Raw genomic sequence first — 72,089 nt, 5'->3', positions numbered from 1 at the left:
CAAGAAGTGGAAGAACCAAGAAAAGATCACCCAGATAAGGTTAACAAACCAAATCTACTTACTAAAGTGGGAGATCCAGGTGAATTTATCATTTCTTGTTTACTTAATGATGGTGCTATGTATAATGGACTCACAGATTTAGGAGCAAGTGCAAATGTTATGCCTCTTTCCTTACACAAAAGATTAGGTGTGGGTAAATTAAGACCAACCAAAATAGGTGTTCAATTATTTGACCAAACCATTAAACATCCGGTTGGAATAGCAAACAATTTACTTGTTAAAGTAGGAAGTTTGACCTTTATTGCAAACTTCATAGTTATTAATATGGAGGAAGACCTTGATATTCCTCTAATGTTAGGTCGCCCATTTTTAGCAACCACCAAAGCATTCATTGATATAAGAAAAGGTAGAATGACACTTAGGGATGGTAACAAATCAGTCACCTTTGTGAACCGAAAGTTTAGATTTTCACCAACCAAAACTGTTGAACTAATAAAAATGCCTAAGTGTGGGGAAGATAAAGAAACACCTAATGATGAACTGATAACAAAGAACCCCGTTGTTGATACAAAATTAGATGAACCCGTTTTTAACAGTTCAACGAAGAAACTGTATAAACGGATTCAAGATGCTAGAAATAAGGGGAACTTTAAGTTATGTGACCGATTAGTATCCAATTTGTTGCCTAAAGAAAAAGTGATGTTAGTAGAATTTGTGAATGTTACAGAGGAAATCAGCAAATGGCTTAAAGCAAAAGTCAGTGATATGCAAGTTGTTGATTGTCCAATTGAAATCAATGAAGTCAATCACAATTTCGATACCACAGCTAACTAAGTGTGGGGAGAGTCAAGTCTTTTTAAGGATAATATGAATTTCTGTTAGAGTTAGATGTTCTGTTTTTGTGTAGTTCTCGAGAATGGAATCCGAATGGTCTTTCCCTAGCAGACCCTAAAGAACTAGTCTTCTCCCCCCATTCTGAATTTTTATTTTTTTTAGGTTTTACGAGATGAAGAATTCCTGTGAACTAAACCATGGTCTAATGCTACACGCTTTGATCACTAAACGTAATAATGACACACTCCCGAGTGATCTGGTATCAGTAATAAGAGCCAAATTGGACGGAGTAAGAAAAGAACTCAGAAACGATCATAATAAGTTACATTTTGGTAAAGGAAAATCAAAATCCGCAGCGAAAAGAAGAGCACGACACCTTGAAAGATGTCACAAATGCGGAAAATGGTCACATAAGGGAAATGTTCGAACAATCAGACACATTCTAATACCGAGTTCGTTACTTTATGCAGAGAAGGACCGTACATATGTTTAGAAGAAAATTTATTGAAAATTCGTGGATACGCTTACGTAGCTATGGAAAACCAATTCGTACGACTCTATTATGAGTCGGCTAAAGCGGGTCACTGAGAATTCCATCTAGCAGGTAACTATGTACAGTTTTTATTTTTATTTTTACTGCTTTTAACCTTTTGATAATAAATGCTGAATCGTTCGCTATAAAGTATTAAATTGCTATTCAATAAAATTAGGTGTTAAAATCGAAATTATTGATATCATACAAAAATTTATTACATCACTGCGAAATTTACCGTTTATTCATAAGGTATAAATATCTTTAATCAATCAATCCAAAATATTTCAAAAATTCGTCAAGAGTAAAACTAGGTAATATAGCCGAAATTACTTTACCCAAAAGAGGGGCGTATATTTTTGATAATATTTGATTGATTAAAGTGGGATAAAAGACCAAATTTTTTTTTAATTTTATTTTATTTTACCATATTTTTAAAATTAATATTGTAAATTTTTAAAATCAATATATTTAAGTTTGTAAATATTTTAAAAACTAATATTTTTAAAATAAGTTTGTAAAACTAAAATATGAAAATATTAATAATATTAATATGAATTTTCAATTTTATGCATTTTAAATTTAAGTTTGGTGTGAATTTAAAAACAAAATTTACTTTATCTCATTAAGTTAAAAATATGATTTCTAAAATTCGTCGTTAGTTGAAGACTAGGTCGTTGAACCGAAATTGCTTTACCCAAGGGAGGGACGAGAAATTTTATTATCATTATTTTTAATCTTATTGAATTAAAGTATACCAAAAACATAAAAAAAAAACCCCAAAATCTTTGCTTTTAAAACAATCGCTTTAAAATGACAAATTTTAAAATTTTGTCGAGGGACGGACTAGGTAAACGTACTGAAACAACCTTCTCCTAAATAAAAATGAAAACAAAATTTTAAATTACTCAATTATTTATTTTATTAAGTTAAGGTTTTTATAAATAAAAAAATATGTATATATATGTTTGTAGTTTATCTTATGTACAAAACAGGGTAAAACAGCGCACTTTCAAAGACTGACATTAAGTTCATCAAAAGCTACTAATTTTAACAATAAGACGTAAAATATCAAATGTGATATAAAATAGTATGTTTGCAAACTCGGTATTTTTAATCATTTTTCTACACTAATCACCCTCATGAATTTAAATTTTTACTGATTTCTTGCAAATGAGAGCATTGCAAGATCTCAAGTGTGGGGAAGGGTTATAAATTCTCTCGGGTTTACGCTTGGTTTAATTGCCAAATTTTGTGAAAATTTGAAAAATTTTCAACTAAATGAATTCAAAATCATGTTTATATATATTTATGACGATAAAACTAGGTGATACTACCGAAATTATTGTTACCTTGGAAAGGACATAAATTGAGAAACAACCCAAAACGCTTGAATTCATTTAAAATGGAATAGAGGAGAATAAAAAGGCAAAGAAAGAAATAAATAAAAGCTGAGTGTGGGAAGAATTCACCAAGTTCTTTAAAACATATATCACATATCTGTACAAGCTTATTGCAGGTACTTTTGTTTTGGACTAAACTAATCAGTTTTACCCGATTTATTGTAATACTTTTGAAAGAAAGATGGATCTACACGATGAATCAATTCCATCATTATAAGGAAGTAAAGTCTTCTGAAAAAGACACGCGCTTCTTGATTTAGGTCAAGAAGTTGTCTTCCAGACCAGCTGTAGGTTGACGAAAAATCTAGAAAAGTCATCTCTAAAATCAGCAGAAAATCCACGGACCTCAGCATCAAACAAGGTCGCCATGTGGTCAGACTTATCCTAACCATGAGAGGATCTGTCTCATAAAATGGGGAGGGCGCAGTGCAAATTAGCTGATAAGACTAATGAATCAGACCCCCAGTAAGGATAATCTCCTTAAAGATTAAAAATCAGCTTTTAAGCCTGATATTACTCAATCCTTGAGATTGACTTTAAAGATTAAGAATTACAAACTCATGGAATTCGATGATATCTAAACTCGAACTTGAACAAGAAAATATTTTGATCAAATTACAAACCGATTTATTTTCTGAAAACCTATTTTCAATGCGTTCATTACCATTGAACGTAAAATCCTAGAAATTCACCTGGAATTCATTAGGTCACTTGAACCAAATCGGGTGTCAACCGTAAGAACGGTGGTTGCATAGCATGGTCGAAGACAGGACCTTGTGCCAGACCGAAAAACTATAGGGTGATCTTTACTATTACTCCTACAAAGGATAGTAATTGCATCTGACACGATATAGACCATAATCAAAAGCATGTCATTAGACATTGCCTTAACAGTTGCTTGTTCATCGCTTTCCTTTACAACCGGACGGTAGTTTACTGAAAGGTAATATACGGAACAAGTAAACTGGACGTGTAGCTTTCCTAATACAAGGTTAGCAAGTGGGTGACACAAAACCATAAGTTTTGAGCTAAAATTTTCAAATCTAAAACCCACACAACCCACAAAAACATTTTGCAACACCGGTGAAGGGTTATTCCGGAAAACTTATCTAGGGTAAAAACTAGATTGAATTTTCAAAAGATCAAATATTTTTATAAAGATCCAATTTCCTAACGGATCTAAATTTTTATAGTCATGTGAGACTGTAAACCACATCATTACCATCATTGTTCATAACCGTCGTATTGAAATCACCGATGTGCAAAGTGTGAAGAATAAAGAAGTGATTCTAGTAAAGTTATATTCAAGTTCTATATTGCTTGAGGACAAGCAACGCTCAAGTGTGGGAATATTTGATAATGTTAAAAACGAACATATATTTCATAGCATTATCCTTCAAGAAAGACAAGCTTTTAGTTGCAATTGTTCTAATTTCAAGTAATTATCGTTTAAATAATAAAAGGTGAAGGCAAAAGACAGATTCGAGGATTTGAAGACGCAAATGACCAAAAAGCTAAAAAGTACAAAGTACAATTCAAGTGGTTCAATTTATTGATGAGAAACGTCTCAAAATTACAAAAGTACAAGCCGCAAAATGTAAAGTACAAGATATTAAATTATACGAAAAGGCATTCGAAAATCCGGAACCGAGACATGAACCAACTTTCAACGCTCAACGCAACGGAGCTGAAAGTACAAGTCAACTATGCACAAGAATATAATATAATATTTAAATAATTCATAATAAGAATAATAGTAAATAATAAAAAGTTGTTAATTGAGCATAGTTAAGGGGTCATAAGTGAAAATTTTAAATTCATCATTACGAGACTACGGAGTAATGAAAGATACACCTTTTCTATTTTCTAAATCTCTTACTCTCTCAATATATTTATATTAATATTATAATTAATATTAAAGTTTAATAATAATAAAGTTATGTTAGCGAATGTTTTAAGTTTGTAAGTCGAAACTCTGTCCGTGTAACACTACGCTATTAATACTCATTGTAAGTTATGTTTAAATTATTTTTATTAATGTCTTGTAGCTAAGTTATTATTATGCTTATTTAAGCCGAAGTAATCGTGATGTTAGACTAAATTTTAAAGATGGGATAATTGGGTTTTAGACCATAATTGGGGTTTGGACAAAAGATCGACACCTGTGGAAATTAGACTATGAGCTATTAATGGGCTTTATATTAACTAAACGATACCTCGTTAATTTAATATAAAGGTTATGATTTGACGTATCTATATATAACCACATACGCTTAATCGGGTACGATGAGCGGGATATTTATAAGTACGAATTATTGTTCATTTGACCGGACACGGGGATGATTTAATAGTTACTAGACTCATTAAAACAGGGGTGGATTACATTCAAGGGTAATTGGTGTAATTGTTAACAAAGTATTAAAACCTTGGATTACACACAGTCGATAACCTGGTGTATTCATTAAACAAAGTATTAAGACCTTGTTACAGTTCGAATCCCCAATTAGTTGGAATATTTGACTTCGGGTATAAGGATAATTTGACGAAGACCCTCGCACTTTATAATTATGACCGATGGACTATTATGGACAAAACCGTATGGACATATCGAATAATCCAGGACAAAGGACAATTAACCCATAGTAATAAATTAAAATCAACACATCGAACAGCATGATTACGGAAGTTTAAATAAGCATAATTCCTTTATTTTATATCTCATCGTACTTTTATTTACTGTCATTTTATTTATCGCACTTTTAATTTATTGTACTTTTAATTATCGTCATTTACTTTACACTTTAAATTAAGTTATATTTTGCATTAGGTTTTAATTGTGACTTAAGTTTTAAAATCGACAAACCGGTCATTAAACGGTAAAAACCCCCAAAGTTACCTATAATTACTATATATCACTAAATCTAGTTTAACTACTTAATTAACTAATTTGACCTAGTAAGACACCCAATAATAGTGTCCACGGATCGACCTCCCGGACTTTACCTTAGCTATATTATTACACGATAGGTATACTTGTCTTTTGTGTTTTAGTTTAATTTAGGTGATTTCCTGTAGTAAATAAATATAAAACTGATAGCCGTTTCATACACACCCTCTAGAACACATCAATGATAATTTAAAATAATAAAATATAAACTAAACATTGGAATTATTTATGTAAAAAAAGAAAATACAAAATAATATTGTTATAATTTAAAATGAATCTATATATAAATAGATAAGAATTCTATGTAGAATTATAATTAAATGTATATTGTAATAGTGCGTAAATATTCAATTATATATAATATAATTAGTAAACATTACATAAGTAATGAATTATAACATTAGTATATTAAATGTAATTACAAGTTAAAAATATAGTTATTATACTAATAATACTGTGACTACTTTAATTAATAATTAAATCAGTATTATTAACTATTATTAATCTCAATATATAATATATGGATGGGAGATGTGATAAATATAAATTGTTATAATATTATTATTACTAATATTATTATTATTATTATTATTATTATTATTATTATTATTATTATTATTATTATTATTATTATTATTATTATTATTATTATTATTATTATTATTATTATTATTAATGTTATTATCATCATTAATATTAATGTTAATATTAGTAATATTATAATTAATATTATTATTAATAATATTATTATTTAACATCATTATTATCTATATTATTATTATCATATTATTATCCCTATTATTATTATTATTATTATTATTATTAATATCATTATTAACACTATTCTTAATAATTATTATTATCATTTATAGAATTACTATTATTAATATAATTATATGTATTAATTATTAATATAGACTTTATAAAAAATAAAAATAAATAAATAAAAATAAAAAAAAAAATATCAAGATTCAACTTCATGTAATCTAACAGTATGATATTCGTTTACTGTTTCTAATTGCTACTAGTACAAATCAGTTACAGTACACAACAAATTCCGTTTAACTTAACTATCTATTTTTAAACTTTATTCATGATTTTTCCCTGATTATGATATATGACGAATTCAGTTTGCAATACAAACAAAATTTGTTATACATCAATATCTACTTTATTTCCTTCATACTTTTACTTCTGTCATCTTCTTTCTGATTTGCTACATATCAATTCCAAATCACCACTCCAATACAAAATCAGTTGAACGTAGCTATCTGTTAAATATTTTTACTTCTCCTAGTTGGAAATTCTGTCCTTCCTATCTGATTCTTGTTACATGTCGGTATCCTCATCACTACAATACAAACTCGATTGGTTAATGATACAGCATCAAACAATAATGAAAGAAATGAATTCATGTACTAAACTTAGATGACTTGGTATATTTATATACATATATCATTTATAGTTTCGACAACAACACCACTTCGCCACCCTTACAACCACAATTAATTCATCATCATTATCTATCTTTACCTATCTAATTATATATGTATACATATACACTTACATGAGTTGAGTTATATGAAACTTGATCACCACCATAATCGATCACCACTTCACCACCTTATCACCACTACTTTCATTAACCCATGAATCCCCTTCAATCCTTTTATAATATTGAACAACCAAACACCTTAAAATTTCGCTTTCAAATCTGATTATCTTCTATTTCTTTATGCTGTAAACATACCTTAAACTCACCAAGTCAATCACCACCACACGCCACCGTAATTTATTTGCTGTAAGTTTCTTGTACTTTCTTCGTGTTCCTTTCTTCTTGACTAACACCTTTAAACCACCACAATCAAACACCATCGCCATGTTATTTTGTTTTCTTTTCCTTCTTTACCTTCGTGAACCAGGCTCAAAAGGTTGCAATTATTTGCTATTCTGCTGTGTATATACGATCACAATAATTCACTATTGACAACCAGGTGCATTTACAAGTTAAAATTTTGGGCAACTTGTTTATAGAATACTAGCAAATGGCGTTTATTAAATAATCAAGTGGAAACCAATTTCATATTGTGACCAACCAAGTGGGATTACAACACGTTTTCTTTTACATGATGAAAAGAAATGGTGGGACTAAGAGGGAATTGTTGGCCAACAATTCTTTGAGTGATAACCCCATTTGTGCAATATGGGATTTATTAATTCGTCGGGTATTATATTGGTATGATCAACCTCGTTCGAAATTGTTGCAGTTACTGCTACGTGACCCACCCAAAAGATAAAGGTTATCTCCACTAAAGAATAGGAATTAATAAACAATCTATATTTTTTTTTGCTTCATTACTAGCCTCTCACAAAACCACAAGACTCAAAACCAACTACCTCTCCTATAATAACTACTAACGGTCTCACCTATTTTGATTTCTGTTCCAAATCTTCAACTTGTAATTAACCATTGTGTAACCATTTTTCGAATCATTATCACAACCTAACACCACTTGATTCGCCACCCTCACCCCCCTACAAACCCATAAACTACCACCTTACATCATATCTTTTTCTTCTGTTTTCCATTTACGAGAACAAACAGCCAAGTTTTGTTTACATTCCGGTTCATGATTAATAATGGAAATGAAACTATAATAATGATGTATTGGGTATTATAATACATTACTTTATCAACCTAGTAGACAATTAATTGCATGTGAAAGACTAGTTGGCAGACAAAATGGCCATATAAAAAGGAAGTGGGGATATATATATATATGATGAATGGTATAGGTGATCTGTGACGACCAGGGAATTTCCGACCAAATTTAAACTTAATCTTTACATAATTAATGTTCTCTGATATGATAAGCAAAATTTATAATATTGAGTCTAAAAACTTTGGAACTATATTTATACAATCATGTACCCTTTGACTGCGCTCGACGATTCACGAACATTTATGTGTATATAGATATGACATAATCAATGGTAATATATTATATGTAATAATAAATAAAAACTTTAATTGCTATATTAATATTATTATCATTACCCTCATTAATATTATTACTAATATTAATATTAATAATTGTATCATTAATAATATTATATCAGGTATTTAAATACATATGAAATTTGATAAGTATAAGTTGTTATATTATAATTTGTAATATTATCCTATTATTATCAATAACTAAAAAAATTCTTATAACTAATAATATTATTTGTACCATTAATGATATTAATAGTTTTATTATCATTGTTAAAAGCAGTGTTAGATATAGTATCTTTATCAATAGATAATATATAGATATAAAAATTGATATATATAAATTGATATAGTATTATTAAAAATTTGTATTATTGTTATTAATAATATTGTTATTAAACAATTTATAATAATTATCATCATTATCATTGTTAAAAGCAGTGTTAGATATAGTATCTTTATCAATAGATAATATATAGATATAAAAATTGATATATATAAATTGATATTGTTATTGTTAATACTATTATATTTATATTACTATTATTATAATAGTAAGAGTATTATTATTATATTTATTAATATGGTTAATTATAATCTAAAAATATAAATATATAAATATGAAGGATATACAATTATTATATATATATATATATAATATATATATATATATATATATATATATATATATATATATATATATATATATATATATATATATATATATATATATATATATATATATATATATACAGATACTTGAATACTGATAGATACTAATTTTAATCCAATGCATGTGCATATACAAAAATCATTATTTATGTATATACAAATATATAAATGCGAATAAATACATATGTATAAATACAAAATAAGTATTCTGTTTAACATCACCATTAAAACTCATTTCATTATCTGTGATCTTGTTGTGTGTCAATCTTAAATCACAGTGTCAAACAAAAATCGTTGAAAGTCCCAATCTGCTTTTCGTTTTGTTTTCATTTCCTTTAGTCCTTCTTAATCGATTCTCATATCGGACTCCTTGCTAAAAGACACAATCACTTTATGAATTATAGAATCCAATAGATTTTACTTTATCAATTACCAAATCCCAAAAGCCTTTACAGCTATTATCCCCAACGAATTAAACCAAAGAAATGCAGTACAACTCGATCAACTTTGTCTTCTTCAATTACCCTATCACAACCACCACTTAAATTGTTCTCTTCCTTTCTTTCATTGTTTAATCAACCCATCTTTCTATTTGTAGAATACTTGAACTCAACTTTCATCATTATCAAACATTTTCCTTGATCAATCTTCGGTTCACTATATATGAGCACCATTAAACAACATCATCATAACAAACCCAACACCAAACGATGGCTACTGCTGCTAATCACTCCGGTTTTGTTCTATTATGATCACCACATCATCGATAACCATCAGTTGAATCATCATTCCTGTTGCTGCATTCCTGTTCGTAAACCACCACAACATCACTTCTCTCTCTCTCTCTATCTATATCTCTCTTCTCTTCCTGTTTTGGCCACGAACTATCACCACATAAACCACTGCTACTATTGCATCTTGATACTACTTCTGCTATATTCGATCAGCTTACTACTATGCCACTCATTCTTGCTACTGCTATGCCATTTTGCTACTGCAAATCACCACCGAAGCCACCATCACCCACAACCACCATAGTACACCACAACCACAACTTATGTGATTACTTCTTCTATTTCTCTTCTAAACGTGATCAACCAAAAACTATCACCATTTGTGTAATAACTAGCTACTACTGTTTTGTATATTATCACCAACGACCCACTACTACTACGTCTGTTTCATTCCCTCTTTAACCACCCTTCACCACCTCAAGATCAACCCACAATCGATGGGTCACCATGAAACACACAACCGAACACCAACTTCTCTTTTTCTCTCTCACATCCCTTTCTTCCTTCTCTCTCTTCTATTCTGGAGCAAAGAACCACCTTTGAACCACTGTTACAACTGGATAGCTGCTTCCTCTTTCTAATTCTGTCCGAAATCCAATCACCATTACCACCCATCTCGCTAATATGATATGTTTGTGTTCCTGTAAGGAAACTGATAGAAATATTGGTTTTATGATTTGGGTTTCACTTGGGAATTATTGAATTTGCAGCTTGTTTATATAATACTCCAATAATATGTATAATGCATGATAAAAGGGTATACAAGTGGGAGATGATAGGACATAGGCCGACATCTTCATGATTAAAGTAAAGATGGTCAACCTTAATGGGTTGCTAAAGGATGTTTTGATTATTTTATAGGGTAATTATGTTAAGGTAAAATTGAGGAATGGAAGTATTGCTTCGGTTTTGGTACATGGGTGGCGAGTTATAGAAGATAAATGATGATGATTATCATGATTGAGATGATAATGTGTTTGTTGTACCTGTTTCCAGACGACCCCACACCCACAAAACCCATCGAGCAAATTAATTAAAACATGATACTGGATTGAGAATTAGGCTTGTGATTTGGTTGGGCCATTATTTAATACTTGGGCTTATTCTAGTTTTTGTTTCTATTGGGCCACTCCTTGTAGCCCATTGAGCTGTTCCTGTCAAAATGCAGCAACTGATGATGCTGCTCACTTCAATGTGTCTCTAATTCTGTTATGGTATTAAATGGGATAATGAAGATGATAGATGTCGATAATGATATGATGGTGATAAGTGTTATGGAGATGATGAAGATAATGGCACCTGTTCATATGTGATTATGTTATTAGCAACTGTTTTAGAATCGATTCTTTCACCATAGATGTTAGTCGCTACCTTTGGGATTCAAATGAACATATTTCAGGTTCTAATTGAAACAAATTAATTTCTTGATCGACTTGTTTTTGTGTGAGGAAGAAGAACCGAAATACATGGGTTATATAGATTTAATACGCGATATAAAACAGAAAGAAATGAATGGTCCAATGGTTAAGGGTATTAGTGGGTTAGCGAGAGGTCGCGGGTTCGAGCCCGGTCATAGGCATTATTTATGGAACTTTTTCTTGAGGTAGTTTTACTTATTATTATTATTATTATTATTATTATTATTATTATTATTATTATTATTATTATTATTATTATTATTATTATTATTATTATTATTATTATTATTATTATTATTATTATTACTAGTATAAAAGTTATCAATATGATTATTAAGGTTATTAACATCCTTATTACCAATATTATTTTTATCATTATTATTAAAACTACTATTTTTATTAAAATTATTATTTTTATCAAAACTATCATTATTTTTATGATTTTTAGTAATAAAATATAATACTAAAATTTAATATATAATAACATTAATGAGTTACCTTTTAAATTAATATTAATAATATATATTAATTAATTATTTCAAATATTGAAAATGAATATATTATGAATATAACTATATGTATAAATTTTAATCATTTTAAATATATACAAATTAAATACATATAACATATAAACTAAGATATAATATATATAAATTTGTTCAATTACAAATATATGTGTTAATATATAAATAAATGATATAGGTTCGTGAATCCAAGGCCAACCCTATACTTGTTCAATGTCGTCACATGTATTTTTACTAAAAATACAATAGGTGAGTTCATTTGCTCCCTTTTTACTCATTATATTTTGGGATGAGAATACATGCAAATGCTTTATTAACTGTTTTACAATATTTATATGTGTGAGTTCATTTGATTCCCTTTTACTCTTTACATTTTTGGGACTGAGAATACATGCGTTGTTTTTGCAACTGCTTTATTAAATGCTTTTGAAAGATATATTGAATTGTGAATACAATGCTTTTATAAATGTTTGACGACACAAGCAAAACATTCCTCGAATGAATTATTATGCAGACAGAAGTTCTGCGGATTATTATTAAATTATGTGGACATGATAATTGCCACCATTGAATTATGTGGACATGATAATTGCCACCATTGAATTATGTGGACATGATAATTGCCACCATTGAATTATGTGGACATGATAATTTCTACCAATTGATGTGAATGTTATGTATCGAGAGAATGCTTTTTATACACAGGTTATGTGTATTTTATTTTTGTGCACAAGATATGTGTACGGTTACTATGATTTATGAAAGATTCTTTCGTACACGAGAAAGGTGTAATGTATTTAAAAGATATCGCATGTACATTACAGGTGGGTATAGGATTCGGGCCCATTTGTACCATGCAGGATTTAAATCTTGTGGTCTATCAAAATGATGAATTTTATTATTTTATGATAAACTTATGAACTCACCAACCTTTTGGTTGACACTTTAAAGCATGTTTATTCTCAGGTATGAAAGAAATCTTCCGCTGTGCATTTGCTCATATTACATGGAGTCGTTCATGGCATATAGAGGTCAGAACCTCGCAATGGGACCAACTGTTGAAGACTTCATCCAGATGGATTAGGACGGGGCACTACAGGTGGTATCAGAGCGGTGGTCTTAGCGAACCAGGTCTTGCATTAGTGAGTCTAATTGATAGTCATTAGGATGCATTAGTGAGTCTGGACTTCGACCGTGTCTTTATGTCAAAAGTTTTGCTTATCATTTAGTGTCAAAAATAATTTGCTTATCATCCTTAAAGTCTAGACACGTCTTACTGCCTCTATTGCATAGACAGTGTATAGATAATTTCATATCTTAGCGCATCTGTTATTGTTACCTTTGCCTGACAGCTTCCGTAGATTCTTTCGTAACTTATGGGATTTTAGTATTATATATGCATATGTAAATTATGTATAGCAGGGTACTAATCTACATCCTATAATCTATTTTTTTTTTATCAAAAATCCTTCATCTGATCGTACGAGATGAATCCCTCAATCAGCTAGAATTCCTTGGATTCCGACAGCTATTCTGATATGGAGTTTCACCTAAGCTCCAAAAGCAGTGTCACCAGAATAAATCAGCCAATCATCCATCCCCAATTCATCTGATGAGTTCGTAGTCGACTTAATCAATGGAGACGCAAAGAAGGCGATCCTTTTCACCAACCGAATTTACCTCTTGGCGACGAATCTGAAGTACTTATCAGCGAACCAGTCCGAAACACCATTTTCACCCTCATTTCCAGAATATCTCATCACGATTATATTCTATCTAAAATTCTAAACCTTATTCATCCGTTTGTTCCAACTGACAATTATTCCGATATAATAGAAGAAGTCAACGAGCTTCGCACCTGAGTTGTAGCCTTGGAAAATATGGTGCAAAATGTACTAGCTTCAGCAACATCACCGGCACCAACTGTACCATCAATAACAGCACCAGTACCATCAACAATCCATGCCTCAACATTTCATTCTGTACCTCGAGTATAATTATCGTTCTACGAATCGTTCTACATCATTTATCTTCGTTCGACATGGCGATTATGTAATCTCTAATGTTTTAGAGATTATATATTCTTATTTTAACGGTAAATCAAATGAGTTCAATATCATATTGACTCATTAAATTCATGATTACATCTGAAGAAAATATATATGTATATATGTTTTCATAAAGATTGTAATTAAAAATTCTTTTGTACAATCTGTTAATGATGAAAATATTTTAACGGGTAGGTAATACCTGAGGAATATTTAGTTTTCACATTAATAAGTTACACTGTACATTCTTCAAATCTGATTCAATAGTTATTTACTATCCTATTTACAACCATTGATATACGTATCCGTTCATCGCAGAATAACCCTTATCATTCAATTTCATATTTGGATTTTGATTTATCAGAATCCAACAAGTGGCATAATGAAAAAAACATTGGACAAAAATAAAAATATGTTAGAAACAAACAAATTAACTATGAGAAATTTTGTTAAGAATCCACGCTAACAAAATCCTAGCTAACTGTTCCTAGCTAACTGATTACATTTTATTTATCGCAATTTAATTATCGCAATTTTTATTCTCGCAATTTTATTTATCGTCATTTAATTTCTGTTATTTATTTTACGCTCTTTAAATATCGGGACACGTATACAAGGTTTTGACATATCATATCGACGCATCAATATTTATTATTTGGAATCACCATAGACACTCTATATGCAGTAATGATCGAGTTCTCTATACAGGGTTGAGGTTGATTCTACAATAATATATATAGTTTGAGTTGTGATCGAGTCTGAAACATGTACACGGGTCACGATACGTATTAATTAATTCGAATATTATATATTAAACTATATATGAATTATTGGACTGTCAACTTTGGACTATCGACTGTGGACTAAAAACATTGGACGTTTAAAATGAATTTGAAATATTGATTATAACCTATGAAACTAAACAATTCTTCTAGTTTGCCACTTGATTTCATCTTAAACCTCATTTGTATCTTGACGATTACAATCTGCGATTCAAACCTTTCATAATTCTTGAAAACACTTCAATCGATAGGATGAACCAACTGCACTTCATCTACGGAAGAAGAGATTGATGCATTTAGTTATGCATCTGAAAAACTCTCTGAAACTGAGTAAACGTTTAACACGTAGTTGTGCTAATTCTTTAGTGTTATTATTACCCAAAATAACTTGATAATCCCTTTTCAAAGTAGCGAATTTTGTCACAGCTCCAGCAAGACAACTTCGACTTTTCGTTCGAAACAACCTTATTATAACTTTGATATATATGCGTGTTCTTTTATTGTTACCTGAGAACCTTTTATATTCCACCATATAACCATCAGCATTTAATCATTCTAAAAACAAAATTCTCTTGAAACCACCTCGGATTGATAACCGACAATTCAGATATCGTAGCATTAAATGCAGAGGAAACAGAAAAATTGTAGATGGTCTAAACGGCCAAAAGTTTGATGATAAAGAAAGGAGTGTTAGGAACGCTCGATAGAAAATTTGGTACTGAAAAACAGATTGAGCAAACCATAAAGTAGACCAAGGCCAAATTTAAGGATCTTACCATATATTCAAAGAATCCAGAAAATTCTGGATCCGATGAAATCTTTAGAGAATATCTTGCTCTGAAGTCATGATTAAATCTTGCGGAAAATTTTTCTTCATCAATCTTCGGACTTAGAAATTCCAAAATATCATCATAAATATCTTCGATATTTCTGAGGATATTTTCATAAATATTCTTGTCCGAAATTATCTACCTCTTCGTGTTTTCTGTATTCCATTATATTGGAAATTTCTGTAAAATCTAAGTATAAATTATGAATGAATTGTGGAGAAGTGTTGGGAATTGATGCATGGGTTAGTATAATATAATGGCGCCCGGCCAACGTGATTATATTACAGTAAGTCATGCTGAATTTCTATTGGAATGCGATGATTCACAGATCATAACGTCATCAGGTGCCATGTTACATAACTCTTTCATTCTAAATAACCTCTGAACATATCAAGAAAATATATTCTTGATAGTTCTATTCTCAGTGATTCTGGTAATTTGACAAATCAAATCATGCTATTACGTTCTTTCCTGATTAGAACATTATAATCATTCGAAACTCTATATCTATGAATTCTGGACCATTATTCGTTTGACTTGGAGTCGGGAAGAGAAAACAAGAGCATGGAGCTCCGAAAAATAAAGAAAAATATAAAGCCGATCACAAACACAGGAATTACAAACCGTGTACATTAATACAAATAGCAATATAAAGATACAGGAGTATGATAAACAGAATAACCCCAAGGTAATAGTAGAAGTGAATAGATTGCTCCGGCGAGAAATGGAAAAGAAGAATGACAGATGCGATAGTTAGGAAAATATCAAGAATCAGAACTGGATGGAGCATTTCCACAATATTTTGGAAGTAGGAATAGAGGAAGAAAGTATAGGAATGGTGAAAATAATGGAACGGAAAAGTTTAATTTATAATGGAAATATCAGACTGAGTAATCAAGGCAGATCACCGTATTTAAGTATAGAGATCTTAATTTCCTTATTCGCCGAAGAATCAAATCTTTTAGATTTCGAAGATTTTCTTTAAATCCCTTGATTTCCGGAATTTAACCGAGATAACGTCAAAAGTTAAGACGCACCTTAATCTCTATCTTAATCCTTTGTGATAGTTTCATTTGTACTCTTTGAATAACCGAATTATTTTATCTGTATTACCCAACAATGATAAAACTCTATTTAACAACTCATATTCGTCATGAAAACATTTTTATTGTTAACCATGACCGCCTCACTCAAATTTCGGGACGAAATTTCTTTAACGGGTAGGTACTGTGACGACCCGGGAATTTCTGACCAAATTTAAACTTAATCTTTACATAATTAATGTTCTCCGATATGATAAGCAAAGTTTATAATATTGAGTCTAAAAACTTTGGAACTATATTTATACAATCATGTACCCTTTGACTGCGCTCGACGATTCACGAACATTTATGTGTATATGGATATGACATAATCAATGGTAATATATTATATGTAATAATAAATAAAAACTTTAATTGCTATATTAATATTATTATCATTACCCTCATTAATATTATTACTAATATTAATATTAATAATTTTATCATTAATAATATTATATCAGGTATATAAATACATATGAAATTTGATAAGTATAAGTTGTTATACTATAATTTGTAATATTATCCTATTATTATCAATAACTAAAAAAATTCTTATAACTAATAATATTATTTGTACCATTAATGATATTAATAGTTTTATTATCATTGTTAAAAGCATTGTTAGATATAGTATCTTTATCAATAGATAATATATAGATATAAAAATTGATATATATAAATTGATATAGTATTATTAAAAATTTGTATTATTGTTATTAATAATATTGTTGTTATACAATTTATAATAATTATCATCATTATCATTTTCAATAATGTTATTGTTAATACTATTATATTTGTATTACTATTATTATAATAGTAAGAGTATTATTATTATATTTATTAATATGGTTAATTATAATCTAAAAATATAAATATATAAATATGAAGGATATACAATTATTATATATATATATATATATATATATATATATATATATATATATATATATATATATATATACAGATACTTGAATACTGATAGATACTAATTTTAATCCAATGCATATGCATATACAAAAATCGTTATTTATGTATATACAAATATATAAATGCGAATAAATACATATGTATAAATACAAAATAAGTATTCTGTTTAACATCACCATTAAAACTCATTTCATTATCTGTGATCTTGTTGTGTGTCAATCTCAAATCACAGTGTCAAACAAAAATCATTGAAAGTCCCAATCTGCTTTTAGTTTTGTTTTCATTTCCTGTAGTCCTTCTTAATTGATTCTCATATCGGACTCCTTGCTAAAAGACACAATCACTTTCTGTATTATAGAATCCAATAGATTTTACTTTATCAATTACCAAATCCCAAAAGCCTTTACAGCTATTATCCCCAACGAATTAAACCAAAGAAATGCAGTACAGCTCGATCAACTTTGTCTTCTTCAATTACCCTATCACAACCACCACTTAAATTGTTCTCTTCCTTTCTTTCTTTGTTTAATCAACCCATCTTTCTATTTGTAAACTACTTGAACTCAACTTTCATCATTATCAAACATTTTCCTTGATCAATCTTCGGTTCATTATATATGACCACCATTAAACAACATCATCATAACAAACCCAACACCAAACGATGGCTACTGCTGCTAATCACTCCGGTTTCATTCTGTTATGATCACCACATCATCGATAACCATCAGTTGAATCATCGTTCCTGTTGCTGCATTCCTGTTCGTAAACTACCACAACATCACTTCTCTCTCTCTCTCTCTATCTATATCTCTCTTCTCTTCCTGTTTTGGCCACGAACTATCACCACATAAACCACTGCTACTGTTGCATCTTGATACTACTTCTGCTATATTCGATCAGCTTACTACTATGCCATTCATTCTTGCTACTGCTATGCCATTTTGCTACTGCAAATCACCACCGAAGCCACCATCACCCACAACCACCATAGTACACCACAACCACAACTTATGTGATTACTTCTTCTATTTCTCTTCTAAACGTGATCAACCAAAAACTATCACCATTTGTGTAATAACTAGCTACTACTGTTTTGTATATTATCACCAACGACCCACTACTACTACGTCTTTTTCATTACCTCTTTAACCACCCTTCACCACCTTAAGATCAACCCACAATCGATGGGTCACCATGAAACACACAACCGAACACCAACTTCTCTTTTTCTCTCTCACATCCCTTTCTTCCTTCTCTCTCTTCTATTCTGGAGCAAAGAACCACCTTCGAACGACTGTTACAACTGGATACCTGCTTCCTCTTTCTAATTCTATCCGAAATCCAATCACCATTACCACCCATCTCGCTAATATGATATGTTTGTGTTCCTGTAAGGAAACCGATAGAAATATTGGTTTTATGATTTGGGTTTCACTTGGGAATTATTGAATTTGCAGCTTGTTTATATAATACTCCAATAATATGTATAACGCATGATAAAAGGGTATACAAGTGGGAGATGATAGGACATAGGTCGACATCTTCATGATTAAATTAAAGATGGTCGACCTTAATGGGTTGCTAAAGGATGTTTTGATTATTTTATAGGGTAATTATGTTAAGGTAAAATTGAGGAATGGAAGTATTGCTTCGGTTTTGGTACATGGGTGATGAGTTAAAGAAGATAAATGATGATGATTATCATGATTGAGATGATAATGTGTTTGTTGTACCTGTTTCCAGATGACCCCACACCCACAAAACCCATCGAGCAAATTAATTAAAACATGATACTGGATTGAGAATTAGGCTTGTGATTTGGTTGGGCCATTATTTAATACTTGGGATTATTCTAGTTTTTGTTTCTATTGGGTGAAATGTCCCGTTCTTATTGATTAAAAACGTTCCATATTAATTGATTTCGTTGTGAGGTTTTGACCTCTATATGAGACGTTTTTCAAAGACTGCATTCATTTTAAAACAAACCATAACCTTTATTTCATCAATAAAGGTTTAAAAAGCTTTACGTAGATTATCAAATAATGATAATCTAAAATATCCTGTTTACACACGACCATTACATAATGGTTTACAATACAAATATGTTACAACAAAATAAGTTTCTTGAATGCAGTTTTTACACAATATCATACAAGCATGGACTCCAAATCTCGTCCTTATTTAAGTATGCGACAGCGAAAGCTCTTAATAATCACCTGAGAATAAACATGCTTAAAACGTCAACAAAAATGTTGGTGAGTTATAGGTTTAACCTATATATATCAAATCATAATAATAGACCACAAGATTTCATATTTCAATACACATCCCATACATAGAGATAAAAATCATTCATATGGTGAACACCTGGTAACCGACATTAACAAGATGCATATATAAGAATATCCCCATCATTCCCGGACACCCTTCGGATATGATATAAATTTCGAAGTACTAAAGCATCCAGTACTTTGGATGGGGTTTGTTAGGCCCAATAGATCTATCTTTAGGATTTGCGTCAATTAGGGTGTCTGTTCCCTAATTCTTAGATTACCAGACTTAATAAAAAGGGGCATATTCGATTTCGATAATTCAACTATAGAATGTAGTTTCACGTACTTGTATCTATTTTGTAAATCATTTATAAAACCTGCATGTATTCTCATCCCAAAAATATTAGATTTTAAAAGTGGGACTATAACTCACTTTCACAGATTTTTACTTCGTCGGGAAGTAAGACTTGGCCACTGGTTGATTCACGAACCTATAACAATATATACATATATATCAAAGTATGTTCAAAATATATTTACAACACTTTTAATATATTTTGATGTTTTAAGTTTATTAAGTCAGCTGTCCTTGTTAGTAACCTACAACTAGTTGTCCACAGTTAGATGTACAGAAATAAATCGATAAATATTATCTTGAATCAATCCACGACCCAGTGTATACGTATCTCAGTATTGATCACAACTCAAACTATATATATTTTGGAATCAACCTCAACCCTGTATAGCTAACTCCAACATTCACATATAGAGTGTCTATGGTTGTTTCGAAATATATATAGATGTGTCGACATGATAGGTTGAAACATTGTATACGTGTCTATGGTATCTCAAGATTACATAATATTTAATACAAGTTGATTAAGTTATGGTTGGAATAGATTTGTTATCAATTTTCACGTAGCTAAAATGAGAAAAATTATCCAATCTTGTTTTACCCATAACTTCTTCATTTTAAATCCGTTTTGAGTGAATCAAATTGCTATGGTTTCATATTGAACTCTATTTTATGAATCTAAATAGAAAAAGTATTGGTTTATAGTCGGAAAAATAAGTTACAAGTCGTTTTTGTAAAGGTAGTCATTTCAGTCGAAAGAACGACGTCTAGATGACCATTTTAGAAAACATACTTCCACTTTGAGTTTAACCATAATTTTTGGATATAGTTTCATGTTCATAATAAAAATCATTTTCTCAGAATAACAACTTTTAAATCAAAGTTTATCATAGTTTTTAATTAACTAACCCAAAACAGCCCGCGGTGTTACTACGACGGCGTAAATCCGGTTTTACGGTGTTTTTTGTGTTTCCAAGTTTTAAATCATTAAGTTAGCATATCATATAGATATAGAACATGTGTTTAGTTGATTTTAAAAGTCAAGTTAGAAGGATTAACTTTTGTTTGCGAACAAGTTTAGAATTAACTAAACTATGTTCTAGTGATTACAAGTTTAAACCTTCGAATAAGATAGCTTTATATGTATGAATCGAATGATGTTAAGAACATCATTACTACCTTAAGTTCCTTGGATAAACCTAATGGAAAAATGAAAAATGGATCTAGCTTTAACGGATCCTTGGATGGCTCGAAGTTCTTGAAGCAGAATCATGACACGAAAACAAGTTCAAGTAAGATCATCAGTTGAAATAAGATTGTTATAGTTATAGAAATTGAACCAAAGTTTGAATATGATTATTACCTTGTATTAGAATGATAACCTACTATAAGAAACAAAGATTTCTTGAGGTTGGATGATCACCTTACAAGATTGGAAGTGAGCTAGCAAACTTGAAAGTATTCTTGATTTTATGTAACTAGAACTTGTAGAATTTATGAAGAACACTTAGAACTTGAAGATAGAACTTGAGAGAGATCAATTAGATGAAGAAAATTGATGAATGAAAGTGTTTGTAGGTGTTTTTGATCGTTGGTGTATGGATTAGATATAAAGGATATGTAATTTTTGTTTTCATGTAAATAAGTCATGAATAATTACTCATATTTTTGTAATTTTATGAGATATTTCATGCTAGTTGCCAAATGATGGTTCCCACATGTGTTAGGTGACTCACATGGGCTGCTAAGAGCTGATCATTGGAGTGTATATACCAATAGTACATACATCTAAAAGCTGTGTATTGTACGAGTACGAATACGGGTGCATACGAGTAGAATTGTTGATGAAACTGAACGAGGATGTAATTGTAAGCATTTTTGTTAAGTAGAAGTATTTTGATAAGTGTATTGAAGTCTTTCAAAAGTGTATAAATACATATTAAAACACTACATGTATATACATTTTAACTGAGTCGTTAAGTCATCGTTAGTCGTTACATGTAAGTGTTGTTTTGAAACCTTTAGGTTAACGATCTTGTTAAATGTTGTTAACCCAATGTTTATAATATCAAATGAGATTTTAAATTATTGTATTATCATGATATTATCATGTATGAATATCTCTTAATATGATATATATACATTAAATGTCTTTACAATGATAATCGTTACATATATGTCTCATTTAAAAATCATTAAGTTAGTTGTCTTGTTTTTACATATGTAGTTCATTGTTAATATACTTAATGATATGTTTACTTATCATAATATCATGTTAACTATATATATATATCCATATATATGTCATCATATAGTTTTTACAAGTTTTAACGTTCGTGAATCACCGGTCAACTTGGGTGGTCAATTGTCTATATGAAACATATTTCAATTAATCAAGTCTTAACAAGTTTGATTGCTTAGCATGTTGGAAACATTTAATCATGTAAATATCAATCTCAATTAATATATATAAACATGGAAAAGTTCGGGTCACTACAGTTCCTACCCGTTAAATAAATTTCGTCCCGAAATTTTAAGCTGTTGAAGGTGTTGACGAATCTTCTGGAAATAGATGCGGGTATTTCATCTTCATCTGATCTTCATGCTCCCAGGTGAACTCGGGTCCTCTACGAGCATTCCATCTAACCTTAACAATTGGTATCTTGTTTTGCTTAAGTCTTTTAACCTCACGATCCATTATTTCGACGGGTTCTTCGATGAATTGGAGTTTTTCGTTGATTTGGATTTCATCTAACGGAATAGTGAGATCTTCTTTAGTAAAACATTTCTTCAAATTCGAGACGTGGAAAGTGTTATGTACAACCGCGAGTTATTGAGGTAACTCAAGTCGGTAAGCTACTGGTCCGACACGATCAATAATCTTGAATGGTCCAATATACCCTGGATTTAACTTCCCTCGTTTACCAAATTGAACGACACCTTTCCAAGGTGCAACTTTAACCATGACCATCTGTGACGACCCGAAAATTTTCGACAAAATTTAAACTTAACCTTTATATGTTTCCGACACGATAAGCAGAATTTGTAGTGTTGAATCTCAAAAAGTTTGGAACTACATTCATGTAATCAATTATCCTTTGACCGTGTTCGATGATTCACGAACAATTATGTGTATATAGATATGTATATATAATATATATAATATATATAATATTAACTGAAAACATTAACAAAGTATTAGATATATGATACTTTACATGAACATATTTGTTTCGATATATTTATTGACAGAATTAAGAGATAATATCAAATGATTGAATTATCAGATACATTATGATATGATTACGGGCCTATGTTATGAGGTCCACTGTGATTTAAGAAATCTATTCTTTTTGACCACTCATTACTTAACTAGTATGATAAAATAACGATATTTATATTTTATTTTATCAAATATATATAACGATTTAAATTAATATTATATATATTTATAAGCGTATTATACGTACATAGTTTTATACTTTTACTATACTTTAACTTTACATTTACTTTACTTTTACTTTACTTTAACTTTAATAATTCATACTTTAATAATTCACTTTAATAATTCATACTTTAATAATTCATACTTTAATAATTCACTTTAATAATTCACTTTAATAATTCATACTTTAATAATTCACTTTAATAATTCATACTTTAAAAATTCACTTTAATAATTCATACTTTAATAATTCACTTTAATAATTCATACTTTAATAATTCACTTTAATAATTCAAAAATCTATTATAAATAGAATTCAATAGGTTTTATTATTTCATAGAAACTTGAAAATATATTTCTCTAAACTCTCTCAATCGAATTACACATATATATTTTCTTTGTATTATTTTAAGATATTATTAGTATACATAAAATACTACGACGGAGTTATATTCAGACGATTTTAAAATAAGTTTTCAAACGGGATAGAGCTAAGGAAATTATGGGTTATAGCTATGGAGGTTATGGGTATTGATCGAGGGTATTGCTCGTGAGGTCAACCTAACGTTTATCATTTTCGTTTCGTCTACGTACTTTCCTGCAATATTGAATCTCAATATTGATACGTGAGCACTCATAACTTAACTTTTATATTTCAATAGTGTATCCCTGACTAGTGCTCGAGTATATAGGATTATGCATGCTTGTACATTCGATATTGTCCTTAGATACGTTTGTTGAATCCTGAATTAGATACATATGCTACTGAGATAGGGTATATGATATGCATGTCATTGGAAAGCTAGCGAAAAATTAAGAACTTTTCATTTAGATATCAAATGGTTTCGATGAACGGATTAGAAGTTATAGTCAACTGAATTTTAGTATTATTATTAAAATGATTATTATTACTATCGTCGTTATTATTTTAATAGAAATATCATTGTTATTATAAAATATCATTATTACTATTATGTTAGTATTATCATTTTATCATAATAACATTTTTAGTAAATATAAATATTGTTATTTTTTTATAGAATAATAATAATTATTATTACAAAATAATACAACTTTTACTTATTATTATTATGATCAATATTATTTTATCAAATAAATAGGGGATACAAAGATATTTTTCACCACGCGTAATATAATTACATTAATAATACTTACCACTATAGTTTTACGATATTAAGTGAACTTTATAAATTTTACTACTTAAGATATATAAAAGTATATTTTATCATATATAAACGTTAATATAAATTTTTATTAATAAATGACTTTTATTATTATAAAATCTAATAAATATATTTAAATATATAAAATGACTATAGTTAAGTTATATAATAAACACGTATAAATTTTAGAAGTCATTTTGGGTTAAGTTGACTTTTGTTAACTTTTGCATATTAGTCTCGAGCATTAGGATTGTGGTACACTATGACTTGACCAAAAATTGCTAGACAAATATTGACCAACATATAAATATATATAATTAATATAGGTTCGTGAATCCGAGGCCAACCTTGCACTTGTTAAATGACGTTATATGTATTTTTACTACGAAATACAGTATGGTGAGTTTCATTACTCCCTTTTTATATATATTTTTGGGCTGAGAATACATGCGCTGTTTTATAAATGTTTTACGAAATAGGCACAAGTACTAAAACTAATTCTATGTGGGTTTAAACCAGAAATATACCCTTAGCTTGGTAACATTAAACTACTTGTCTATGTACGGTAGGCGCGAATCCTAAAGATAGATCTATTGGGCCTGACAAACCCCATCCTGACTATGGGATGCTTTAGTACTTCGAGATTATTTTAAACACACCTGATCTGGTGTACTTCAGAGGGTAAAACATGAACGTTAAGGCTTGTTACCGGGTGCCTACAACTTATAGAATACTTTTATACACTTGCGAGTGTACGGATATTTATAGAAACTGAAATCTTGTGGTCTATTACTATTACGGAAATGATGGATTATGATAAACTAATGAACTCACCAACCTTTTGGTTGACACTTTAAAGCATGTTTATTCTCAGGTATTAAAGAAATCTTCCGCTGTGCATTAGCTCATTTTAAGGATATTACTTGGAGTCATTCAAGACATACTTTGAAAGACGTTGCATTCGAGTCGTTGAGTTCATCAAGATTAATATTAAGTAAATTATAGTTGGAAGTAATATGAAATGGTATGCATGCCATCAATTTTTGATGTAAAGAAAGTTTGCCTTTTGAAAACGAATGCAATGTTTGTAAAACGTATCATATAGAGGTCAAATACCTCGCGATGTAATCAACTATTGTGAATCGTTTATAATGTATATGAACGGGTCCTTTCAGTTGGTATCAGAGCGGTGGTCTTAGCGAACCAGGTCTTGCATTAGTGTGTCTAACTGATAGTTGTTAAGATGCATCAGTGAGTCTGGACTTCGACCGTGTCTGCATGTCAAAAGTTTTGCTTATCATTTTTAGTCTGAAATCATCTACTTACTACCCTTAGGAAATTACCTGCTTATCATTCTTAAGTCTAGACGCGTTTTCCTACATTTATTGCATAATAGTGTATAGACGAATTCTTATCTTAGCATATCTGTTACTGTGAACTTTGACTGACATCTTTCAAAGATTCCTCCGTAATTTATGGGATTTTGGTATTATATATACATATGTAAATTATGTATTGAAGAATACCAAATCTAAATTCTACAATCTATTTCATACAAAAAAATTCTTTCCCTGATCATACAAGATGGATCCCTCAACCAGTTTGAGTTCCTCGGATTCCGACAGCTATGCCGATATGGATTTCCACATGAGCTCCGAAAGTAGCGTGACTGGAATGGATCAACCAATTAGCCATCATCTATTCTGGATGAATTGGGGATGGGTTCGTAATCTACTTAACCATTGGAGACAAGAAGAAGGTGATCCCTTTCATCCACCACATTGCCCTCTTGGCAATGAACCTGAAGCACTTACTGGAGAACCTGTCCGAAACACCATTTTCTCTCTCATTTCTAGAGTATCTCGTCATGATTATATACTACACCAAATTCTAGATCTTATTTATCCGCTCGTCCGAACCGACAATCACCCCGGTGTAATAGAAGAAGTCAACGAGCTTCGCGCTCGGGTAGTGGCTTTGGAGAATATGGTGCAAAGGTTACAAACACCAGCAGCAGCACCAGCAGCATAACCAGTACCACCATCAACAACATCAATAGTACCATTACCACCACCAACAACAACCGCATCGCAAACCTCAACTTCACAATCTGTCCCACGAGCATCGACGTCATACGCCATGTAGATACCAAGGAATACCACAACGATTAAGTATTGATTCATAACTTCATTGGGGAAACATTCTACGGCGATTATGTAATTTCTAAAGTTTAGAAATTATCTATCCTAGCCTTAACCATAAATCAAATGAGTTTAATTTAATATTAACTCATTAAATCTATATTACATCTGAAGAAATATACACATATATATTTCCATAAAGACTGTAATAAAATTCTTTTGTACAAAATATTAATTTTGAATTTTTTTTTTAACGGGTAGGTATACCCGAGAGATATATAAATTCACAATTAATATGTTACATTCTTCGAATCTGATTCAGCAAGTCATCCATTATACTCCCTACTTTCACAACAATATACATTCTTTTATAGAAATCAAAACAACCATACTCATTCAAAATCTAATTACATATTCTGATTTTAAAATCTCAGAATTCGATTCAAGATATAACCGAAATCATCACTCTTAGATTCCTACATCTTTCAAAACTATACTTTGACTTCAAAACTGTCCTAGAACCTCATTTCTATTCATGGAACTCACAAAAATATTTGTATCATTCAAAATCTTAGAACATCATATGTATATTAACAATTACAATATGTGTTCAAACACTTCGAAATTCCTAATGACATGCGAGATGATTATCCAACCACACATTACCCACTGTCATGCACCTGAAAAGCTCTCGAAACCAAAGTTATAGTTTAACATGTATCAATGTCAGATCCTTTGATATTTATTACCAAATATAATTTTTCAATCTCTTTCCAAAATAGACAGTTTTGTCACAGCTCCAGCAAATCACCTTCATTTGTTTATACGAATAAACCCTTCATCATGGTTACCGGGGAACCTTTCATATCTCGTCACATTAGCAGTAAACTTATCAACAACTTCATTAACCTTCGACTTAAGCCTCTCCGAAAATCCACTATACTTATTCATTAAAACTCCATCATGTACTCACCTACATCCTGTAACAATAATTATCACACCAACTACTGGGAATTAGCAATCAGTATTTTGAATTTCGCGACAATTTTACGTCAAAAGTTATACATATAACGTCTATCTCCTAGACTTACATACTTCGAATGTGAATTTTCTGAAAAACATCCCAAACCATGAACTAGTTCTCCGAAATTGGAAAAATGCTGATGAAGCAGCAAAAACTGTAAACGACTTTAACAGTTAAAAGTTTGATGATAAAGAATAGTATGGTGGTAAAGTTGAGAAAAAGAGAAGGTTTGAAACTGGAAAACGGATTGAGCATATCATGAAGGAGGCTGTGGACAAATCACAAAGACTAAACCTGCCTTCAAAAGATCCAAATGATTCAGTGTCTACTGAAATCATTAGCAAACAACTTACTTCTTATTCTAAACCTTCACAGACAAATCTTCTTCATCATCCATATTATCGTATCTTTTATTATAATATCTTCGATATTCCTGAAGATATTTTCACAACTATTCTTATCTGAAATCTTTTATCTCTCCGCAATATCTGCGTTACAACATAAAAAGAAACTGTGTTTGTTTCTAAATTCTAAAAAAAATAAAAAATTGAATTTAAAATAGAAATGTTTTTGAAGTAGTGTTGGGAACTGAAGCATGAATTAGTATAATATAATGACACTTGATCAACGTGATTATATTACAGTAAGTCATGCTGAGTTTCTAATGGAACGTGATGATTCACAGAACATACTGTCATCATGTACTGTTTACACGACTCTTACATTCTACCCAATTTCCAAACATATTAAGAACATATAATCTTGATAGCTCTATATTTTCGGATATTCTGGTAATTTGCCAAATCAAGATCGTGCCATTACGATTTTCTTCTTGGAATATTAACTATGTTCATCCAAAAATTCATATCTACGAATTCTGGACCATTATCCGCTTGACTTAAGGTCGGAAAGAGAAAACGAAAGCATGAAGCTCCGAAATATAATGGAGAATATAAAACCCGATAACAACCCCGAAATTACAAACCTTGTATATCAATGCGTATAGCAATATAAAGACACGGGAGAATGAAAAACACAATAAACCCAAGGTAATGGTAGAAGAAAATAACTTCCTCCGGTGGTAGATGAAAAAGAAGAATGACATATATGAAAGTTAAGAGTATATCAAGAATCAATACTGGATGAAGCATATTAACGAATGCTTTAAAGTATGAATTGGGGAGAAAGACTAGAAGGTGTGAGCTGTGGAAATAAAGAAACGAAGGGGGTGGATTTATAGTAAAATATCAGACAGAGAAATCGAGACAGATTATCGCATTTAATCAAAGAAGGTCATGATTTTCTTAACCGCCGAAGAACCAAATCTTTTTGCAAAGATTTTCTTTAAATCCAATGAATTCTGGAAATCAATCATAACTACGTCATCGGTTAAAATAAATATACGTTTACTCATTTCACTCTCTTGCGATAGCTTCACTTATACTCTTCGCGTAATCAAATTGTTTTATCTATATTACTCAATGATGATAAAACTCTATTTATCAACTCATATTCGTCATGAAAACATTTTTATAGTTAGCCATGACGACCTCGATCAAATTTCGGGACGAAATTTCTTTAACGGGTAGGTACTGTGACGACCCGAAAATTTCCGACCAAATTTAAACTTAACCTTTATATGTTTCCGACACGATAAGCAGAATTTGTAGTGTTGAATCTCAAAAAGTTTGGAACTACATTCATGTAATCAATTATCCTTTGACCGTGTTCGACGATTCACGAACAATTATGTGTATATAGATATGTATATATAATATATAATATTAACTGAAAACATTAACAAAGTATTAGATATATGATACTTTACATGAACATATTTGTTTCGATATATTTATTGACAGAATTAAGAGATAATATCAAATGATTGAATTATCAGATACATTATGATATGATTACGGGCCTATGTTATGAGGTCCACTGTGATTTAAGAAATCTATTCTTTTTGACCACTCATTACTTAACTAGTATGATAAAATAACGATATTTATATTTTATTTTATCAAATATATATAACGATTTAAATTAATATTATATATATTTATACGCGTATTATACGTACATAGTTTTATACTTTTACTATACTTTAACTTTACCTTTACTTTACTTTTACTTTACTTTAACTTTAATAATTCATACTTTAATAATTCACTTTAATAATTCATACTTTAATAATTCATACTTTAATAATTCACTTTAATAATTCACTTTAATAATTCATACTTTAATAATTCACTTTAATAATTCATACTTTAAAAATTCACTTTAATAATTCATACTTTAATAATTCACTTTAATAATTCATACTTTAATAATTCACTTTAATAATTCAAAAATCTATTATAAATAGAATTCAATAGGTTTTATTATTTCATAGAAACTTGAAAATATATTTCTCTAAACTCTCTCAATCGAATTACACATATATATTTTCTTTGTATTATTTCAAGATATTATTAGTATACATAAAATACTACGACGGAGTTATATTCAGACGATTTTAAAATAAGTTTTCAAACGGGATAGAGCTAAGGAAATTATGGGTTATAGCTATGGAGGTTATGGGTATTGATCGAGGGTATTGCTCGTGAGGTCAACCTAACGTTTATCATTTTCGTTTCGTCTACGTACTTTCCTGCAATATTGAATCTCAATATTGATACGTGAGCACTCATAACTTAACTTTTATATTTCAATAGTGTATCCCTGACTAGTGCTCGAGTATATAGGATTATGCATGCTTGTACATTCGATATTGTCCTTAGATACGTTTGTTGAATCCTGAATTAGATACATATGCTACTGAGATAGGGTATATGATATGCATGTCATTGGAAAGCTAGCGAAAAATTAAGAACTTTTCATTTAGATATCGAATGGTTTCGATGAACGGATTAGAAGTTATAGTCAACTGAATTTTAGTATTATTATTAAAATGATTATTATTACTATCGTCGTTATTATTTTAATAGAAATATCATTGTTATTATAAAATATCATTATTACTATTATGTTAGTATTATCATTTTATCATAATAACATTTTTAGTAAATATAAATATTGTTATTTTTTTATAGAATAATAATAATTATTATTACAAAATAATACAACTTTTACTTATTATTATTATGATTAATATTATTTTATCAAATAAATAGGGGATACAAAGATATTTTTCACCACGCGTAATATAATTACATTAATAATACTTACCACTATAGTTTTACGATATTAAGTGAACTTTATAAATTTTACTACTTAAGATATATAAAAGTATATTTTATCATATATAAACGTTAATATAAATTTTTATTAATAAATGACTTTTATTATTATAAAATCTAATAAATATATTTAAATATATAAAATGACTATAGTTAAGTTATATAATAAACACGTATAAATTTTAGAAGTCATTTTGGGTTAAGTTGACTTTTGTTAACTTTTGCATATTAGTCTCGAGCATTAGGATTGTGGTACACTATGACTTGACCAAAAATTGTTAGACAAATATTGACCAACATATAAATATATATAATTAATATAGGTTCGTGAATCCGAGGCCAACCTTGCACTTGTTAAATGACGTTATATGTATTTTTACTACGAAATACAGTATGGTGAGTTTCATTACTCCCTTTTTATATATATTTTTGGGCTGAGAATACATGCGCTGTTTTATAAATGTTTTACGAAATAGGCACAAGTACTAAAACTAATTCTATGTGGGTTTAAACCAGAAATATACCCTTAGCTTGGTAACATTAAACTACTTGTCTATGTACGGTAGGCGCGAATCCTAAAGATAGATCTATTGGGCCTGACAAACCCCATCCTGACTATGGGATGCTTTAGTACTTCGAGATTATTTTAAACACACCTGATCTGGTGTACTTCAGAGGGTAAAACATGAACGTTAAGGCTTGTTACCGGGTGCCTACAACTTATAGAATACTTTTATACACTTGCGAGTGTACGGATATTTATAGAAACTGAAATCTTGTGGTCTATTACTATTACGGAAATGATGGATTATGATAAACTAATGAACTCACCAACCTTTTGGTTGACACTTTAAAGCATGTTTATTCTCAGGTATTAAAGAAATCTTCCGCTGTGCATTAGCTCATTTTAAGGATATTACTTTGAGTCATTCAAGACATACTTTGAAAGACGTTGCATTCGAGTCGTTGAGTTCATCAAGATTAATATTAAGTCAATTATAGTTGGATGTAATATGAAATGGTATGCATGCCGTCAATTTTTGATGTAAAGAAAGTTTGTCTTTTAAAAACGAATGCAATGTTTGTAAAATGTATCATATAGAGGTCAAATACCTCGCGATGTAATCAACTATTGTGAATCGTTTATAATGTTTATGAACGGGTCCTTTCACCATCTCTCCAATTTCAAATTCTATATCTTTTCTTTTAATGTCAGCATAGCTCTTTTGTCGACTTTGGGCGGTTTTCAACCGTTGTTGAATTTGGATGATCTTCTCGGTAGTTTCTTGTATAATCTCCGGATCCGTAATCTGTCTATCCCCCACTTCACTCCAACAAATCGGAGATTTGCACTTTCTACCATAAAGTGCTTCAAACGGCGCCATCTCAATGCTTGAATGGTAGCTGTTGTTGTAGGAAAATTCTGCTAACGGTAGATGTTGATCCCAACTGTTTCCGAAATTAATAACACATGCTCGTAGCATGTCTTCAAGCGTTTGTATCGTCCTTTCACTCTGCCCATCATTTTGTGGATGATAGGCAGTACTCATGTCTAGACGAGTTCCTAATGCTTGCTGTAATGTCTGCCAGAATCTTGAAATAAATCTGCCATCCCTATCAGAGATAATAGAGATTGGTATTCCATGTCTGGAGACGACTTCCTTCAAATACAGTCGTGCTAACTTCTCCATCTTGTCATCTTCTCTTATTGGCAGGAAGTGTGCTGATTTGGTGAGACGATCAACTATTACCCAAATAGTATCAAAACCACTTGCAGTCCTTGGCAATTTAGTGATGAAATCCATGGTAATGTTTTCCCATTTCCATTCCGGGATTTCGGGTTGTTGAAGTAGACCTGATGGTTTCTGATGCTCAGCTTTGACCTTAGAACACGTCAAACATTCTCCTACGTATTTAGCAACATTGGCTTTCATACCCGGCCACCAAAAATGTTTCTTGAGATCCTTGTACATCTTCCCCGTTCCAGGATGTATTGAGTATCTGGTTTTATGAGCTTCTCTAAGTACCATTTCTCTCATATCTCCAAATTTTGGTACCCAAATCCTTTCATACCTATACCGGGTTCCGTCTTCCCGAATATTAAGATGCTTCTCCGATCCTTTGGGTATTTCATCCTTTAAATTTCCCTCTTTTAAAACTCCTTGTTGCGCCTCCTTTATTTGAGTAGTAAGGTTATTATGAATCATTATATTCATAGATTTTACTCGAATGGGTTCTCTGTCCTTCCTGCTCAAGGCATCGGCTACCACATTTGCCTTCCCCGGGTGGTAACGAATCTCAAAGTCGTAATCATTCAACAATTCAATCCACCTACGCTGCCTCATATTCAGTTGTTTCTGATTAAATATGTGTTGAAGACTTTTGTGGTCGGTATATATAATACTTTTGACCCCATATAAGTAGTGCCTCCAAGTCTTTAATGCAAAAACAACTGCGCCTAATTCCAAATCATGCGTCGCATAATTTTGTTCGTGAATCTTTAATTGTCTAGACGCATAAGCAATCACCTCCGTTCGTTACATTAATACACAACCGAGACCTTGCTTTGATGCGTCACAATAAATCACAAAATCATCATTCCCTTCAGGCAATGACAATATAGGTGCCGTAGTTAGCTTTTTCTTCAATAACTGAAACGCTTTCTCTTGTTCATCATTCCATTCAAATTTCTTCCCTTTATGCGTTAATGCAGTCAAGGGTTTTGCTATTCTGGAAAAGTCTTGGATGAACCTTCTGTAGTAACCAGCTAGTCCTAAAAACTGGCGTATGTGTTTCGGAGTTTTTGGGGTTTCCCACTTTTCAACAGTTTCTATCTTTGCCGGATCCACCTTAATACCTTCTTTGTTCACTATGTGACCGAGGAATTGAACTTCTTCCAACCAAAATGCACACTTTGAAAACTTAGCGTACAATTCTTCCTTCCTCAATACTTCTAACACCTTTCTCAAATGTTCACCGTGTTCTTGGTCATTCTTTGAGTAAATAAGTATGTCATCAATGAAAACAATGACAAACTTGTCAAGGTATGGTCCACACACTCGGTTCATAAGGTCCATGAACACAGCTGGTGCATTAGTTAAACCAAACGACATGACCATAAACTCGTAATGACAGTAACGTGTTCTAAAAGCAGTCTTTGGAATATCATCTTCTTTCACCCGCATTTGATGATACCCGAAACGTAAGTCAATCTTTGAATAAACAGACGAGCCTTGTAGTTGATCAAATAAGTCGTCGATTCTCGGTAGTGGGTAGCGGTTCTTGATGGTAAGTTTGTTCAACTCTCGATAGTCGATACACAACCTGAATGTACCATCTTTCTTCTTGACAAACAAAACAGGAGCTCCCCACGGTGATGTGCTTGGTCGAATGAAACCACGCTCTAAAAGTTCTTGTAATTGGCTTTGCAGTTCTTTCATCTCGCTGGGTGCGAGTCTGCAAGGAGCACGAGCTATTGGTGCAGCTCCTGGTACAAGATCTAATTGAAATTCAACGGATCGATGTGGGGGTAATCCCGGTAATTCTTTCGGAAATACATCGGGAAATTCTTTTGTAATGGGAACATCATTGATGCTCTTTTCTTCAGTTTGTACTTTCTCGACGTGTGCTAGAACAGCATAGCAACCTTTTCTTATTAGTTTTTGTGCCTTCAAATTACTAATAAGATGTAGCTTCGTGTTGCCCTTTTCTCTGTACACCATTAAGGGTTTTCCTTTTTTTCGTATAATGTGAATTGTATTTTTGTAACAAACGATCTCTGGTTTCACTTCTTTCAACCAGTCCATACCGATTATCACATCAAAACTCCCTAACTCTACTGGTATCAAATCAATCTTAAATGTTTCGCTAACCAGTTTAATTTTTCGATTCCGACATATATTATCTGCTGAAATTAATTTACCATTTGCTAATTCGAGTAAAAATTTACTATCCAAAGGCGTCAATGGACAACTTAATTTAGCACAAAAATCTCTACTCATATAGCTTCTATCCGCACCCGAATCAAATAAAACGTAAGCAGATTTATTGTCAATAAGAAACGTACCCGTAACAAGCTCCGGGTCTTCCTGTGCCTCTGCCGCATTAATATTGAAAACTCTTCCGCGGCCTTGTCCATTCGTGTTCTCCTGGTTCGTGAAATTTCTAATAATGTGGCCCGGTTTTCCACATTTATAACAAACTACATTGGCATAACTTGCTCCGACACTACTTGCTCCGCCATTACTCGTTCCGACACGATTTGTTCCTTTCGTTCTATTAACCCCTGGTCCGTAGACCTCACACTTCACCGTGCTATGACCATTTCTTTTACACTTGTTGCAAAATTTGGTGCAGAACCCCGAGTGATACTTTTCACACCTTTGGCATAGCTGCTTCTGATTGTTGTTGTTGTTGCGGTTATTATTGTTGTTGGGATGATTGTTGTAGTTGCTGTTGTTGTTGTTGTTGTTGTTGTTGTTGTTGTTGTTGTTGTTGTTGTTGTTGTTGTTGTTGTTGTTGTTGTTGTTGTTGTTGTTGTTGGGCCGTTTGATGTAGTTGCGATTGATGTTGCGATTGTTGGGATAATTGTTGCGATTATTGTTGTAATTGCTGTTGTTTTTGTATTGGTGATTCTTATCACCGTTTTCCTCCTACTTTCTTTTGACTTGCTTCACATTGGCCTCTTCAGCAGTCTGTTCTTTAATTCTTTCTTCAATCTGGTTCACTAGTTTGTGAGCCATTCTACATGCCTGTTGTATGGAGGCGGGCTCGTGTGAACTTATATCTTCTTGGATTCTTTCCGGTAATCCTTTCACAAACGCGTCGATCTTTTCTTCCTCATCTTCGAATGCTCCCAGACACAATAGGCACAATTCTGTGAATCGTCTTTCGTACGTGGTAATATCAAATCCTTGGGTTCGTAACCCTCTAAGTTCTGTCTTGAGCTTATTGACCTCGGTTCTAGGACGGTACTTCTCGTTCATCAAGTGCTTGAATGCTGACCACGGTAGTGCGTACGCATCGTCTTGTCCCACTTGATCTAGATAGGTATTCCACCATGTTAACACAGAACCTGTGAAGGTATGCGTAGCGTACTTCACTTTGTCCTCTTCAGTACACTTACTTATGGCAAACACTGATTCGACCTTCTCGGTCCACCGTTTCAATCCGATCGGTCCTTCGGTTCCATCAAATTCCAAAGGTTTATAGGCAGTAAATTCTTTGTAGGTGCATCCTACACGATTTCCTGTACTGCTAGATCCAAGGTTATTGTTGGTATGTAGCGCAGCCTGTACTGCGGCTATGTTTGAAGCTAGAAAAGTACGGAATTCCTCTTCATTCATATTCACGGTGTGTCGAGTAGTCGGTGCCATTTCCTTCAAAATAGTCAAATGGAACAAGTTAATCATACAGAATATTAAGAGTAGTTAATAGTATTTCGTAGCATAATATGAACTCATTTATAAAAGCTTTTTCTTCATATTAGCGTTTTATAAGTTTAAATTCGGGTAGTACCTACCCGTTAAGTTCATACTTAGTAGCTAATATACAATTCAACTACTACAATTCTATATGAAAAACTGATTATAATAATATTTCGCGTTCAAACTTTTACACAATATTTTACAAACTTACAATACCGCTTATTTTACATATAGCATGAAATATAGCACACAATAAATTTGATACAAGATGGTTGTGAAGATAATTCTAGCTAGTACACAAGTCGTTCAGCAAAGGCAATAAAGACACGTAATTCATACGTCCAGAAACAAGTCATGCATTCTGGATTTACTAGGATTACTTCCCATCCTTGGTCTTGTGGAACATAACCGTTATGGCCGTTGATAAGACAGCGTGTTGTAACGTCGTCAAAGGGACGAGGGTTACGTAATGTCCAAGAGTCTCGTAACAATCTAAAAACCTCATTTCTTACCCCAATTACCGACTCCGTCACTTGTGGGAACGTTTTGTTTAATAGTTGTAGCCCGATGTTCTTGTTCTCACTTTGGTGAGAAGCGAACATTACTAATCCGTAAGCATAACATGCTTCTTTATGTTGCATGTTAGCCGCTTTTTCTAAATCACGAAGTCCAATATTCGGATATATTGAGTCAAAATAATTTCTTAACCCATTGCGAAAAATAGCATTTGGGTTTCCCGCAATATATGCGTCAAAGTAAACACATCGTAACTTATGGATTTCCCAATGTGATATCCCCCATCTTTCGAACGAAAGCCTTTTATAAACCAAGGCATTCTTGGAACGTTCTTCGAATGTCTTACAAACTGATCTCGCCTTAAATAGTTGTGCCGAAGAATTCTGACCGACTCTAGACAAGATTTTATCAATCATGTCTCCGGGTAGGTCTATTAAAATATTGGGTTGTCTATCCATTTTGTGTTTTTATACTGTAAAATAGACAAGAGTTAGATTCATAAAAAAAATACTTATTAATACAAGCAATTTTTACATATATCATAAAGCATAAGCACACTATATTACATATATTACACCACACGAATACAACTATCTTATTCCGACTCGCTTGTTTCTTCTTCTTCGGTTTTGATTCGTTTTGCCAAGTTTCTAGGGATATATGATGTTCCCCTAATACGAGCTGTCGTTTTCCACATTGGTTTAGAAAAACCTAGTGGTTTAGAGGTTCCCGGGTCATTGTTACAACTTAAGGACTTCGGGGGTTGATGATACATATAAAGTTCATCGGGGTTAGAATTAGATTTCTCTATTTTTATGCCCTTTACCTTATTATTTTCTTTTGCCTTTTTAAATTCAGTTGGGGTAATTTCTATAACATCATCGGAATTCTCGTCAGAATCCGATTCATCGGAGAATTGGTAATCCTCCCAATATTTTGCTTCCTTGGCGGAAACACCATTGGCCATAATTAACCTTGGTCGGTTGGTTGAGGATTTTCTTTTACTTAACCGTTTTATTATTTCCCCCACCGGTTCTATTTCTTCATCCGGTTCTGATTCTTCTTCCGATTCCGATTCTTCTTCCGGTTCCGACTCTTCTTCCGGTTCCTCTTCGGGAACTTGTGAATCAGTCCACGAATCATTCCAATTTACATTTGACTCTTCATTATTATTAGGTGAGTCAATGGGACTTGTTCTAGAGGTAGACATCTATCACATACTATCAAACGCGTTAAGAGATTAATATATCACATAATATTCACATGTTAAAAATATATAGTTTCCAACAAAATTTGTTAAGCAATCATTTTTCAAGTAAACACGGTCGAAGTGCAGACTCACTAATGCATCCTAACAAACTCGATAAGACAAACTAATGCAAAATTTTGGTTCTCTAAGACCAACGCTCGGATACCAACTGAAATGTCCCGTTCTTATTGATTAAAAACGTTCCATATTAATTGATTTCGTTGCGAGGTTTTGACCTCTATATGAGACGTTTTTCAAAGACTGCATTCATTTTAAAACAAACCATAACCTTTATTTCATCAATAAAGGTTTAAAAAGCTTTACGTAGATTATCAAATAATGATAATCTAAAATATCCTGTTTACACACGACCATTACATAATGGTTTACAATACAAATATGTTACAACAAAATAAGTTTCTTGAATGCAGTTTTTACACAATATCATATAAGCATGGACTCCAAATCTCATCCTTATTTAAGTATGCGACAGCGGAAGCTCTTAATAATCACCTGAGAATAAACATGCTTAAAACGTCAACAAAAATGTTGGTGAGTTATAGGTTTAACCTATATATATCAAATCATAATAATAGACCACAAGATTTCATATTTCAATACACATACCATACATAGAGATAAAAATCATTCATATGGTGAACACCTGGTAACCGACATTAACAAGATGCATATATAAGAATATCCCCATCATTCCGGGACACCCTTCGGATATGATATAAATTTCGAAGTACTAAAGCATCCGGTACTTTGGATGGGGTTTGTTAGGCCCAATAGATCTATCTTTAGGATTCGCGTCAATTAGGGTGTCTGTTCCCTAATTCTTAGATTACCAGACTTAATAAAAAGCGGCATATTCGAATTCAATAATTCAACCATAGAATGTAGTTTCACGTACTTGTGTCTATTTTGTAAATCATTTATAAAACCTGCATGTATTCTCATCCCAAAAATATTAGATTTTAAAAGTGGGACTATAACTCACTTTCACAGATTTTTACTTCGTCAGGAAGTAAGACTTGGCCACTGGTTGATTCACGAACCTATAACAATATATACATATATATCAAAGTATGTTCAAAATATATTTACAACACTTTTAATATATTTTGATGTTTTAAGTTTATTAAGTCAGCTGTTCTCGTTAGTAACCTACAACTAGTTGTCCACAGTTAGATGTACAGAAATAAATCGATAAATATTATCTTGAATTAATCCACGACCCAGTGTATACGTATCTCAGTATTGATCACAACTCAAACTATATATATTTTGGAATCAACCTCAACCCTGTATAGCTAACTCCAACATTCACATATAGAGTGTCTATGGTTGTTCCGAAATATATATAGATGTGTCGACATGATAGGTCGAAACATTGTATACGTGTCTATGGTATCTCAAGATTACATAATATACAATACAAGTTGATTAAGTTATGGTTGGAATAGATTTGTTACCAATTTTCACGTAGCTAAAATGAGAAAAATTATCCAATCTTGTTTTACCCATAACTTCTTCATTTTAAATCCGTTTTGAGTGAATCAAATTGCTATGGTTTCATATTGAACTCTATTTTATGAATCTAAACAGAAAAAGTATAGGTTTATAGTCGAAAAAATAAGTTACAAGTCATTTTTGTAAAGGTAGTCATTTCAGTCGAAAGAACGACGTCTAGATGACCATTTTAGAAAACATACTTCCATTTTGAGTTTAACCATAATTTTTGGATATAGTTTCATGTTCATAATAAAAATAATTTTCTCAGAATAACAACTTTTAAATCAAAGTTTATCATAGTTTTTAATTAACTAACCCAAAACAGCCCGCGGTGTTACTACGACGGCGTAAATCCGGTTTTACGGTGTTTTTCGTGTTTCCAGGTTTTAAATCATTAAGTTAGCATATCATATAGATATAGAACATGTGTTTAGTTGATTTTAAAAGTCAAGTTAGAAGGATTAACTTTTGTTTGCGAATAAGTTTAGAATTAACTAAACTATGTTCTAGTGATTACAAGTTTAAACCTTCGAATAAGATAGCTTTATATGTATGAATCGAATGATGTTAAGAATATCATTACTACCTTAAGTTCCTTGGATAAACCTACTGGAAAAGGGAAAAATGGATCTAGCTTCAACGGATCCTTGGATGGCTCGAAGTTCTTGAAGCAGAATCATGACACGAAAACAAGTTCAAGTAAGATCATCACTTGAAATAAGATTGTTATAGTTATAGAAATTGAACCAAAGTTTGAATATGATTATTACCTTATATTAGAATGATAACCTACTGTAAGAAACAAAGATTTCTTGAGGTTGGATGATCATCTTACAAGATTGGAAGTGAGCTAGCAAACTTGAAAGTATTCTTGATTTTATGTAACTAGAACTTGTAGAATTTATGAAGAACACTTAGAACTTGAAGATAGAACTTGAGAGAGATCAATTAGATGAAGAAAATTGAAGAATGAAAGTGTTTGTAGGTGTTTTTGGTTGTTGGTGTATGGATTAGATATAAAGGATATGTAATTTTTGTTTTCATGTAAATAAGTCATGAATGATTACTCATATTTTTGTAATTTTATGAGATATTTCATGCTAGTTTCCAAATGATGGTTCCCACATGTGTTAGGTGACTCACATGGGCTGCTAAGAGCTGATCATTGGAGTGTATATACCAATAGTACATACATCTAAAAGCTGTGTATTGTACGAGTACGAATACGGGTGCATACGAGTAGAATTGTTGATGAAACTGAACGAGGATGTAATTGTAAGCATTTTTGTTAAGTAGAAGTATTTTGATAAGTGTATTGAAGTCTTTCAAAAGTGTATAAATACATATTAAAACACTACATGTATATACATTTTAACTTAGTCGTTAAGTCATCGTTAGTCGTTACATGTAAGTGTTGTTTTGAAACCTTTAGGTTAACGATCTTGTTAAATGTTGTTAACCCAATGTTTATAATATCAAATTAGATTTTAAATTATTATATTATCATGATATTATCATGTATGAATATCTCTTAATATGATATATATACATTAAATGTCTTTACAACGATAATCGTTACATATATGTCTCGTTTAAAAATCATTAAGTTAGTAGTCTTGTTTTTACATATGTAGTTCATTGTTAATATACTTAATGATATGTTTACTTATCATAGTATCATGTTAACTATATATATATCCATATATATGTCATCATATAGTTTTTACAAGTTTTAACGTTCGTGAATCACCGGTCAACTTGGGTGGTCAATTGTCTATATGAAACATATTTCAATTAATCAAGTCTTAACAAGTTTGATTGCTTAACATGTTGGAAACATTTAATCATGTAAATATCAATCTCAATTAATATATATAAACATGGAAAAGTTCGGGTCACTACATTGGGCCCCTCCTTGTAGCCCATCGAGCTGTTCCTGTCAAAATGCAGCAACTGATAATGCTGCTCACTTCAATGTGTCTCTAATTCTGTTATGGTATTAAATGGGATAATGAAGATGATAGATGTCGATAATGATAATGATATGATGGTGATAAGTGTTATGGAGATGATGAAGATAACGTCACATGTTCATATGTGATTATGTTATTAGCAACTGTTTTAGAATCGATTCTTTCATAATAGATGTTAGTCGCTACCTTTGGGATTCAAATGAACATATTTCAGGTTCTAATTGAAACAAATTAATTTCTTGATCGACTTGTTTTTGTGTGAGGAAGAAGAACAGAAATACATGGGTTATATAGATTTAATACGCGATATAAAACAGAAAGAAACGAATGGTCCAATGGTTAAGGGTATTAGTGGGTTAGCGAGAGGTCGCGGGTTCGAGCCCGGTTATAGGCATTATTTATGGAACTTTTTCTTGAGGTAGTTTTACTTATTATTATTATTATTATTATTATTATTATTATTATTATTATTATTATTATTATTATTATTATTATTATTATTATTATTATTATTATTATTATTATTACTACTAGTATAAAAGTTATCAATATGATTATTAAGGTTATTAACATCCTTATTACCAATATTATTTTTATCATTATTATTAAAACTACTATTTTTATTAAAATTATTATTTTTATCAAAACTATCATTATTTTTATGATTTTTAGTAATAAAATATTATACTAAAATTTAATATATAATAACATTAATGAGTTACCTTTTAAATTAATATTAATAATATATATTAATTAATTATTTCAAATATTGAAAATGAATATATTATGAATATAACTATATGTATAAATATTAATCATTTTAAATATATACAAATTAAATACATATAACATATAAACTAAGATATAATATATATAAATTTGTTCGATTACAAATATATGTGTTAATATATAAATAAATGATATAGGTTCGTGAATCCAAGGCCAACCCTATACTTGTTCAATGTCGTCACATGTATTTTTACTACAAAATACAATAGGTAAGTTCATTTCCTCCCTTTTTACTCATTAAATTTTGGGCTGAGAATACATGCAAATGCTTTATTAACTGTTTTACAATATTTATATGTGTAAGTTCATTTGATTCCCTTTTACTCTTTACATTTTTGGGACTGAGAATACATGCGTTGTTTTTATAACTGCTTTATTAAATGCTTTTGAAAGATATATTGAATTGCGAATACAATGATTTTATAAATGTTTGACGAGATAGACACAAGCAAAACATTCCTCGAATAAATTATTATGCAGACAGAAGTTCTGCGGATTATTATTGAATTATGTGGACATGATAATTTCCACCATTGAATTATGTGGACATGATAATTGCCACCATTGAATTATGTGGACATGATAATTTCCACCATTGAATTATGTGGACATGATAATTGCCACCAATTGATGTGAATGTTATGTATCGAGAGAATAATTTTTATACACAGGTTATGTGTATGTTATTTTTGTGCACAAGATATGTGTACGGTTACTATGATTTATGAAAGATGATTTCGTACACGAGAAAGGTGTAATGTATTTAAAAGATATCGCATGTACATTACAGGTGCGTATAGGATTCGGGCCCATTTGTACCATGCAGGATTTAAATCTTGTGGTCTATCAAAATGATGAATTTTATTGTTTTATGATAAACTTATGAACTCACCAACCTTTTGGTTGACACTTTAAAGCATGTTTATTCTCAGGTATGAAAGAAATCTTCCGCTGTGCATTTGCTCATATTACATGGAGTCGTTCATGGCATATAGAGGTCAGAACCTCGCAATGGGACCAACTATTAAAGACTTCGTCCAGATGGATTAGGACGGAGCACTACATGATCTCGATATCCAGCTATTATTATTTTTGTTTTTCGAGTGAGAAACCAAACAGACAAATTATCGTTGGGACTGAGAGTTATATAATTTTAGTGGGCTGAGTTAATTTAGTTAGAATGTTGGGCCGAGTTAATTTGTTTGAACATGTTAGGCTTCAACATCTTTAATAAAGTCGGGCCACTGTTGGACTGCCTGGATTCCTTATCATATTGGGCCAAATACCATTAGTTTTATTAGTGGACCTGTGTCACAAAAATCATCCTATAAAACGAGTTATGTTTCATCTCGTGGTTCATTGTCTGATTAAAATTCGATGTAATGATGATGATACATGAGGATGATGACGGTATAGGAGATTGATGATGATCACGATGATTTAAATTTATGATACATGATGAAAAGATGATTAGATTAGGTTATGATAAAAGCTTGATGATAATGGATGATAATGAGATATGATTATGATGACTAGTTTTGGGTGTGTGAAGAAGAAGAGGGAAAACAAAAAAGAGGAGTTAAAACAATTTAGGATGGTAATTAATTCAGAAAAGCAATTTATGATTATGGGCAGTGTTTTTAGGTTATACTCCTTTGAGGTAGTTATTATTATTATTATTATTATTATTATTATTATTATTATTATTATTATTATTATTATTATTATTATTATTATTATTATTATTATTATTATTATTATTATTATTATTATTATTATTATTAGAAAAATTATCATTTTTAGTAACATTATTACTAAATTTATTATTTTTATCATTATTAATATTACTATTGCTAGCATTATTGTAGTATTACTATAATTATTATTTCAACAAAGAAATAATATTTTTATAAAAATATAGTTAAAACATATAACCTAATTACATTGATATTTTATATTAAGTATTTATAAAATAAGTATAGTTAATTAATTAATGAAACATATAATTCATTAAAATAACAAATATATCATTAATAATAATAGTATATAAATTTGTTCGATTACAATGTGTTAATATATATAATTGATATAGGTTCGTGAATCCGAGGCCAACCTTGCATTGTTCAGTTTCGTCGCATGCATATTTTTCACTATAAAATATCGTATTGTGAGTTCATTTGATTCCCTTTTACTCTTTACATTTTTGGGACTGAGAATACATGCGCTACTTTTACAACTGCTTTATTAAATTCTTTTGAAATAAATTTTGAATTGCGAATACATGAAATGCTTTTATAAATGTTTGACGAGATAGACACAAGCAAAACATTTCTCGAATGAATTATGTGGACGTGATAATTGCCACCATTAAATTATGTGGACGTGATAATTGCCACAATTGATATGAATATTTTTTTCCCTGATTATTATTTCTTGGTAACCTATGAATTAGGGAGCATCACTAATTTTGAGAATTGGTGCACGCCTAATTGACGTGAATCCTAAAGGTAGCTACCGGGTTTAACACCCCCACCCAGAATGTTCACTAGACGGAAGAGCTAGTGGGCGTGGTGTTTAGTACTTCGAAGTTTATATATAATACAGACGAGATGTTCTGTTTTTGGGGATATTATTATGCGCATTAGATGTTAAGGTCGGTTACCAAGCCAAGCTATGAAAGCAATGAAAAGTGAATGTTATGTATCGAGAGAATGATTTTATACACAGGTTATGTGTATGTTATTTTTGTGCACGAGATATGTGTACAGTTACTAAGATTTATAAAAGATGATTGCGTACACGAGAAAGGTGTATTGTATTTAAAAGATATCGCATGTACATTACAGGTGGGTATAGGATTCGGGCCCATTTGTACCATGCAGGATTTAAATCTTGTGGTCTATCAAAATGATGAATTTTATTGTTTTATGATAAACTTATGAACTCACCAACCTTTTGGTTGACACTTTAAAGCATGTTTATTCTCAGGTACGAAAGAAATATTCCGCTGTGCATTTGCTCATATTACATGGAGTCGTTCATGGCATATAGAGGTCAGAACCTCGCAATGGGACCAACTGTTGAAGACTTCGTCTAGATGGATTAGGACGGGTCACTACAGGTGGTATCAGAGCGGTGGTCTTAGCGAACCAGGTCTTGCATTAGTGTGTCTAACTGATAGTTGTTTAGATGCATTAGTGAGTCTGGACTTCGACCGTGTCTGCATGTCAAAAGTTTTGCTTATCGTTTCGTGTCGAAAATTACCTGCTTATCATCCTTAGGAAATTATTTGCTCATTGTTCTTAGTCTAGACACATCTTACTGCATTGACTGCATGATTAGTGTATAGACAAAACTCATATCTTAGCGTATCTGCTAATTCATATCTTAGCGTATCTGTTACTGTAAAACTTTGCCTGACATATTCTGTAAATCCCTCCGTAATCTACGAAATCCTTTGTTCTATATATATATAGATATTCTATGTAATTAGAATACCATCCGATAGCTAGAACTCATTTCATATCAAAAATCCTTTATTCAATCGTACGAAATGGAACTCGTCACTAGTTCAAGTTCCTCGGATTCAAATATGGATTTCCACTCGAGCTCTGAAAGAAGTGTAATCGGAATGGGTCAACCAATTAGCCATCATAAATTCAGGATAAATTGAGAATGGGTACGAAGTAAACTTAATTAATGGAGATGCGAAGAAGTGATCCCTCCCACCAACTATATTGCCCTATTGGCAAAGAACCTGAAACACTTACCGGAAAACCTGTTCGAACCAACATTTTCACTCTCATTTTCCGGATAACTCTCAACAATTACGTAATATCTACTATTCTAAACCTTATTCATCCGCTCGTTTCAACTGCCAATCATCCCGGAGTAATAGAAGAAGTCAACGAGCTTCGCGCCCGTGTTGTAGCTTTGGAAAATATGGTGCAAAACGTACCAGCTTCAGCAACGTCACCAGCATCAACAGTACCATTACCACCAACAACAACATCCACATCACACATCTCGACATCACAATCTATACCTCGAACATCAACATCATACGCACCATAGATACCAAGGAGTACCAACAACAATGAACGATGAAGTATTGATCCATAACTTTATTGAAGAAATATTCTGCGAAGAATATGTGATTCCTAATAGTTAACGATGAAGTATTGATCTATAACTTCATTGAAGAAATATTCTGCGAAGAATATGTGGTTCCTAATAGTTTTAGAGATTACTTATTCTAGCTCAAACCAAAAATCATATGAGTTTAATATCATATTAACTCATTAAATTCATGATTACATCTGAAGAAAATATATATGTATATATATTTTCATAAAGATTGTAATTGAAAATTGTTTTGTACAAACTATTAATGATGAAAATATTTTAACGGGTAGGTAATACCCGAGGAATATTTAAATTTCACATTAATATGTTACAATGTACATTCTTTTAATCGGATTCAATAGTCATTTACTATCCTACTCACATCCACAGATATACGAATCCGTTCACCACAGAATAACCATTTTCATTCAATTTCATATTCGGATTTTGACCGATCAAAATCCAAGTCAAGATTTAATAGAAGACAACACTTTTAGATTCCTACATCTTTCAAAGCCATACTTTGAATTCAAAACTGTGCCAGATCCATTGGCGTGTTATTACTGAAAATAACTTTACAATACCTTTCCAAAATTAGCCAATTTTGTCACAGCTCCAACAAATCTACTTCGATTTTCATTCAGATTAGCCTTATTATAACTTTGATATATAAGTTTGCCACTTGATATCATCCTAAACAATCATTCGTATCTTGACGATTACCATCATCGTTTAATCATCTAAAAACACAAATTCTCTTGAAACCACCTCGGATTGATAACCGATGATTCGGTTATGGTAGCATTAAATGCAGAGGAAACAGTAAAATTATAGATGGTCTTAATGGCCAAAAGTTTGATAATAAAGAATGGAATGTTGGGAACGCTCGATAGAAAATTTGGTACTGAAACACGTAATTGAGCTAACCATGAAGGAGACCAAGGACAAATACAAGGATCATACCCTATATCCAAAGAATCCAGGTAATTCTGTATCTAACGAAGTCATCAGCTTATATCTTGCCCCGAAGTCATGTTAAAATCTTGCAGAAAATTTTTCTTCATAAACCTTCGAACTTAGAAATTCCCAAAATATCATCATAAATATCTTCGATATTTCTGAAGATATTTTCATAAATATTTTCATCCGAAATTATCTATCTCCTCGTGCTATCTATGTTACATCATAAAAGAAACTATTTTTAGTTTCTATCCTTCTATAAATTTGAGTTTAAATTATGAACGATTGCTGGAGAAGTGTTGGGAATTGAAGCATGAGTTAGTATAATATAATGATGCTTGACCAACGAGATTATATTACAGTAAGTCATGTTGAGTTTCTAATGGAACGTGATAAAGGTTCACAGATCATACCCTTATCATGAACCATGTTACATAACTCCTTCATTCTACTTAACCTCTGAACATATCAAGAAAATATATTCTTGATAGTTCTATCCTCCGTAATTCTGGTAACTTAACAAATCAAATCGTGCTATTACATTCCTTTCTGCTTAATATATTATGATCATTCAAAACTTTATACCTATGAATTCTGGACCATTATTCGCTTGACTTGAAGTCAGGAAGAGAAAACAAAGGCATGGAACTTCTAAATATAAGGGAAAATATAAAGCCCAACAACAACACAGAAATTAAAAAACCGTGTATATCAATGCGTATAGCAATATAAAGACTCGGGAGAACTAAAAACACTATAAATCCAAGAGCATAATAGAAGTAAACAGATTCCTTCGGTGGTAGATGAAAAAGGAGAATGTTCGATATGGAAGACAGGAATATATCCAGAATTAAAACTGGATGAAGCATATTGACTGATGATTTGGAAGTATGAATTAAAGTATAGAAAATGGGAGTAGTGAGATATAATGGAACGGAAGAAGTTCATTTATAGTGGAAATACCAAACAAAGCTATCGAGACAGATGATCGCATTTAATTAAAGAGATCTTAATTTCCATAAATCCCGAAGAACCAGATCTTATAGATTTCGAAGATTAACTTTAAATCTCTTGAATTCTGAAAATCCACCGTGACTACGTCAAAAATTAAATCTCCGTCTCAATCTTTTGTGACAGCTTCACTCGAACGCTCCACATAATCGAATCGTTTTATCTATATTTATCAATAATGATAAAACCCTATTTATCAACTCATATTCGTCATAAAAACATTTTTATTGTTAGTCATGACCACCTCGATCAAATTTCAGGATGAAATTTCTTTAACGGGTAGGTACTGTGATGACCCGGAAATTTCCGACCAAATTTAAACTTAATCTTTATATGATTTCGACACGATGAGCAACGTCTGTTAGGATGAGTCTCGAAAATTTTGAACTGTCTTATATATATTCAATTGACCTTCGACCATTGCTGATGATTCACGAACAATTGTTTGTAAATGAATATATATATATATATATATATATATATATATATATATATATATATATATATATATATATATATATATATATACATATATATATATATATATATATATATGTATATGTATATATATATGTATATGTATATGTATATATATATGTATATGTTTATGTATATATATATGTATATGTATATGTATATATATGTATATGTGTGTATATATATATATATATATATATATATATATATATATATATATATATATATATATATATATATGTATGTAAGGATATATGATAATTTAAAATAATAAAATATAAACTAAACATTGGAATTATTTATGTAAAAAAAATACAAAATAATATTGTTATAATTTAAAATGAATTTATATATAAATAGATAAGAATTCTATGTAGAATTATAATTAAATGTATATTGTAATAGTGCGTAAATATTCAATTATATATAATATAATTAGTAAACATTACATAAGTAATGAATTATAACATTAGTATATTAAATGTAATTACAAGTTAAAAATATAGTTATTATACTAATAATACTGTGACTACTTTAATTAATAATAAAATCAGTATTATTAACTATTATTAATCTCAATATATAATATATGGATGGGAGATATGATAAATATAAATTGTTATAATATTATTATTACTAATGTTATTATTATTATTATTATTATTATTATTATTATTATTATTATTATTATTATTATTATTATTATTATTATTATTATTATTATTATTATTATTATTATTATTATTATTATTAATGTTATTATCATCATTAATATTAATATTAGTAATATTATAATTAATATTATTATTAATAATAATATTATTTAACATCATTATTATCTATATTATTATTATCATATTATTATCCTTATTATTATTATTATTATTATTATTATTAATATCATTATTAACACTATTCTTAACAATTATTATTATCATTTATAGAATTACTATTATTAATATAATTATATGTATTAATTATTAATATAGACTTTATAAAAAATAAAAATAAATAAATAAAAATAAAAAAAATAAAAATATCAAGATTCAACTTCATGTAATCTAACAGTATGATATTCGTTTACTGTTTCTAATTGCTACTAGTACAAATCAGTTACAGTACACAACAAATTCCGTTTAACTTAACTATCTATTTTTAAACTTTATTCATGATTTGTCCCTGATTATGATATATGACGAATTCAGTTTGCAATACAAACAAAATTTGTTATACATCAATATCTACTTTATTTTCTTCATACTTTTACATCTGTCCTCTTCTTTCTGATCTGCTACATATCGATTCCAAATCACCACTCCAATACAAAATCAGTTGAACGTAGCTATATGTTAAATATTTATACTTCTCCTGATTGGAAATTATGTCCTTCCTATCTGATTCTTGTTACATGTCGGTATCCTCATCACTACAATACAAACTCGATTGGTTAATGATACAGCATCAAACAATAATGAAAGAAATGAATTCATGTACTGAACTTAGATGACTTGGTTTATTTATATACATATATCATTTATAATTTCGACAACAACACCACTTTGCCACCCTTACAACCACAATTAATTCATCATCATTATCTATCTTTACCTATCTAATTATTTATGTATACATATACACTTACATGAGTTGAGTTATATGAAACTTGATCACCACCATAATCGATCACCACTTCACCACCTTATCACCACTACTTTCATTAACCCACGAATCCCCTTCAATCCTTTTATAAGATCGAACAACCAAACACCTTAAAATTTCGCTTTCAAATCTGATTATCTTCTATTTCTTTATGCTGTAAACATACCTTAAACTCACCAAGTCAATCACCACCGCACGCCACCGTAATTTATTTGCTGTAAGTTTCTTGTACTTTCTTCGTGTTCCTTTCTTCTTGACTAACACCTTTAAACCACCACAATCAAACACCGTCGCCATGTTATTTTGTTTTCTTTTCCTTCTTCACCTTCGTGAACCAGGCTCAAAAGGTTGCAATTATTCACTATTCTGCTGTGTATATACGATCACAATAATTCACTATTGACGACCAGGTGCATTTACAAGTTAAAATTTTGGGCAACTTGTTTATAGAATACTAGCAAATGGCGTTTATTAAATAATCAAGTGGAAACCAATTTCATATTGTGACCAACCAAGTGGGATTACAACACGTTTTCTTTTACATTATGAAAAGAAATGGTGGGACTAAGAGGGACTTGTTGGCCGATAATTCTTTGAGTGATAACCCCATTTGTGCAATATGGAATTTATTAATTCGTCGGGTATTATATTGGTATGATCAACCTCATTCGAAATTGTTGCAGTTACTGCTACGTGACCCACCCAAAAGATAAAGGTTATCTCCACTAAATAATAGGAATTAATAAACAATCTATATTTTTTTTTACTTCGTTACTAGTCTCTCACAAAACCACAAGACTCAAAACCAACCACCTCTCCTATAATAACTACTAACCGTCTCACCTATTTTGATTTATGTTGCAAACCTTCAACTTGTAATTAACCATTGTGTAACCATTTTTTGAATCATTATCACAACCTAACACCACTTGATTCGCCACCCTCACCCCCCTACAAACCCATAAACTACCACCTTACATCATATCTTTTTCTTCTGTTTTCCATTTACGAGAACAAACAGCCGAGTTTTGTTTACATTCCGATTCATGATTAATATGGAAAATGAAACTATAATAATGATGTATTGGGTATTATAATACATTACTTTATCAACCTAGTAGACAATTAATTGCATGTGAAAGACTAGTTGGCAGACAAAATGGCCATATAAAAAGGAAGTGGGGATATATATATATGATGAATGGTATAATTGATCTCGATATCCAGCTATTATTATTTTTGTTTTTCGAATGAGAAACCAAACAGACAAATTATCGTTGGGACTGAGAGTTATATAATTTTAGTGGGCTGAGTTAATTTAGTTAGAATGCTGGGCCGAGTTAATTCATTTGAACATGTTGGGCTTCAACCTCTTTAATAAAGTCGGGCCACTATTGGACTGCCTGGATTCCATTTCATATTGGGCCGAATACCATTAGTTTTATTAGTGGACATGTATCACAAAATCATCCTATAAAACGAGTATAATTATGTTTCATCTCGTGGTTCATTGTCTGATTAAAATTCGATGTAATGATGATGATACATGAGGATGATGACGGTATAGGAGATTGATGATGATCACGATGATTTAAATTTATGATACATGATGAAAAGATGATTAGATTAGGTTATGATAAAAGCTTGATGATAATGGATGATAATGAGATATGATTATGATGACTAGTTTTGGGTGTGTGAAGAAGAAGAGGGAAAACAGAATAGAGGAGTTAAAACAATTTAGGATGGTAATTAATTCAGAATAGCAAAGACAGAGTAATGGTTTGGAGTGTTATTGGTTTAGCGGGAGGTCGCGGGTTCAAACCCGGACTTGGGCAGTTTTTTTAGGGAATACTCCTTTGAGGTAGTTATTACTAATACTCTTATTATTATTATTATTATTATTATTATTATTATTATTATTATTATTATTATTATTATTATTATTATTATTATTATTATTATTATTATTATTATTATTATTATTAGAAAAATTATCATTTTTAGTAACATTATTACTAAATTTATTATTTTTATCATTATTAATATTACTATTGCTAGCATTATTGTAGTATTACTATAATTATTATTTCAACAAAGAAATAATATTTTTATAAAAATATAGTTAAAACATATAACCTAATTACATTGATATTTTATATTAAGTATTTATAATATAAGTATAGTTAATTAATTAATGAAACGTATAATTCATTAAAATAACAAATATATCATTAATAATAATAGTATATAAATTTGTTCGATTACAATGTGTTAATATATATAATTGATATAGGTTCGTGAATCCGAGGCCAACCTTGCATTGTTCAGTTTCGTCGTATGCATATTTTTACTACAAAATATCGTATTGTGAGTTCATTTGATTCCCTTTTACTCTTTACATTTTTGGGACTGAGAATACATGCGCTACTTTTACAACTGCTTTATTAAATGCTTTTGAAATATATTTTGAACTGCGAATACATGAAATGCTTTTATAAATGTTTGACGAGATAGACACAAGCAAAACATTCCTCGAATGAATTATGTGGACGTGATAATTGCCACCATTGAATTATGTGGACGTGATAATTGCCACAATTGATATGAATATTTTTTCCCTGATTATTATTGCTTGGTAACCTAAGAATTAGGGAACATCACTAATTTTGAGAATTGGTGACGCGAATCCTAAAGGTAGCTACCGGGTTTAACACCCCCACCCAGAATGTTCATTAGATGGAAGAGCTAGTGGGCGTGGTGTTTAGTACTTCGAAGTTTATATATTATACAGACGAGATGTTTTGTTTTTGGGGATATTATTATGCGCATTATATGTTAAGGCCGGTTACCAAGCCAAGCTATGAAAGCAATGAAAAGTGAATGTTATGTATCGAGAGAATGATTTTATATACAGGTTATGTGTATGTTATTTTTGTGCACGAGATATGTATACGGTTACTAAGATTTATAAAAGATGATTTTGTACACGAGAAAGGTGTACTGTATTTAAAAGATATCGCATGTACATTACAGGTGGGTATAGGATTCGGGCCCATTTATACCATGCAGGATTTAAATCTTGTGGTCTATCAAAATGATGAATTTTATTGTTTTATGATAAACTTATGAACTCATCAACCTTTTGGTTGACACTTTAAAGCATGTTTATTCTCAGGTATGAAAGAAATCATCCGCTGTGCATTTGCTCATATTACATGGAGTTGTTCATGGCATATAGAGGTCAGAACCTCGCAATGGGACCAACTGTTGAAGACTTCATCCAGATGGATTAGGACGGGTCACTACACTCGGGTTATTTCAAAACATGTTTTTCGAATGAGATTGAGCTAAAAAAATTATGGGTGATAGCTATGGAGGTTATGGGTATGGTTCGGGGGTATAGCTCGTGAGGTCAAACTAGTGTTTATCATCTCCGTTGCGTCTACGTACTTTCCTGCAATATTGAACCTCAATATTGATATGTGAGCACTTATAACTTAACTTTCATATATTAATAGTGTATCCCTAACTAGTGCTCGAGTATATGGGATTATGCATGCTTGTATATTTAATTTTGTCATTAGATAGCATATGATGAATCACGAATTTAATACATATATTAATGATATAAGGTTTATGATATGCATGTCGTTGGAAAGCTGTCGAAAAATTAATAACTTTTCATTTAGAAAGTGTATGATTTCGATGAACGGATTAAAAGATATCGTCAATTGAATTATCCATTATTTTAGATATTATTGTTAAAATGATTATTATTATTATTATTATTATTATTATTATTATTATTATTATTATTATTATTATTATTATTATTATTATTATTATTATTATCATTATCGTTATCGTCGTTATTATCATTATTATTTAATAATCAATATTATTATTATTATTATTATTATTATTATTATTATTATTATTATTATTATTATTATTATTAAAATAATTAATATTTTTATCAAAACTATAATTTTATTATTTTTATTGTTATTATTATTATTAAAAGTATCATTAATATTAAAACCATCATTTTTATTAAAATTATCATTTTTATTAAGAAATATCATTGTTATTATAAAATATCATTATTATAATCATTTTAGTATTATTATTATTAAAAATTATCATTTTGACTAGAATTATTATTTTTATATAAAATATTATTATTACTACGGTTAATATTAAAAAGTATCGTTATTATTATAATTATCATGGTTGTTAGAAAATATCATTATAAATCTTAAAACTATATTTTCATTTAAATTATCATTTTTATTATTAGTAGTATTATTAATAACAACAATATTATTAACATTGTTATTATCATTAACATGATTATAATATTTTACTCATTATTAATAATATTATTATTATGACATTGGTATTATTATAAAAGATTATTATTAATTATCAAAATTATTATTATCATTAGTAAATATAAATATTATTATTATTATAATTAATATTATTATTATCACAAAATAATACAACTTTTATTTATTATTATTATTATCAATATTATTTTATCAAATGAATATGTGATACCAAGATATTTTACCACATGTAATATAATTACATTAATAATACGTACTATTATATTTTTATGATATTAAATGAACTTTATAAATTTTATTATATAAGATATATAAAAGTAAATTTTTATTATATATAAATTTTAATATAAATTTTTATTTATTAATAAATGATTTATATTATTTACTCTAATAAAATCTGTTAAATATATTTAAATATATAAAACGACTATATTTAAGTTATATAATAATTATGTATAGATTTTGAAAGTCATTTTGGGTCAAACTGATTTTGTTAACTTTTGCATATCGATCTCGAGCATTAGGATTGTGATACACTACGACTTGACCTAAATTGTTAGACAGATATTGACCAACATATAAATATATATAATTAATTTAGGTTTGTGAATCCGAGGACAACCTTACACTTGTTCAATGCCATCATATGCATAATTACTATGAAATACAATGTTGTGAGTTTCATTACTCCCTTTTATATATATTTTTGGGACTGAGAATACATGCGCTGCTTTTATAACTGTTTTACGAAATAGACACAAGTACTTGAAACTACATTCTATGATTGAATTATTATACTAGATATCACCCTTTCAGCTTGGTAGCCTAAGAATTTGGGAACAGACCCCCAAATTGACGCGAATCCTGAAGATAGATCTATGGACTTTGACACGTCCCATCCAGGTTACGGATGCTTTAGTACTTCGATTTTATATACAGATGAGTGTACCTGTATATTGGGGATATTCTAGATGCATTTGTTAATGTCGATTACTAGGTGTTCACCATATGAATGATTTTTAATTCGCAGGTTATGCGTACTATTTTGTACTCGGGTTACATGTACAATTATATATCTGAAATCTTGTGGTCTATTAAAATGATGGAAATGAATGTTTATGATAAACTAATGAACTCACCAACCTTTTGGTTGACACTTGAAAGCATGTTTATTCTCAGGTTTGAAGGAAATCTTCCGCTGTGCATTTGCTCATTTAGAGATATTACTTGGAGTCATTCATGGCATATTTCAAAAGAAGTTGCGTTCAAGTCATTGAGTTCAATAAAGATTATTATTAAGAAAATAACAGATTAAGTCATTTATAGATTGGATATATTATGAAAGGGTATGCATGCCTGTCAACTTTCAATGAAATAAAAGTTTGTCTTTTAAAAACGAATGAAATGTTTGTAAAATGTAACATATAGAGGTCAAGTACCTCGCGATGTAACCATATGTTTGAGACGACCCATCCTAAACTATAAGGATGAATACAATAACATATGATTACATTGCGAGGTATTTTACCTCTATATGATACATTTTACAAACATTGCATTCGTTTTTAAAAGACAAACTTCCATTACATCGAAAGTTGACAGATACGCATATCGTTTCATAATATATCCAAACTATGAATGACTTTATATTAACCTTGATGAACTCAACGACTCGAATGCAACGTCTTTTGAAATATGTCATGAATGACTCCAAGTAATATCTCTAAAATGAGCAAATGCACAGCGGAAGATTTCTTTCATACCTGAGAATAAACATGCTTTAAAGTGTTAACCAAAAGGTTGGTGAGTTCATTAGTTTATCATAAATAATCATTTCATAATTTTAATAGACCACAAGATTTTCATTTCCATTTATAAACATCCCATAAATAGAGATAAAAATCATTCATATGGATTGAACACCTGGTAATCGACATTAACAAGATGCATATAGAATATCCCTATCATTCTGGGACTCCCTTTGGACATGATAAAATCGAAGTACTAAAGCAGTTCAAATTCTCTGACCGGGGCTTGTTAGTGCCCATAGATCTATCTTTAGGATTCGCGTCAATTAGGGTGTCTGTTCCCTAATTCTTAGATTACCAGACTAAAAGGGGCATATTCGGTTTCGATCATTCAACCATATAATGTAGTTTCGATTACTTGTGTCTATTTCGTCAAATATTTATAAAAATGCATGTATTCTCAGTCTCAAAAATATATATTGCAAAAGCATTTAAAAATGGAGCAAATGAAACTCACTATACGATATTTTGTAGTAAAAATATGTATACGACGGAACTGAACAATGCAAGGTTGGCCTCAGATTCACGAACCTATATCATTTATATTTATATTAACACGCATAATTGTAATCGAATAAATTTATATATATATGTTTATTAGTTATATCATTTTTATATTAATAATTTATATGTTTCAGGTATTCATTTTATATAATGTAAATAATTAAAAATATAAATTTTGTTATGTTATGTGTATTAAATATATATTTTTATATATGTATATTGTAAATAATTAAAAATATAAATTTTGTTATGTTATATGTATTAAATATGTATTTTTTTATGTAAATATAAATATCATTTGTTTGTTAAAATTATTAATTATAATAATACTAAAATAATATTAGTAATGATAAAATAATCATATTCATAAAAATAATAATAAAGATAATAATGATAAAAATAATGATAATTCTAATAATAATACTAATGATAGTTTTAAAATGATAATTTTAATAGTCATGATAATAATACTACTTATACTCATAATGATAATAATGTTAACGGTAATAATAATACTTATCTTTATTAATAATAATGATGTGATAATAATAATATCAATAATAAGAATAAAAATATTAATAGAAGTAATACTAATAATAAATAGAAGTTCTACCTCAAAAAGAAAATGGCTTAAAATATTGCCCCAGCCCGGGCTCGAACCCACGATCTCCCAAAAACTCCCCTAACCACTACTCCATTTACCATTTTCTATTTTAATTACCTCCCTAAATTCTTTTAACCTTGATCTGTTTCCATTTTCATAAACCAAACATCATCATCATCTCATTAATTTCATCATCCTTTTAAATCATGTATCATCTTCATCCATCTCAGTCATCATCATCGATATCATTATGATCACCTATCATTACCATAATTTTGTATCATTATCACTATTAGTAACATCATCATCTTGAATTAACATCATCATCATTATCTAAACTATAATAACTCGTCATCGTCATCATGATCATATCTTCGTTTCCTAATCGTATCATCATCCAAGTAACATACCTCATTCATTATCATCATCACGCTCATCATCAATCAATATTAAAAAATCATACGTATCACATCATTCTACTCCTTACATCATTTTCTTCGACATTCATCATCATTATCGATTTAAAATCGGGTTTTCGACCAACTAGATCACTAAAACATAGCAGCCCAAATACGTAGTCCTTAAAGTAAATTCAGTTAAAACTTAAATAGCCCATCAATGGCCCGATAAATAATACCTCAAGGTAACGGCCCAACAATAGAAAATTGGATATGCACCTCAACATGTGGTACTCGATTTCCCTTTTTTTATCTGTTTCTAAAACCTACACATCAACCGTATTTCTTCCATGTTCTTGTTGTCGACCAAGAGCAGGTTCAAAACAGAAAAAAAAATTAGTCGAGTGATGGGCCGTCGTTGATCGAACAGGAAGTAGAAAAGAAAGCGTAGCAGCTCGAAATTTTATATCATCATCGTTATTTTCAACGACAAAAAAAAAAAATAGGAATTGATCTTGCAAGTGGTTTATTGGGTTTTTGGCCCTACAACAACTAAAAGGAGTAACATGTAACTATTTAATTCCAAGTGGGTTATTATTGTCGGCCACAAGGGAAAAAAAAAAGAACACGCAAGCAACCTGTGGTAGTGTTCTTGGGTTTTGTTCGAGTTAGATGAAACAGAAAAAGATAGCAGTAGCAGGAGTATACAACAGCAGTAGCAGGTGTTAAATGAAACGGGAATAGGAGATAGGGAATGGAGACAAGTAAGTTCAATGGTTGTCTAGTCGTAGACGGGGTTTGAGTGGAGGTTTCAAGGTAGTAATGGCGATTGTAATGGTTGTTTCGAATATGATTAAACAGAAGACATTGATGGTTTAAAAGAGTTTGAAGTAGGTAGAGGATGGTGGTCGTGAAGGTGGTAGTCCGGAGGTGCTCACGGTGGTGGTGATGGGTGATGAAAATGGTGGGGTAATTATAAGGTGGTGGCGATGGTAAGGTGATGGGTGTTTGGTGGACGGTTTGTGTGGTTCACAAAGAGAGAGGGAGACAGTCATCTAAAGAGAGAGTCTGATGATTACATGGATATGGAGGTTGGTCGATATAGTTGTTTTTGGATAGCAGGATGGTTTTGGGGTGTTAAGTGGTGGTTGTATGTTGTGATGGTGACCGGGTTGTGATGATTCTCCGGTGGTGGCGAGTTATCAAAGAAGGAGAAGAGAAGGTGGTTATGTAACACATGTATATACTTATATATATATATATATATATATATATATATATATATATATATATATATATATATATATATATATATATTCTAATCCAAATATTAATAATAAAATTTAATAATAATAATAATAATATATCATTAATACAGTAATATGTCACAAACAATCAATCAATTTAAAATAGTGTCGAATAGTAACGCACAGTTTTAAATTTGATATTGGTGATGGTTTTGTCACAAAGAATATGGGATAGTAATATACAACTGTAAAGTAATTCTTATAATTAATATTATAATATAATAATAATTGATTATTCAACATGTGAATTGCAAAAGAATTTGTTAAGTAGTCGAATAATTTAGAATCACTCTACCCACAGTTTGTCACGGATGGCTATATCGTGTCCATTGCTAAACAGTTAACATATAAAAGTGTTCCTAAAAATCCCAAATTTTTTAAATTAACTATATTTATTTATTTTGGTCATTATGGTATAAATTCGATCATTAATTTATTAAATAAAAATTTACATCAACTGTCCCTCTCGATTCTGGGTAAAATATGAAAGGTGTCGAAATTTATTAATTAGCTTCTAAGTATACTCTTAATAAGCCTAAAATTTATATAGCTCATTTTCGGATCACCGTTTATTTTAAAATCACATAAGTTCATTTATAACTTGTTTATTATCAATCGAATGATAATTGAGTGTTACTATCATTTTCCAAATAAACTCAAAACTATATATATATATATATATATATATATATATATATATATATATATATATATATATATATATATATATATATATATATATATATATATATATAATTTTAAATAATAATCATTATAATATCCTATTTTTATTTTACTTTACATAAATAAATTTTAGTAACAACAACATACAATATTTAAAATTATGTTTCAAATTATTATTTATACATATATATATATATATATATACACATATCAAGTTACAATTAATTGTTCGTGAATCGTCGGAACTGGTCGAAGGTCAAATGATTTCATGAAACAGTTCAAAAATTTTGAGACTCGATTTAATAGACTTTTCTTATCGTGTCGAAACTATATAAAGATTAAGTTTAAATTTGGTCAGAAATTCCCGGGTCATCACAGTACCTACCCGTTAAAGAAATTTCGTCTCGAAATTTGATTAAGATGGTCATGACTGACAATAAGTATGTTTTCATGACACATACGAGCTAGAAATTAGAGTTTTTATCATTAGTAAGTAATATGGATAAAATGATTCATTTATGTGAAGAGTACGAGTGAAGCTATCACAAAAGAGTGAAATGAGATAATAGAGATTTGTCTTAACCTCTGACGTAGTCAAGGCCGATTTTCAGAATTCCAGAGATTTAAAGATAATCTTCGAAATCTATATAAGATTTGATTCTTCAGTAATTAAGGAAATTAGGATCATCTTTGGTTAAATGCGATAATCTGTTTTGATTGTTCTATCGGATATTTCACTATAAATCCACCCTCTTCATTTCCTTTATATTATGGAGTTCCATCCTTTTGTTTTCTCTTCTCGACTTTAAGTCAAGTGAATAATGGTCCAGAATTCGTAGGTATGAAGTTTCGAATGAACATGACTAATGTTTTAAGAGAGAGATTGTAATAGCACGATCTTGGTTGGTTAAATTACCAGAATTCAAGAGAAAAGATAGAACTATCAAGAAGATATGTTCTTGATATGTTTAGAGATATGATAGAATGTAAGAGTCGTGTAACATGGCACATAATGATGTTTTGGTCTGTGAATCATCACGTTCCATTAGAAACTCAGCATAACTTACTGTAATATAATTACGTTGATCAAGTGTTATTATATTATACTAACTCATGCTTCAGTTTCCAACACTACTTCAAAAACATTCATACTTTAAACTCGAAAGTTTCTGAATTTAGAAACTAAAACAGTTTCCCTTCTGATGTAACACTGATATCGCGAAGAGATAAATGATTTCAGATAAGAGTAGTTATGAAAATATCTTCAGAAATATGAAAGATATTTATAATGAAAGATACGATGATATCTTAGAATTTTTAGAATCATAGTGTGATGAAGAAATTCATTCACAATGATTTAAAGCAATTAAGAAGTAAGGTATTCGCTAAAGATTTCATCAGAAACCGAATCATCAGGATTCTTTAAAGGCAGATTTAGTCTATGTGATTTGTCCATAGCCTCCTTCATGGTTTGCTCAATTCATTTTTCAGTACTAAATTTTCTATCCAGCGTTTCCAACCTTCCATTCTTTATTATCAAACTTTTGGCCATTTAGACCATCTATAATTTTGCTGTTTCCTCTGCATTTAATGCTACCATATCTGAATCATTGGCTATATATCCGAGGTGGTTTCAAGAGAATTGTGTTTTTAGATGATTAAACGCTGATGGTAATATGGTGGAATATAAAGGGTTCCCTGGTAATAATAAAGCGCACGCATATATATCAAAGTTATAATAAGGTTGTTTCGAACGAAAAGTCGAAGTTGATTTGCTGGAGCTGTGACAAAATTGGCTACTTTGAAAAGGGATTGCAAAGTGATTTTTGGTAATAACAAAGCCAAAGGAGCTAGCACAGACACGTGTTAAATGTTTACTCAAGTTCCGAGTGTTTTCAGGTGCATAACTATATGTATCAATCTTTCTTCTCGTAGATGAAGTGCGGTTGGTTCATACTCTCGATTGAGGTATTTTCAAGAATCATGAAAAGTTTGAACGCAGATTGTAATCGTCAAGATACAAATGAGGTTTAAGATGAAATCAAGTGGCAAACTTGAAGAAATGTTTAGTTTCATATATTATAATCAATATTTTAATTTATTTTAATTGTCCAATGTTATTAGTCCACAGTTAGTAGTCCACAATTAATAGTTCAATAATTTATATATAATTTAATATATAATATTCGACTTAATTAATACATATCGTGACCCATTGTATACATGTCTCAGACTCGATCACAACTCAAAGTATATATATTATTGTAGAATCAACCTCAACCCTGTATAGCTAACTCGAGCATTACTGCATATAGAGTGTCTATGGTTATTCCAAATAATATATATAGATGCGTTGATATGATATGTCAAAACCTTGTATACGTGTCCCGATATTTAAAGTGCGTAAAATAAATAACAGAAATTAAATGACGATAAATAAAATTGCGAGAATTAAAATTGCGATAAATAGATTGCGATAAATAAATGTAATAAGGAATTAACAGTTAGCTAGGAACAGTTAGCTAGGATTTTTTTAGCGTAGATTCTTAATAGAATTTCTCATAGTTAATCCGTTTATTTCTAATAAATTTTATTTTGTCCAATGTTTTCTTCATTATGCCACTTGTTGGATTCTGATAGATCAAAATCCAAATATGAAATTGAATGAAAATGGTTATTCTGCGGTGAACGGATACGTATATCTGTGGAGGTAAGTAGGATAGTAAATGACTATTGAATCAGATTCGAAGAATGTACAATGTAACTTATTAATGTGAAATCTAAATATTCCTCGGGTATTACCTACCCGTTAAAATATTTTCACCATTAACAGTTTGTACGAAAGAATTTTTAATTACAATCATTATGAAAATATACTTTCATATATATTTTCTTCAGATGTAATCATAGATTTAATGAGTTAATATAATATTAATCTCATTTGATTTACCGTTTGAACTAGAATACATAATCTCTAAAACATTAGAAATTACATAATTGCCATGAAGAACGAAGATAATTGATGTAGAACGATACGTAGAACGATGATTATACTCGAGGTACAGAATGAGATGTTGAGGCATGGATTGTTGATGGTACTGGTGCTGTTTATTGATGGTAATGTTGGTGCCAATGATGTTGCTGAAGCTGATAAATTTTGCACCATATTCTCCAAATTGATTATTCGAGCGCGAATCTCGTTGACTTTTTCCATTACTCCAGGATGATTGTCGGTCGGAACGAGCGAATGAATAAGGTTTAGAATTTTAGCTAGAATATAATCGTATCAAGATATTCGGGAAATGAGGGTGAAAATTGTGTTTCGAACTGGTTCACCGGTAAATGCTTTGGGTTCTTTGTCAAGAGGTGAATTCGGTTGGTGGAAAGGATCGCCTTCTTCTCGTCTCTATGGATTAAGTCGACTATGAACCCATCCCCAATTCATCCAGGATTGATGATGGCTAATTGGTTGATTCATTCTGATCACACTGCTTTCGGAGTTTAGGCGAATATCCGTGTCAGAATAACTGTCGGAATCTAAGGAATTAGAATTAGTTGCGAGTTCCATCTTGTACGGTTAGATAAAGGGTTTTCGATATAAAAATGATTTTTGGATATTGGATGATATTCTCATTACATAGAATACCTAAATATAGTACATAAGATCCCGTAGATTACGGAGAAATTTACGAAATATGACAGGCAAAGTTTACAGTAACAGATACGCTAAGATATGAATTAGCAGATACGCTAAGATATCAATTTATCTATATACTGTCTATGCAATAGAGGCAGTAAGACATGTCTAGACTTTAAGGATGATAAGCAAATAATTTTCGACACTAAATGATAAGCAAAACTTTTGACATGCAGACACGGTCGAAGTCCAGACCCACTAATGCATCTAAATAACTATCAATTAGACACACTAATGCAAGACCTGGTTCGCTAAGACCACCGCTCTGATACCACATGAGACGACCCGTCCAAAACCATAAGGACGAATACAATAACATATGATTACATTGCGAGGTATTTGACCTCTATATGATACATTTTACAAACATTGCATTCGTTTTTAAAAGACAAACTTCCATTACATCGAAAGTTGACAGATATGCATATCGTTTCATAATATATCCAAACTATGAATGACTTTATATTAACCTTGATGAACTCAACGGCTCGAATGCAACATCTTTTAAAATATGTCATGAATGACTCCAAGTAATATCTCTAAAATGAGCAAATGCACAGCGGAAGATTTCTTTCATACCTGAGAATAAACATGCTTTAAAGTGTCAACCAAAAGGTTGGTGAGTTCTTTAGTTTATCATAAATAATCATTTCATAATTTTAATAGACCACAAGATTTTCATTTCCATTTATAAACATCCCATACATAGAGATAAAAATCATTCATATGGATTGAACACATGGTAATCGACATTAACAAGATGCATATAGAATATCCCCATCATTCAAGGACTCCCTTCGGACATGATAAAATCGAAGTACTAAAGCAGTTCAAATTCTCTGACCGGGGCTTGTTAGTGCTCATAGATCTATCTTTAGGATTCACGTCAATTAGGGTGTCTGTTCCCTAATTCTTAGATTACTAGACTAAAAGGGGCATATTCGGTTTCGATCATTCAACCATATAATGTAGTTTCGATTACTTGTGTCTATTTCATCAAACATTTATAAAAGCGCATGTATTCTCAGTCCCAAAAATATATATTGCAAAAGCATTTAAAAAGAGAGCAAATGAAACTCACTATACGATATTTTGTAGTAAAAATATGCATACGACGGAACTGAACAATGCAAGGTTGGCCTTAGATTCACGAACCTATATCATTTATATTTATATTAACACACATAATTGTAATCGAATAAATTTATATATATAAGTTTATTAGTTATATCATTTTTATATTAATAATTTATATGTTTCAGGTATTCATTTTATATAATGTAAATAATTAAAAATATAAATTTTATTATGTTATGTGTATTAAATATATATTTTTATATATGTATATTGTAAATAATTAAAAATATAAATTTTGTTATGTTATATGAATTAAATATGTATTTTTTATATATGTAAATATAAATATCATTTATTTGTTAAAAATTTTAATTATAATAATACTAAAATAATATTAGTAATGATAAAATAATCATATTCATAAAAATAATAATAAAGATAATAATGATAAAAATAATGATAATTCTAATAATAATACTAATGATAGTTTTAAAATGATAATTTTAATAGTCATGATAATAATACTACTTATACTCATAATGATAATAATGTTAATGGTAATAATAATACTTATCTTTAATAATAATAATGATGTGATAATAATAATATCAATAATAAGAATAAAAATATTAATAGAAGTAATACTAATAATAAATAGAAGTTCTACCTCAAAAAGAAAATGGCTTAAAATATTGCCCCAGCCCGGGCTCGAACCCACGATCTCCCGCTAACCCGAAAACTCCCCAAACCACTACTCCATTTACCATTTTGTATTTTAATTACCTCCCTAAATTCTTTTAACCTTGATCTGTTTCCATTTTCATAAACCAAACATCATCATCATGTCATTAATTTCATCATCCTTTTAAATCATGTATCATCTTCATCCATCTCAGTCATCATCATCGATATCATTATGATCACCTATCATTACCATAATTTTGTATCATTATCACCATTAGTAACATCATCATCTTGAATTAACATCATCATCATTATCTAAACTATAATAACTCGTCATCGTCATCATGATCATATCTTCGTTTCCTAATCGTATCATCATCCACGTAACATACCTCATTCATTATCATCATCATGCTCATCATCAATCAATATCATAAAATCATACGTATCACATCATTCTACTCCTTACATAATTTTCTTCGACATTCATCATCATTATCGATTTAAAATCGGGTTTTGGCCCAACTAGATCACTAAAACATAGCGGCCCAAATATGTAGTCCTTAAAGAAAATTCAATTAAAACTTAAATAGCCCATCAATGGCCCGATAAATAATACTTCAAGGTTACGGCCTAACAATAGAAAACTGGATATGCACCTCAACATGTGGTACTCGATTTTCCTTTTTTTTTATCTGTTTCTAAAACCTACACAGCAACCGTATTTATTCCATGTTCTTGTTGTCGACCAGGAGCAGGTTCAAAACAGAAAAAAAAATTAGTCGAGTGATGGGCCGTCGTTGATCGAACAGGAAGTAGAAAAGAAAGCGTAGCAGCTCAAAATTTTATATCATCATCGTTATTTTCAATGAGAAAAAAAATAGGAATTGATCTTGCAAGTGGTTTATTGGGTTTTTGGCCCTACAACAACTAAAAGGAGTAACATGTAACTATTTAATTCCAAGTGGGTTATTGTTGTAGGCCACAAGAAAAAAAAAGAACACGCAAGCAACCTGTGGTAGTGTTCTTGGGTTTTGTTCGAGTTAGATGAAACAGAAAAAGATAGCAGTAGCAGGAGTATACAACAGCAGTAGCAGGTGTAAAATGAAACGGGAATAGGAGATAGGGAACGAAGACAAGTAAGTTCAATGGTTGTCTAGTCGTAGACGGGGTTTGAGTAGAGGTTTCAAGGTAGTAATGGCGATTGTAATGGTTGTTTCGAATATGATTAAACAAAAGACATTGACGGTTTAAATGAGTTTGAAGTAGGTGGAGGATGGTGGTCGTGAAGGTGGTAGTCCAGAGGTGCTCACGGTGGTGGTGATGGGTGATGAAAATGGTGGGTTAATTATAAGGTGGTGGCGATGGTAAGGTGATGGTTGTTTGGTGGACGGTGATGTGTCAAGACGTAACCTTTAAAATGTAGGCAATATGCTTAATAATTAACACATAATACAGGCAACTAAAACCCGATCATGCAGTAACTAGCAAGTAAATTGACCAGTTCGATCCACAGGGAGAAGTTTGTTTTAAGGATTTTACAGCGATTAATTATTCTAAAAGGGGGTTTGTGTTGGAAGTTGTATTTTCGTTTAACGAAACAGTAAATAAGTATAATGAATAACAAGAATGAGAATGCGGTGTTTACTTCTATGCTTGATAAATGACAGGGATTGTTCTTTTATAATTAAAACCGTTATGTGATAGTTATAATAGAGCAGTTTATATCAATTTCACAATTTCTATAAACTTAAGAGCTATGTTTAATCAACAAGATTCTTTCGTGGTTGAATTCACATAAAACCTAGTTTACTAAGATCACTCTAAGTAAACTACATGATTATATATCCTAAATATCATTCAATTAACATCCTATACTCACATATAGGTGGCTAGATCACTAGGTGTTGAAGTATAAGCTATGGTCTTTGATAAACTCACATAAACCAAGTCACAACTTACATAATTGAACTAGGATACAAGGATGATTAAAACAATGGATCTTTTGAAAGAACATGGTGATTTAGATTGATTAACTAACTAGATCTAATGAAATGTCCCGTTCTTATTGATTAAAAACGTTCCATATTAATTGATTTCGTTGCGAGGTTTTGACCTCTATATGAGATGTTTTTCAAAGACTGCATTCATTTTTAAAACAGACCATAACCTTTATTTCATAAATAAAGGTTTAAAAAGCTTTACGAAGATTATCAAATAATGATAATCTAAAATATCCTGTTTACACACGACCATTACATAATGGTTTACAACACAAATATGTTACATCGAAATCAGTTTCTTGAATGCAGTTTTTACACAATATCATACAAACATGGACTCCAAATCTTGTCCTTATTTTAGTATGCAACAGCGGAAGCTCTTAGTATTCACCTGAGAATAAACATGCTTTAATCAACAAAAATGTTGGTGAGTTATAGGTTTAACCTATATATATCAAATCGTAACAATAGACCACAAGATTTCATATTTCAATACACATCCCATACATAGAGATAAAAATCATTCATATGGTGAACACCTGGTAACCGACATTAACAAGATGCATATATAAGAATATCCCCATCATTCTGGAACACCCTTCGGATATGATATAAATTTCAAAGTACTAAAGCATCCGGTACTTTGGATGGGGTTTGTTAGGCCCAATAGATCTATCTTTAGGATTCGCGTCAATTAGGGTGTCTGTTCCCTAATTCTTAGATTACCAGACTTAATAAAAAGGGGCATATTCGATTTCGATAATTCAACCATAGAATGTAGTTTCACGTACTTGTGTCTATTTTGTAAATCATTTATAAAACCTGCATGTATTCTCATCCCAAAAATATTAGATTTTAAAAGTGGGACTATAACTCACTTTCACAGATTTTTACTTCGTCGGAAAGTAAGACTTGGCCACTGGTTGATTCACGAACCTATAACAATATATACATATATATCAAAGTATGTTCAAAATATATTTACAACACTTTTAATATATTTTGATGTTTTAAGTTTATTAAGTCAGCTGTCCTCGTTAGTAACCTACAACTAGTTGTCCACAGTTAGATGTACAGAAATAAATCGATAAATATTATCTTGAATCAATCCACGACCCAGTGTATACGTATCTCAGTATTGATCACAACTCAAACTATATATATTTTGGAATCAACCTCAACTCTGTATAGCTAAATCCAACATTCACATATAGAGTGTCTATGGTTGTTCCAAAATATATATAGATGTGTCGACATGATAGGTCGAAACATTGTATACGTGTCTATGGTATCTCAAGATTACATAATATACAATACAAGTTGATTAAGTTATGGTTGGAATAGATTTGTTACCAATTTTCACGTAGCTAAAATGAGAAAAATTATCCAATCTTGTTTTACCCATAACTTCTTCATTTTAAATCCGTTTTGAGTGAATCAAATTGCTATGGTTTCATATTGAACTCTATTTTATGAATCTAAACCGAAAAAGTATAGGTTTATAGTCATAAAAATAAGTTACAAGTCATTTTTGTAAAGGTAGTCATTTCAGTCGAAAGAACGACGTCTAGATGACCATTTTAGAAAACATACTTCCACTTTGAGTTTAACCATAATTTTTGGATATAGTTTCATGTTCATAATAAAAATAAATTTCTCAGAATAACAACTTTTAAATCAAATTTTATCATAGTTTTTAATTAACTAACCCAAAACAGCCCGCGGTGTTACTACGACGGCGTAAATCCGGTTTTACGGTGTTTTTCGTGTTTCCAGGTTTTAAATCATTAAGTTAGCATATCATATAGATATAGAACATATGTTTAGTTGATTTTAAAAGTCAAGTTAGAAGGATTAACTTTTATTTGCGAACAAGTTTAGAATTAACTAAACTATGTTCTAGTGATTACAAGTTTAAACCTTCGAATAAGATAGCTTTATATGTATGAATCGAATGATGTTATGAACATCATTACTACCTCAAGTTCCTTGGATAAACCTACTGGAAATGAGAAAAATAGATCTAGCTTCAAAGGATCCTTGGATGGCTTGAAAGTTCTTGAAGCAGAATCATGACACGAAAACAATTTCAAGTAAGATTTCCACTCGAAATAAGATTGTTATAGTTATAGAAATTGAATTAAAGTTTGAATATGATTATTACCTTGTATTAGAAAGATAACCTACTGTAAGTAACAAAGGTTTCTTGATCTTGGATGATTACTTGGAATGGATTTAGAAAACTTGAAAGTAAACTTGCAATCTTGGAAGTATTCTTGATTTTATGAAACTAGAACTTTTGGAATTTATGAAGAACACTTAGAACTTGAAGATAGAACTTGAGAGAGATCAATTATATGAAGAAAATTGCAGAATGAAAGTGTTTGTAGGTGTTTTTGGTCGTTGGTGTATGGATTAGATATAAAGGATATGTAATTTTGTTTTCATGTAAATAAGTCATGAATGATTACTCATATTTTTGTAATTTTATGAGATATTTCATGCTAGTTGCCAAATGATGGTTCCCACATGTGTTAGGTGACTCACATGGGCTACTAAGAGCTGATAATTAGAGTGTATATACCAATAGTACATACATCAAAAAGCTGTGTATTGTACGAGTACGAATACGGGTGCATACGAGCAGAATTGTTGATGAAACTGAACGAGGATGTAATTGTAAGCATTTTTGTTAAGTAGAAGTATTTTGATAAGTGTCTTGAAGTCTTTCAAAAGTGTATGAATACATATTAAAACACTACATGTATATACATTTTAACTGAGTCGTTAAGTCATCGTTAGTCGTTACATGTAAATGTTGTTTTGAAACCTTTAGGTTAACGATCTTGTTGAATGTTGTTAACCCATTATTTATTATAACAAATGAGATGTTAAATTATTATATTATCATGATATTATGATATATAATATATCTTAGTATGATGTATATACAGTTAATTGTCGTTACAACGATAACCGTTACATATATATCTCGTTTCGAAATCATTAAGTTAGTAGTCTTATTTTTACATATGTATTTCATTGTTAATACACTTAATAATATATTTACTTATAATTTAACATAATTAACCAAGTTTATCAATATCTTAATATGATTCATATGTACCTAGTAAGACGTTGTTATAACGATAATCGTTATATATATCGTTTTCGAGTTTCTTAAATTAATAGTCTCATTTTATGTATATAACTCATTGTTAAAAATACCTAATGAGATACATACTTATAATAAAATCATGTTAACTATATATATAACCATATATATGTCATCGTATAGTTTTTACAAGTTTTAACGTTCGTGAATCACCGGTCAACTTGGGTGGTCAATTGTCTATATGAAACCTATTTCAATTAATCAAGTCTTAAAAAGTTTGATTGCTTAACATGTTGGAAACACTTAATCATGTAAATAACAATTTCATTTAATATATATATAAATTAAAACATGGAAAAGTTCGGGTTACTACAGTACCTACCCGTTAAATAAATTTCGTCCCGAAATTTTAAGCAGTTGGAGGTGTTGACGTATCTTCTGGAAATAAATGAGGGTATTTCTTCTTCATCTGATCTTCTCGTTCCCAGGTGAACTCCGGTCCTCTACGAGCATTCCATCGAACCTTAACAATTGGTATCTTGTTTTGCTTAAGTCTTTTAACCTCACGATGCATTATTTCAACGGGTTCTTCGATAAATTAAAGTTTTTCGTTGATTTGGATTTCATCTAACGGAATAGTTGATTTGGATTTCATCTAACGGAATAGTGAGATCTTCTTTAGCAAAACA

Source organism: Rutidosis leptorrhynchoides, chromosome 3 (genome assembly GCF_046630445.1).
Source record: "Rutidosis leptorrhynchoides isolate AG116_Rl617_1_P2 chromosome 3, CSIRO_AGI_Rlap_v1, whole genome shotgun sequence".
NCBI classification, from domain to species: Eukaryota; Viridiplantae; Streptophyta; class Magnoliopsida; order Asterales; family Asteraceae; genus Rutidosis; species Rutidosis leptorrhynchoides.
The sequence above is the reverse complement of the archived record's forward strand: the minus strand, read 5'-3'. Positions refer to the sequence as shown.